Raw genomic sequence first — 72,089 nt, forward strand, 5'->3', positions numbered from 1 at the left:
AAAAGTTGCTAACTCTTTAGCTCTCCAACATCAGGTTTTGCTTTCAGGCATAGGCTCCACTTCCAAATCCAATCATACAATTTTCATCACCGAAAAAAGAAAAGAAAATAAATAACGTACTACTCAAGCAATTTCACTCTATTGCCCAAAATTAATCACAAAACAAAGTCAATAATTAAATTCAAGGACTCCAGTCTCCACTTTGACAGTCAACCGGTCCACTAGGGACTACAGCTTGTGCGGTGAAGATTCTCTTTCAACTATATTAAAGTCTTTGTCTATGTCGTGCACTTGACGCCCAGGTTCACCCACAGTATTTGCTGTGTTGTGTTGTGCCTAGATAACACTCCATGCTCTTGTCACTTATCTTCCCCGTCTATCACTTGTCACTACCCTCTATAAATTCACTTTGTTCATGCTCCATATACCATATCACTACCTCTATTTCCATTCCTCTTATATACAATGCACACCAACACTTCTCTCTCTTTCTAACTAGCTCTAAATATGTGGAACTCCTTTGCTTGCGACATATTTTCATTTCATAATCTACTCGTACCTAGAAACCCCATTACTGATTCAAAAACCATATACAGAGATGAGTTAAACAAGAACGCATCAAGAAAGAAGTGTGCAGAGAAGAGTGGTAAAGATCATTTTGCATATTCAAAAGTACCATTGATTTCAAAAGAAGATGATGGTAAGGATTTTGTGAGAGAAGCTGGCTATGGTATTGGTGGCAGTACTACTTCTACTGTTGAGAAAAAGGAGGTGATTAGAGTAAAAGTCAGGATGACAAAGCAAGAGGCAGCTCGAATGTTGTCCAAATGCAAAGATGGAGGCGTCCTTGATTTCAAGGATGTAGCACTTGAGCTCGTGCAAATACCAACAAACCAAATTAGTATTGTGTCCCCTACTTCTTTTCCAGTGCTTGAGAGCATCCCAGAAGAGTTTTAGATTTTTTTTTTTTTTTTTGGGTCCTTATAACAGAGCCCAGGTGAATTGGAGCCTGATTTGAAGAAAATTAGGCAATACCACTAAGCCATGTGACTCTTAGAGTTGGCAAACATCGAAATTGGGCTAAATATTCTGTACTTTTTTTGTTTGTTTGTTTTTCTGAAAAATCAAATATGCTGTACTTCGGAGGAGACTTGGGACCGAAGTCTTTGACTATGGTCAACAGATGAAATGTTACAAATAGCTTCTTTCTTCTTTTACGGTATAACAATGGACCACTATAGAATTGCTTTAGCCTGGAGTTTGATTGTATATAATCCCAGTCCCCATTCAGAAGGTAGAGCATTTTATCGTAGTAGTGAACCACTCAAATGTGTTTCATGCTCATGGGTCATGAATAAAATGACTTTCTACATTACTACTCTCACTGAAGTCTGTGCCTCATTTGGAATTTGCAGAAATCCAGTATATGTTTTTTGATGAGCAACTTTCATTAAAATCAGACAAATACAAGAAGATAACAACCTACAACAAACTCTTCAGTGCAACAAAACAAAATTGACTGACTAAGTAAACGCCACAGGTGCAAATTAAAAATATGCATTACACAAGAGCTGCACCTAAATTACCGATAAGGTACATTAATCTATCTATGTCATATCATATCATATGGTATATAATAAAAGTTTCAATCTATGATATCCGCTCCTGATGATAGCTCTTTATCGTTAGACTAAGACACAAATCGGTTTTTGATGTAGGCTGAAATTAAACACCAATTGGTTTAACAAATGTTTAATTTGAATAAAACTAAAACTCTATTATCAAAATTTTCTAAACTGAAATACCACACAACTCATGAATCATATCATATTATGTACTATATAATAAAAGTTGAGTTTAAAAGTTGTGGTTGTGCCAAGTGGTTACTCTCATTAATTAGTTAACAATAACACCAAATTAATGTCAAGATTAAAAAAATAACTAATTTATTAAAATAACTTTTTGAAACCAAACGAGCCCTAACTATATAATAAGAGCTAAGCTTAAAAGCCGTGATTGTGCCAAGTGACTACTATTATTAATTAGTTAACAATAACACCAAATTAATGTCAAGATTTTAAAAAAAAAACTAATTTATTAAAATAACTTTTTGAAGCCAAACAAGCCCTAAATCTCAACCCACGTTTTTGTTTTTTTTTTTTTCCCTCAGGTTGCATGCTTTAAGAATGATTTAAAACAAATTTATATTCTATTCAAACTAAAAGTTTATTATAAAAAATTTCTAAACTTAAATCACACACTACCCAGGTTTTTGTTTTTTGTTTTTTTTTTTTCCCTCAAGTTGCATCTTACTAAATTTAACAATAATTTAATTTAGATAAAACTTTATCATCTAAGTTTTAGAAATTTAAATTCTACTCCAACTAAAAATTTATTATCAAAATGTTTTCAACTTTTATATATATTCAACCACGGTTTTTGATACAATCCCTCTTGACCAATAAGTCATTCCTATAGTTAAATCCCACACAATATACCCCACGTTGTTAAAATTTAAAAAAAAAAAAAACAACTTATGCTTATATTTTAATATAATAAATTCATCTCACTTATTGTTCTTTACTTTTGAATTTGCGTGCAGGATATTATGTCAAGAGAAGTTTAGTATAAAAAAAACAAAATAATGAACACTTTAAGTTCTTGGTTCTCTTATGTAAGTTTTTATTTTATATTTTTTTTATATTCTCAATTTTTGAACTCTTATAGTATATTTTTTAAGAAAAACCCTTTTAATAACAATTTTCTATATATATAAAAAATATTATAATTCTATTTTTCAATTACATATCACTATATATTATTGTTGAATGCAAATTACATTCTATATTCCATTACATAAAACTTCATATTGGCTCTTGTTACGGTCACTGAAAAAATCACCTACTTTTTCACATTTTAATCACATAACAATAAGAAAGTAGTCCATTGGACCCAGCACAAAACAAAACACAATAGATAATGTAAAAAAGTCGGTGAAACTCTTAATTTCAAGAAACTTTTCTATTCAAATTTACTAGATGTCGTATAGAAATGCAATTGGAAACAACAATACTAGACAATAATTATCTAATTCATTCAGCATATGCATAATTCTCTCTTAACATGCGAACCCCACTAACAATATGTAGATTCCACAGTTGTGTTGTGTGAGGTTGACATGTAAGATATATACTGCATATATATAATAGGTGCACATGAGACTTTCTCAACATTAGGACATGATAAAGTCTAGGAACATAACTTTTGTATCATAACTTTTACCACAATTTTAACATAGTCAATTGTAGAATGCTTGTGAAAAAATGGTATATCAATATGAAAGCGGTTGTCCACTTCTCTAAGTTGACCATACTTTAGCAAATTGTGGCAAAAACTGTGATAAAATTGAGGGCATAGGAATTGTTAGGACCTAGGACACGTGCTACATGCAGCTCAAGACCTGTCGGAGGAACTTCTTAGCAGCAGCTTCTGCCTTTGCTTGGAAACAGCTGATAATAAATTATAGTATTACTGTTGTAGGGTAGAGTTCAAGATGATCGGGAAGTTTCATTCAATGTGATTCAAGTGCAAAGATGGGGTCGGGGGTCCCTTATTCTAGAGGACGTGTTCTGTTTTCTTCTGCAAAGACCAACAAATTGTGTTGGTCTTATGTCCCTTTAAGTTAAAAAATAGATCTCGTTCATATAATAAATTGTGTTCCTTTGGCTTCTACGTTCCTAAAAAAATTGAATTCACATGTTCGGCAAAGTTCTTCTAAAATTAAGAACTCTGCTCCCTCCCTCTCTCACTCTGCCTCAGACATTGTTTTTGACTTTTTGTGTATGTTTTGTTTCTTAATAATTTGTTCACCATGTGATCAGTTATTGTTCTAATAAACAACAGGGTTTGGTTTATTTGCCCGGGTACTACATAAGCTTGCCTTCCAGTTACTGCAGGAATTAAAGTTTGTCTTCTTCTTTTTTCTCACAATCACATATCTTGCTCCGTGATTTTGTCATTAGCTAACAGTTCACAGACTAACCATGAAGTACAAATCTCTATAATAACATATTGAACAAGTCTAAATCACGAATAAATCTGTGTTAAAGTGAAGAAAAGAAGAGGACGTCGAAGCTCAAATTGAGGAAATGCTAGACGAATAAGAGACAATATAAAATACTTGGAATCTTGGATGAAACAAGTTATTTTCATGTTTAGGCTATAGATGAATCGGATTGTGTCATTGTGCTTTAGTTTTAGAATAATTTGAGTTTGTCAGACTTACTAAGCAAAAAAAAAAAAATCCTATGACCAAGTTAACTACACAAGTTGCATGTTGGCTTATTTTATTAGCATTCGATAATTATAATGTTTTTGGAATTACTCCTCCTAAACTGTACCATACAAGGTTGGCACAACATAATTTGGGACCTAAGGTAAAACACTTACGCAGGTCATTTTATATGTAAACATTAATTAAATAAAATTATTTAATGCTAATTAAACTAAGACTAATTTGATCCATTAAATTTATAAATTGATGAATAATACTAACTAAACTTAATTTAATTTCATATAAAGGATTAAATATTATAGTTGAAGCATAAATTTTAATAAAAATATTTTTAAAAAATATTTATAAAAAAAAACTTACTTTAAAGTGAATATATGACAATGCTAACATTGTAATCTAAAATTTAATTTTATATCTTGCTTTTATGAGAGATAGATAAATAGATAGATAGATAGTTCTTATTTGGTGTGTAATTTTGTAGGAAATTAGTTTACAAAAATTAAAGTCTCAAACTATTAAAGGGAGATTAGTCATCATTGATAATCTAACACATTTGCAACATTTTTTAAAAACAATTTAGGATTTCACTCATTAAAAAAATGCTCAATCATTAATAAAATTTTGGGTCTTTTATGATGAGAATGAGGCATTTTTTTCCTAGGGAAAATTTGTTTTTGTGATGGGACCTTAGGCCTAAGTTACCTAGGCGTTAGTACCATATTTGTACTTACTCTCCAAGCTATAAGAATGCACACTTACTCCCTAAACTATACCACTTTTATATTTACCCCATAAATTATGAGAGTGTACACTTTGATTTTAAAACTATATATCTTTTACACTTACCTCCTAAATTATTAAAATGTATACTTACTCTCCTAAACTATCACCCGTGTAACACTTTGCACCAATACAAAAGTGCAAAATGTTACACGGTTGATAATTTAGGAAAATAAGTATTGACCAAAACCATGCAACACGGCCTTCAATCAGTTGTCTGTTAAACAATAGAAATGAGTTGTATCTTGTTTGATAGAAAGATCATGTATTGTGGGATTTTGGCATTATTATTAAATGAGTCTGATTTAAAGTTGAACAATGTATTCAAATATTCTTACTTCACACCAAACAAACACGGCCATTAATACGAATAGCCACTAAGATTGCAACTCTCAGGATCCAATAGAACCTCATGCTGAAAAAGAGCACTAACTCATTCAAAAGTTGCATTAATCTTTAGCTCTCCGACATTAGGTTTTGCTTTCAGGCATAGGGTCCACCCCCCTCTTACAATTTTCATCCACAAAAAGGCAAACAAAAAAGAATAAAAAAAAATAAAGTACTACTCAGGCAATTTCCCTCTAATTCTTTATTACTATTTACCAAAAATCAATAACAAAACAAAATAAATAATTAAATTAAGTGGTCCACTTTGACAGTCAACCGGTCGACTAGAGACTACAGCTTGTGTGGTGAATAGTTTCTTTGATTTGAAGTCTTTTTCTATATCGTGCACTTGACGCCCAGGTTTACCCACGTTATTTGCGCTCTCTGTGCCGTGTTGTGTCGTGCCCAGATAACACTCAATGCTCATGTCACTATCTTCTCCATCTCTCACAACCCTCTATAAACCCACATTGTTCATGCTCCATACTCCATATCACCACCTCTACTCTACATCCATTCCTCTTATACACAATACGCACTAACACCTCTCTCTCTTAATCTTTTTCACTAGCTCTAAATCTGCGGAACTCCTTAATTTGCTAGCTTGCGACATGTTTTCATTTCATAAACTACTAGTACCTAGAAACCCCACTACTGATTCAAAAACCATATACAGAGATGAGCTAGACAAAAAGGCATCAAGAAAGAAGTGTGCAGAGAAGAGTGGTAAAGATCATTTTGCATATTCAAAAGTACCATTGATTCCCAAAGAAGATGATGGTAAGGATTTTGTGAGAGGAGCTGGCTGTGGTAGCAGTACTACTGTTGAGAAAAAGGAGGTGATGAGAGTTAAAGTCAGGATGACGAAGGAAGAAGCGGCTCGAATGTTGTCCAAGTGCAAAGATGGAGGGGTCCTTGATTTCAAGGATGTAGCACTTGAGCTTGTGCAAATACCAACAAATCAAATTAGTATTGTGTCCCCTACTACTGTTCCAGTGCTTGGGAGCATCCCAGAAGAGTTTTAGATTTTTTTTGTTTTTGTTTTTGTTTTTGTTTTTTGGGTCCTTAAAAAAAAGCCCAAGTGAGTTGGAGCCTGATTTGAAGAAAAGTAGGCAAAACCAATAAGCCATGTGGCTCTTATATTTGGCAAACATAGAAATTGGGCTAAATATGCTGTACTTTTGTATGTTTGTTTGTTTTTTTGATAAATCAAATATGCTGTACTTTGTAGGACACTTGGGACTGAGGTCTTTGACTATGGTCAACAGATGAAATGTTACAAATAGCTTCTTTCTTCTTTTACGATACAACAATGGACCACTATAGATTTGCTCAGCTGGGAGTTTGATTGTAGATAATCCCGGCCCCCATAATGGAAGTAGAGCATTTTATGGTAGTAGTAAATAACATGGAGTTCTAAAATTTAAAAACTGGAATTTGCAGCCTCATTTCTTCGATTTTCTTGATTAACGGTGTTGGACAATTTGCAATCTCATCATCCTCACATACAAAAATTGGAATTTGCAGTAATATGTTTTTTGATAAGCGAGTAACTTTCACTAAGATGAAACAAATACAAGAAGATACAACTCACAACTAACTCTGCAGAGAGCAACACAACTGACTCGCTAATTATAGAATACAGGTGCAAATTAAAAAAATTGCAATACACAAAACCTGCACCTAAATTTCTTGTATATGTTACAATAATTGTTATAAAAATACCTTATATTTTCCAGAACAATTTTGAAAGAAGAAGCTGTAATTTCTCTCCAACCTAAACTTTTGTTTCTTTAATCAAAATTATAAAGGAAAAATTATGTTGCAACTTGCAACATCGCCTAGCCAAGAGTGCCGTTTTGAATTTCGATTGGCTGGACCAGCCTAGTGTATCCTGCCCATGGGTTTCACTCTTTATATTTTTGTCTAGTTTCCTATAATGGCATGTTATACAACTTCAAATTGAGTCATGCCGACACCCAAAAAAATTCCCTTACTTTTTTAAATATTAATCATGAGTTGATACACCATGCATCTAATACACATATCCCCCTCTCATATGATAATTGACCCCACATATGTGGAGTCTACCCCCTTGTGAGGGAAAAATATACATAGAATATATATATATATATATATATATATATATATATATATATTAATCACATAACATTTGAGTTTGTGCTTTACAGGACCTACCCTAACACAAAACGCATAGATAATTTGAAAAAGTCAATGAAACTCTCGATATCAAGAGACTTTTTCATTCAAACTTATTAGATAGCATGTAAAAATGAATTTAGAAACAACAATACATGACGTGACAATGATTATCTAATACATTCAGCATAGGCATCATTTCTCTCTTAACATGTGAATCCCAATATGTAGATTCCACTACTGTGTAGCTTCATTGAATGTCATTCAAGTGTAAAGATGGGGTCGTGGGTCCCTTATTTTCTAGGACGTTTCTTGTTTCCTTGTGCAAATACCAACAAATTGCGTTGGTCTTACGTTCCTTAACACAAGGAAAATGCTTCAAGTCAAAACAAATGTGAGTCACAATCTTGGTTAGACCGTTAGAGTAGTAGTCACGATGAAAAAGCAAGAAGTAGGTCCCTGGAATTCAAGGACATTGCGCGTGAGCCTTATGCAAATTGTCTGTCTTACTCTCATGTCCCCTACGACAAGTAGTGATCCAGTGCTTAAGAGCATTCCAAATCAATTTTAAATGTATTATCGTTAATTCATTATTATGTGTAATATACCATTCATTATTCTTTTGGGAGAAATATGAAAAAAAAAAAAAAAGTGTTATCAATGGATCCAAGTAAATATGATATTGCTTTAATCACAATATTTCACCTTCATAGTTGTGAAAAATACTATGAAAATTTGTGTCACAAAAATTACTTTTTCGTTAAATCCTGAAAGCAAATTATCTTGTTGCATCACATAGCCAAGAGGACAAATTTGTTAGTGGCTTGATCCAGAAATTAAATTAGGTTTAAGTTTTATTATGCTTTCTTAGACACCTTAAGAACCACAAATTTGTTAGTAGCTTGATCCATAAATTAAATTAGGTTTAAGTTTTATTCTGCTTTCCTGGACACCTTAAGAACCAAGAAAATAGTTAGATATAAATGGAAAATATAAGAGTTTTCCTTTATTTAAAAGCCAAGTTTGAGAGATGCACTACTATTATCCGATATTAAAAATATTTCATATTCACGTCCTTCTTGAATTGACCCATTTGCATTTGCATCAACCTAGCTCTTTTCCACCATTAAAAGGTACTTACATATTGGCAAAAGAATTGTCTTGTTACTTGTAGTCGCATTTGTTATGTATATGCTTTTAACAGCCAGAAATGGGCCTGTCCGACCTGTTTTACTCGGCCCATGGGCTGGGTAAGTTGGGACGGGTAGGCAAGCCATCACCCAATCAACGAATCGAGTTCAAGGGAAAAACCTTGGGCCATGACCCAGCCTAGGGACAATGCCCTTGGGCATTTAGCAGGCTAGACAAGTGAGTTGGGCCTAAAGCATCCATGAGCTTTTAATGGACTTTTATTGGGCTTTTAAGTTTTAACAAGCCTTTAATTGGCTTAGAAAATTTAATTAATAAATTAGAAGTATATATATTATATACATATGTCACAAGACACAAATTGTCAAATTGAACTATTAAAGATACTTATAAAAATCATTGATTAACTTTGATTATTTCGCAAGTGTCTATAATTTGCAAATTTTAATTTATTTGCAAATATCAATTTTAATTTTAAATTTTGATCATTTCCCACTTGCCAATGTTCTAATTTTTTTTATTTGGGAAAAAAAAATCCGAGCTATAAATATATATTTATAACTCAATTGAGCTAGAGTGGCAAGCGAGGCAACTGGGCTAAGATAGTGAGCTGGCCTAATGGGTGCCCATGAGTAGCAAAAATGAACATATTACCTAACCTATTGGGCTAATGGACTACCCATAGACCTTAATACTACTAGATCAAGCCGCCCACTGTCCCAGTGGGTCATTTAAATTACCTTTTAAGCGTAAGTTGTTGAGATCACAACTGTGTTGAGTTCTGTTCAAAGACTAGTCCAGTTTTATTTTGTCCAAACCAGTGGCGACGCCACTCAGAAGCCAGGGTGTTCCTAGGCACACCCTGGCTTGAATTTTTTTTTTATATAATAATTTATTAATTTTTATTTGTTTACCGTTAAAAAAAGAAAACACCCTCAAGCAATATCAGGAACACCCTCGAAAATTTTATGTCAAACAAATTTTGAACTAAAAGGCATGCAGAGGCAGGGGTGTGTGCACACATGAGGTGTGTGCTAACGCACAATGAGGAGTGTGCTAGACTCTTAATAGTTAGTAAAAAAAATGAATGAAGCAACTAAACACCAATAATTAATAATTTAATTAACTAATACATTATAAAAGACAAACAAATTAAATTATGTTAGGCTAAACAACAATTAATAATTTAATAATTAATGAAACAACTGTAGTGGTACACTCATGGTTGCTCCAGAAGCTTATAAACCATGAGTGGGAGGGTTCTCTAACCGATGTGGGACTTGATGTCAAGCCTGTGATTACAAGGCCAACCCTTGGTCGAGGTGAAAATCCTGCCTACACTCGGGGACGAGGACAAAACCGTGAGGGACTGGCTCCCCAAAGCGGACAATAACCGATTAATTGGGGAAGTGACCTCACAACAACAATGCAGCAAATTATAGTTTATAAAAGACAAACAAATTTATGAAACAACTAAACAACAATAATTAATAATTTTATTAATATTTCAAATGAAATTATAGTTTATTGTGCCGGTACCTTTGTTCATTATTTTATTTACTTTTTATTTTTTTAATTTTTTTTCCTTTTGAGGTTTTTCGGTGTACAGAATGCAAATTTGTTTTGGTTTTAAGAGTTTTTTTTTTTTTTTTTTTTAACTACAAACTTCATGCTTGCCAAATTTTGAATTTCGGCTGGTATTTACCGAAATGTCCCGAAACACCCGAAATAGACCGAAATGACCCAAATTTTTTTCAAAGTGAAATAGGAACACTCTAGACAAAATTCCTGGAGCCACCACTGGTCCAAACTATTGAAAGGTTGTTTGTTTATGACACAGGCAGAGTCTTCTTGTGCCACATGTTTTCATGGGACATTATTATAAAATAAATAGTAATAGTAATTATAAGCTAATGGGGCTGGGAATCGTAAGGATTGAGAAGTTGATATGAAATTTTACAACAGTTAGGGCTGCTAAGATATACAAAGCTTCTCTGGCTTGGCTTGGTGGGTGCTGGTTCGGATAATTTATAAAATAAATGGCAATCAGATGATTTTCATATTAGAGCTTGTAATTTTTTCTTAAGCCTAACTCGAGCAGAACATTACAACATTACATGGTTCTGGACTACTTTAAAAATAACCTACACAGTTCACCTTTTTCTTATCTTGCATCGAAGTTTGTTTGAAATCGGTTTTGATATAAATTAGCCAAGTTTGATTATTTTTGGATCTTATTGATTTTTAAAGTCCAACCTCAACATCCTACAACCCTTCTTAGCTTTGATTTTTATCCAGAAATTCTATTCTGCGTGCATGGGGATCTGTCATATGATTTCATTTTGTATAATCAGTTATCCAATGTGTACTTTGTGAAACTTGTCTTTTTTATATTCCTTTTCCAACACAACTGTATTTCAAACTTTTCTCTTCCTTTAGGTCTTAGCGAAAAATGCTCGTTTTGAACAAATATGGAGGAGTAGAAAAGGAAACCAAGAGGCAATGCATAATAAAGAACTAGATGAAATGTGTCGGTTTTATGATGTTGTTCATGTTGATGTAGAGGAAAGATCTGAGGAGGTGAAACAGCAGGAATAAGTTTTTCTCATTATGAAATTCCTGGTCTGGTGACTCTGGTCATAATTGGAAATTTCTTTTTGACTATGGTTGCCCCTTTATTCTTATTGCAGAGATATATCATTGGAGGATCATATGATATTGTCTAGTTATCTGCCTCTACTAAGAGAGATGATTCCATCTGCTGCTTCAGAGATTGAATCTGACTTACATGCTTCCATGTTAAAACAAGGTAGTTCATTGATAACTATTATTCACCGTCATACATGCTTTATGTCTTCAGTAACCATTTCAGTCTTTCGTTTTAAACTGATTTCAAGTTAATGTGGAAAATAGATATAGAGTTGTAGCTCTTGCAGCCTTGTTACCCCTTTTTTAAAAGAAACAAATATGAGTTTTCTAGTGTCAATTTTTTCCAATGTTATGCTTGTGATCAATATGAAGATTGTTATGATTTATATACATTTTGACGCAGGACAACCAGGACAAAAATTGAAACAACAAAAAATAAATGGATATGACCTAAGAGTCAGCACTTAGGCCTTGCTTGGAGTCAGCACCAAACGTGGAAACCACTAGGAGTCAGCACCCAGGGTAGACCTGGAGTCAGCACCAGATCAAAGAAAGACCAAACGGCCATTGTTTTTTTTATTTATCAAAATATCAACTAACTCCTCAAGGAGTACAATAAGTTGCTTATAAAGGATTGCTAAACCCTAGTTCTAATTGGCTAGGAAACCATAATTGCCTTATTACAGAAATAACCCTGCTTCCAAATTAAAATACTAATAGCCCAATAAACTAATAGAACCTAAAACATAAAAATACAAATGACTTGCAAACATAAATAATATTAAATAATAATTTTCTTGCATCTCCTGCATCATTCTCCTTCTCTGTTGGAGAAAACTCGACCTCGAGTTCTAAAGCATTGAAGGATTAGGATGTCGACAAGTAACACTTGCTTCCGCCCTCGGAATCACTTTAGGTAGCATAGAGAAAAGAAAAACCTTGAATTCCACCATGTCAAACTCTTTCCGGAATAACAAAATCAATGTGTGGAATCAACATAATCTTATCTTGAACCCGTGGAAGCACTATGTTATCCACTTTCTCCACTTTGGCAAACTGTTTTTCTTCATGCACCATGGAAGGCTGATCAAAAGCAGATTCATTAACTTCCAATATCACATCATGGGCACCCTCTAACATAATACTCTCTTTAGAAACCATCTCTTCACCTTGCTGCTCTTCAATAGATTCATATCCTTGCACGCATGGGAGGGCAATACTTGTCGAGGCATGAATGTCTGTGTCAACATTAGGCTTTGGTGTTGCTTGAGGATTCTCCACAACCAAGATATCATCATCAATGTTGTCTTCTATGGGGGCAGCAATAAGTTCATTATGATCAATTATCACTGGTTTCCCAAATGAATTGGTTTGAGCCTTCATTTGTTTCATTTGAGTAATCATGTCTTGAACATTTTTCTTGATCTTTTCAGATAACTCCTTTAATTCCTTGGTAGATTGTTCAAAAGTGCATTGAGGACATGAAATGGAATGAAAATTCATCGTATTTGCTTCAACTTGAAAAGTACCACATTGAGATTGGGGTAGATACTTAGCTCGATAGTATGGTGACAAATACTCATCACAAAGCTTTTCCTTCATATCTTCCCACACACTAATGGCAGCTTCATTGTTTAGATAGCGGAAATATTCAAGCTTTTCCCAAAACTTTTGTGCTTTACCTCGTAACTTCAACTTGGCGTACCTAACCTTTTTATTATTTGCAAAATTTGCTTGCTCAAAGAATTGCTCCATCCCATTCATCAAGTTGACAAAATCTCATGGATAAGTTTCATAACCATCAAAATAAGGTGCTTCTGATATTATCATAATTCTCTAAAATAGTGTTTCAACAAATAGTTGGAAGTTGGAACAAGAACCTGGATTGCTGTGATGTTCTCTGGACAGATCTTTGGAATAGGCTCCGAAGACTATACTCTCAAATAGTTGCTGGACTAGGTTGGTTGACAGGTTTGGATTTTGTGGGCTGGGTCTTTCTTCTTTTCCATTTTTTTTTTTAATAATAAAATACACTGTTGGACTTTTTTTTTTTTTTTTTTGTATACACGTAAAGAATATACTGATAGTATTTTAAACCAGCAAATTATACCAAAATAAAGAAATTTCAAACCCAAAGTGACGTGGCCCACTTAAGGCTGATGGGCTGGTTTTGTAAGTGAACTCACGTGTTTGCCTTGTCCTGAGGTGACTAATAAACACAAACAGCAAAACTTGGCTTTGTAAGTGAACTCACGTGTCTCACTTGTAAGTGAACTCATGGTGAGGCTTGTGCGAGAACAAGTAGCGAGCTTTGGTCGCATCCGCATCGAAGTGTGGTCCCAAGAAGGCGCATGAGATGTAGGGCCTCCGGTGGTGCATCACTAACAAGGATCAGATCGGGCTTGCGGATCGATGGAGATGGTTTGGCGTCGATTGGAGAAGGTGAGTAGATGGCGGTCGAAGGCCGGATCGTCGTCGCGGTGGCGCCTCGGACAACGAAAGTGGAAGTCGCCGGTGTGATGGGGACGCCTGGTGATGGAGGCCGGTGAGTGAGGTGCGGTGTTGGGCCTTGCGGCGGCTGGTGGCCAGTGGTCGTTGGGTCTCCACAAGGTGTTGATTTTATGGCTTTTGGCGGCTGGTGAGTGATGGGTCTTGCATGGGTCTCCTCTTTCTTTTTCTTTTTCTTTTTTTTTCTTTTCGTGGTGGCTAGGCAATCTCGGCGGCGGGTTGAGGTTGCCGATGGGTAACCTTCGATGGCTTGATGGGTATTGAGATATGGTTTTTTGATGTTGGTTTGTTAGAGATGTCGTGAAGGGATTTTGAAGGTAGTGTGGTGGCTGGATTTCTGGTGGTGGTAGAGCTGTCACTTGCGGTGGTTGTTTATGGTGTGTGGGTTACTGTGGTTTGATGGGATGAGAAACACGGCAAAATTTTTTTTTTTTTTTTTTTTTGGGTGATATTTTCTCGGTTCTTTCCTACTTCGTGATGCTTCAATGCAGATCGAAGTTTGCTCGATACCAAAATTGACGCAGACAACCAGGACAAAAATTGAAACAACAAAAAATAAATGGATATGACCTAAGAGTCAAGCACTTAGGCCTTGCTTGGAGTCGCACCAAACGTGGAAACCACTGTGAGTCACACCCGTGGTAGACCCGGAGTCAGCACCAGATCAAAGAAAGACCAAACGGCCATTGTTTTTTTTATTTATCAAAATATCAACTAACTCCTCAAGGAGTACAATAAGTTGCTTATAAAGGATTGCTAAACCCTAGTTCTAATTGACTAAGAAACCATAATTGCCTTATTACAGAAATAACCCTGCTTCCAAATTAAAATACTAATAGCCCAATAAACTAATAGAACCTAAAACATAAAAATACAAATGACTTGCAAACATAAATAATATTAAATAATAATTTTCTTGCATCTCCTGCATCACATTTGCTTAGTATTAGTGCTGACCTGTAATTTTTGTCTATGCTTTCAATTGCTCTTTGGTGAATCCTTCTGTGATTATACATTAGCTGCAGATGACTATGTGTATGACTTTTACGCTGTAAGGAATGACATGGACATAGTTCATGAAGACGCTACTTACCCGTTTCCTATGTAAGTATCAAATATTCTGGATTTATTTACCTGCACTTAGTCTTTCTTGCTAAAGTTTGTTTTGTCATTGATTCAGTGTACAGGTTGATAAAGAGGATTATTATGATGGGCCCGATGAATCAGAATATGAGACAGATGATTCAAATGGTAATTATAAACTTTCTTCCTCTTTTTTCCTCCTCAAGTCTGCTTTTATTTATTTACTTCTCCCTTATTCTTTTTTGTGGTTGTCAGCTGAAAATAATTTATCCTGATGAGATATCCGAAGAGGAAGAGGAAGGAGAAGAGTGAAGCCTCTGAAAATGAGTCAGAAGAACTTGAAAGTGAGAGTGGAAGTGACAAATCATTGGAATCTGAGGACTTGGACAACCATGGCTTGTCAAATGATGCAGACCTATATGATGATGACATTGCTGATGATGATATTTCTGATGGTGATTATTTTGATGTTGATGATGATGGTGAAGATTGGAGATGATCCTATAGATGAACATCAGTTTTTGTGGATAGCCAATCTTGTTTTTAGGAGTTGTAATTTTGGCCCGTATAGAGTGCTGTGATCATTGCTCCTGTAGTGTTAGTAAATTGTTTTTAGAGGAGGTTAGTCTGGTTAGTCATTGTATAGTCTGTAAACTTTTAACATGGGCCTAGCAGGATCTGTGGTGTTTTGTGGACCTTGCCCATTTTGTTCATTGCAGATTTTTCCTTCCTTGCCTCCGTGAATTGCAGTTGCTGACATGTTTTCCGTTGTATGTGGGGATTCTTCAAAAATGGGCAGATAACACCTCTGATGCTAAATCCAAAAGGTTGATGTTTAACAATTGATAATTGATGTTTCATTGTCAACATAGGTAACTGGTTTCTCAAAGTTTGATTTGTAAAATTGAGAAGAATTATTTCGATCGGTGTAATTTAAAATGTAAACATGGAAGTGGTATAAGAAGCTCATTCTGAAGCACAGCAGCGGAAGTTTCCTATTATCATTTGGTTTTGGAGTTGGACAAGAAGGTGAAGGACTGGAGTGTGTTTACAGTCTGCTTTGCCCGATGGATGTGTTATTTTTTGGTGGAATAATGGTAGACTTATTAAGTCCAACATGAGACAGGACGCTGGATGCGGCCATTCCTTGCCAAATTTGCAAAATAAATTGATACTACCTAAAATTATTTCGGTGAATTGAGGGGAAAACACGGTTTCGCTTAGATTCAATTAGTTAAAATTGTGTTTTAAAAATACAATTTTAAGAGCTGAATTCTTTTTGAAATACTATTTTAATGAAAAGACTAAATTATCATATAGTTTTAAAATAATATCAATTTAAATAGTTAGCATTTAAAATAGAGTATTTTACATTTTTTTTTTTAACCGCTGGTAGGCTAAAGTGCATTTCAATGGAAATAGTGCATATTGTACCCATAATTTTTATGTAAATGGACGGCTCAAACTATTCATTTGAAAATGCAAAAATCGTGTGCACATGCACACACGTACATATATAATAGTTAGAAATATGCCCATAACTTGAATCCTCGCCCCTAAAATTTTCAAGTACTTTGTGCTAGGAAAAGTATCGACTTGCCTATAAAAAGTGTGGTGGTGGGTCATTCGTGTTGGTCGAAATAAACTTAAAATATCATTTTCAAACCTAGGAAATGTTTTTTCCCTTTTCTTTAACATGTTGCCAATACAAAAATGAATTACCGAAATTCAATAACATGAATGACACCACCCGCCTTTTAGGTTGTATGATGCTTTCCCAAACCTCAAAGCTAGGGGGTTAAGGGGGGCAGGGGTGTGGGAGGTCTCGAGTTCTCGCTCCATATGGCACTTTGGGATAGATTCTATCCAATTCAAAAAAAAAAAAAAAGGCCCACTTGTTGGTATTGGAGTGAGAGCTTATGTGGATGGCTCATATGCAACATAAATTGTGAGAGAGAGAGAGAGAGAGAGAGAGAGAGAGAGAGAGAATAATTCAAATCAATAATAAACAAAATTTACCACTTTCAGAATTGAATGAGATTTTCGAAGATATTCTTTCTAGTTTGGAGTTTATTGGGAGTGATAGCTAGACGAAATGCTAGTTACATTCCCTCGTAATCATTTCTAGAGGTGAAAATAACACCCATTCATTAAGCAAAGGTATAATAAAAAATTATATATTTCTTCTTAAACATTAAACACTGCGTGGAAGTAAATCAACCTGGAATGGTTTGTTTCACATCATTTGCATGTTTACTTCCTTCCCATTTTTATGCATACAATCAAGGTTAATCCTTATATGGGGCCAATTCCTTGTTTGCACAAAGATGCAATGAGCTTTGGCACTTCTTTCATTTAATGTAACTTAATCTTAGATCTTTAGAAGGGTCATTTTTAATTTCCTTTTACAATTTTATTCACTCTACATGCTTGGTATATAGTGCTTGTTAGTTTCAGAAGTTCAGCTTTCTCCTGTGGTTTCCTCAGGGAATAGGAAATGGCATTCCCATTGGTGTAGTGGTAACAACTCCTGAGGTTGCAAAGGTCTTGACTTATCGCAATTATTTTAACACCTTTGGGGGAAACCCTGTATGTTCTGCTGGTGGTCTGGCTGTTCTAAGAGTGATTGGTGGTATGGCAATTATTTTAACACCTTTGGGTTCACTAGAATTGTTAGAATAACCATAAGGGTAAAACTTAGGTATGGTACATTAGGTTTCCCAACTGAATTCAAACACATGGTTGGGGAACCCAACTTACTACACCCAACTGAATTCAAACACATGGTTGAGGAACCCAACGTACTACACCTAAGTTTTACCCTACATACAAAGCCAAAATGGGAAGAGGGGGGGGGGTGGAGAATTGCTGAAGTTTTATACATATTAATAATTGCAGTTAAGACAACATATATTTGAACTGAACGATTGGTGCTAACCATTGTGAGCTCTCTAGCATGTACTGGTCATTGAGAATGTACCTTTACTGCTTCCTCATACTCACTAAATGTAAACCAGCTGTTATACTGGAGAGAAGTATGAGCAAAACTAATTAAAACATAGGCTAGCAGTTATAAAAGATCATATCATAGGGCTCGGAACAAATGATTAACCCAAAGAACAGGAGAATGTGTGAAGTTGATGCAAGAAATTGGGTCTCACTTGATCAATTGCTATAAGCACGGGGATGTTTTTCACAAGTGATAACTCTTTCCTCAAACAAACTACCACTCCAACAGCCGCATGTGTGTGCTTGATTCCTGTGTTAAACAGGTCATAAAGATGTTGCCATGTTATCAACATCTTTCAACTGCCCAACACCAGCACCCTCTCCCAATGGAATTGGATCACTGATTTGGCACGGTAGTTGTTTTAAGTGGGATTCATTCCATTTCAGAAAATCCTGGAGACAAACAACTCATAGGGAATATATAGACCCACTGCATGATACAGTTGAAAACAAACTACCAAACAAGTCATAATAACTGCTAATATATCCCAAGTAAACATTGCAGAAGAAGCAAGAACATGGACCTTTTTTATTTTTATTTTTTTCAAATGTAATCGAAATGATACGTATCAAAGAGTTTCTAATCCAAAAATCAATGTCATGCCAACATAGTTACAATAAGTGAGCATGAAATTCAATGAGCTAATGACCAATTTCACATGCTGCATCACATTGTGCATCTTCAATAAATTATACCACCAAAATCCAGAACCAATCCCTGACATTGAAAATTTAAAAAGACGAAATGGAAATCTTTTTTGTCTAACTTAATTCTGCTTTAAAAAGAATAAGTTTCAAAGATTGCCAGCTCCCAATGTGTGACAGAACAACTAGCCAAAATAAAAAAAATAAAAAAAAAGGGTTAATGATCTTGCCTTGAGAACATTTTCGGCCTGAAGTAGTGTGTCCCAAAGACCCGTATTTGGGTTCTTATAGAAAAATCCTCCATGAGTCCAATCTCACCCCCTGGGAACATAAAAAACCAGCCAACCTTCGTCACGAACCCAATGAACAAGCATCGCAAGTGCAATACTCTTTCCACAGCTCACAGGACCATCCAACACTACCTGCTTCCTAAGTTTGGGACCTAACAAACATTAATTACCACCATAAGTACTATCTTTCGAGTCTCTGACTGTGACACCTAAAAAGAATTTAAGCCACATACATCTTTTCAAATTCTAACATGTCATCTTACAATAAATCATTTGTCATAATCTACATCATTTAGAACCCAATGTTTGAAATTTTTGTGAAAATGCTCACCTTTACTATGAGAGAGTGTCAATGGGGGATCAACAATTCGGCGAAAATTTCACGAAGATCCAAAAAGCTCTGGCGAACAAGAAGAGCTGGCCGAAGCGAGTCCTCGAATTCCTTCACCATCCCAGTTGGTAACCCCTCCAGCAACGCCGATTTCAAAGACTCCATACTAATCCAAATCCACACAAAAATGACCAAATTATCAATTATTAAGCTATAAATACAAGTGGGTTTTTGTTGAAATTTTGATTTGGGTACCTGAATTTGAAGTAGGAGCAAGTGTCTTTGCGGGAGAGAAGGGAGAGGGAAGGCATGGAAGTGAAGAGGGGAAGGCCATTGGGGCCCACATCGAGGGTGGGGTCTTTTTCGTCCATGGCGAGGCGCCGCGCCCGAGCTTGTGCTTCTGAGACCGCCGCCTCGACCTCGGCCGGTGCGGCGTCTTCCTCGGATTTATTGAACTTGCCCTTGGTGGCAGTGGTGGACTTGGCATTCTTGACCGAGTAATTTCGAGCTGAGGAAAAGGAGTACTGAGGAGGAGGTGGGGTTGGGATTGGTGAGGATTGGAGTGTCGGTTTTGGTTTTGAGCTTGTAGCAGTTGCGGCTCTCAGAATTGACCGCAACATTTCTCTCTTTTCAGTGTGAGAGTGAGAGTGAGAGCGAGAGTGGATGATCGCTGAGGTTTTTGCCTTTTTGGGTTTTGGGAAATGGGAAAAATCAAAGCAAGTGAGAAAGCACAGTGTGAGTTTCGTCTCTGGTGAAAGGTTATGACATTTTGGGTTTGAGGATTTAGAGTGGCCCAAGCCCAATTTTAACAACAAAGGGGGCCCATTATTGTTGGTGGGTTTTGTGGAGATTGACAGAGGGAAATAGAGGAGCAGATGTAAAAGTGTATATATACTGTTGTTTGAAATGGGGGTTAGGCCTAAGGTTGTTGTGGTACTTAGGATGTAAAAAGATGGGTCTCTTATGATTTTTTGGGTTCGAGGAGTTTGATTGGCCTAAGCTTAACTTTAATAACAAACCAAGACCCATTTTCTTGGATTGATGTTATGTGCATTGGGTGGGCTGGACTCCTCTCTTTCCTTACTCATAAAAATATAAAGTAAGATTCATTGCTTATTCATATAATACAGGACATTACTCTAAACTATACACGAAATTATACTTTGCACCTTAAACTATTAAAATGCATATTTTGCATCATAAATTATCACATTTATTACACTTTACACCCCAATGTTAGTTTAACTGCTAAGTTAGACAAAAATTAATAGCACATGATTTGCATATGATTTTTACTTAAGTAACGCACTGTTTAAAAAAAAAAAAAAAAAAAAACAATTAAAAACATAAGCTTATTTCATTTTTATTTTTATTTGGGTATTTGGGTTAAAGATTCCCCTCACCCTACAGTGGAAGCTTTGTATTTTGACTTGCTTCTTCATGAAAGTTGCAGTTTTACTCAAAAACGAACAGTGGTAAAAAGCTGCAATTATAGAGCGACTTTTTGTTACCTAGGTATGAGTATCTATATCTGTATGATTTTATCAAATTGATTTGAGTTTGCACTTGGTATATGATGTAGTCTCCACCATTTTGTATATGATGCAGTCACCATTTTGAAATTATTATGTTCAAAAATATTTGCTTTCCATCAATGATGCGTGAGGGAGAGAGAGCTGGAAAAAAAAAAGGAAAAGTTTTTGTTTTAATTGATTGTGAAGATGGGTGTTTTTCTCTTTTAATTTTGTTACATCTAAGAAAAAACCATGTGCAAATTATATGCTACTATTTTCCGTCTTTTTTAACAGTGAAACTAATGTCGGGGTGCAAAGTGTCATAAGTGTGATAGTTTAGGATGCAAAGTGTGCATTCAAATAATTTAGGATGTAAAGTGTAATCTGGTGTATAGTTTAGGGTGGTAAAGTGTAATTTCCTTCAAAATATATGTACTTCTTCGTTCCATACATATTGTGAGGGCTAAAAGGACCTAAGTAAGTATTTGGGCCTCGGGCTTTGTTGATGGGCGCTAGTTTGTTTTAGATTAAAAGCCTCTTAGAACTGTAACTCGGCCCATGAGTCGAGAGTCCGAGGATTCGTCCGAGGTCGAATATCTCCTCGGACAGACCCACGATGACCCTGGGATTCGCCAAAAAGATCAAGGCAAAGTTACGAAAAAACCGTTGGTTAAGAGGGGGATTTAAGCACCCTCCAGACGCAACGGTATGAGGAAAATATCTTATAAAAAGGCTGCTACTTCTACATTAAAGACCCTGCACCTACCTCCCTAGCCGCATTAATGGGGGAGTGACCCCTGAATAGTAGAAGTCAGCCTTCTTGCTATAATTTAAAGACTTCCAGAGGGTGGTGGATGGGACAGGTGGCTAATAGGGTGATTTGTGTGACACGTGGACAAAGAGGGAAGAAGAAGAAGTATTTAAAGAGGAAAGAGGGCAAAGAAAAAGGGGGAGAAAAATATTAAGAACTGTGGTCTTTGAGAAAAGGAAAAAACAAATAATATATAATTTGTCCTCGGCTCACATCCGAGGAAGTTTGTTTTTCCCCGTTTGTCTTTTATTTGCAAACACTGTAATATTTTAGTATGTTCATCAAGTTTCGAATATCACTAAACTAGATTGCGAGTCCACACTCTACAAATTTCATTGTTTAAGGCTCATTGGGTCTGAGTCCACGTGTGTTTTTGAGTCCAGGCGCAATTGTGCACTTACACATATCAAGTAATTACTAATTATATGGTGTTCAAAATTGTCCTTTTGATTATAGCCCTAAACCACTACAAGAAATCTGGATTTAGGCGGCGTTTTTTTAGTGACGTTTTAAATTTGCCACTATAAATGTTATACTGTGACGTTTATTAAAAGCGCTGCTAAAGAGTGAGCTTTCAGCGACGTTTTTTAAAAAACTTTGCTGTAACTCAAAACAATAGAAGCGTTTCTTAAAATGCCGCAACAAGTATAGTTTTAGCAGCGCATATCTGGTTTATAGCGACGTTTTCTTAATTTGTTTATTTATAATAGATACTCTCTAGTATCAAAATAACTCTTTCCATTGATCATTAAAAAACGTCGCTGTAACTCAAAACAATAGAAGCGTTTCTTAAAATGCCGCAACAAGTATAGTTTTAGCAGCGCATATCTGGTTTATAGCGACGTTTTCTTAATTTGTTTATTTATAATAGATACTCTCTAGTATCAAAATAACTCTTTCCATTGATCATTAATTATTTGAGAACCACTGTAATACTGACATTGTTGCTTTTCCAATGCAGATTAAGAAAGCCGAATTTGCTGATGAGAATTTTTCAGTTAGTGTAAGTAAATCAGCAAATGAGGTTGTTGCAACCTATACAAAGGATGAAACAGGAATGGATCTAGTCATTCGTCTTCCTGCATCTTACCCACTACGCCCTGTGGATGTTGATTGTACGAGGAGCCTAGGAATTAGTGAAGTGAAACAGAGTAAGTGGTTAATGTCTATGATGTCATTTGTCCGTAGTCAGGTATTTGTTATGCATATTAGTTCACCTTTCATTATTTTTGTTTGTTTCTTATCTCTTCCTCAACTGATAGGGTCTGAGATGTGAAATCATTCTTTATGCTATTGGTGAACATGATTTGTTCATGGGACTATACTTGGACGTAGCAGTAGAAGTTGAAGTTGAGTAACTTAATCAGATGCAAGCAGTGTTGCCTGTCAATAAAATACAATATAGCAGTTTTCCATGGAGGGGAAAAAAGAGAGTTCGCAGGGAGAGGGGGGGTGTTTGGGTGGTGGGTGGGCAGCCCACAGATAGATAAACTAGAGTTCCATTCAATTGGATGGCTATGAGGCTAATCATGTTATGATTAGGATTAGTACATTGACAATGAAGATAATGTGCTTTGTTTCTACGATGCAGAATGGAGCTTTAGCAGAAGCTATTAGAATTTGGAAGAACAACTTTGACAAAGAATTTGAAGGAGTCGAGGAGTGTCCTATATGTTACAGTGTCATCCACACTGCCAACCACAGCATTCCTCGCCTTGCTTGCAAGACTTGCAAGCAAAAGTTCCATTTAGCCTGTGTCTATAAGTGGTTCCCAACTTCTCACAAATCATCTTGCCCCGTGTGCCAGTCTCCATTCTGACCTAGTGATCAACCTAGAGTCACAGTTTTAATGAATTTTGCTTGTCTGATTGCACCGTATATCATTTAGTGGTATAATTGAAAAGTAGAAGCATACATCCAGAGAACATAGCTGTTAATTTCTTCTCCAAAATAACTCAAATGCATAAGCCAATACTCCTATTCCGGGCAGTGTTTTCTATAGTCCTTTGCTCTTTACAAACCCCAGACTCATTTAGTGGATAAAAGGGACAGCATAAGTGTAGAGGAAAAATTTGTAAGCTCCTCTCTCTCTCTCTCTCTCTCTCTAAGTCCAATATTCTTGTGATCCAAGAATTAATGATCATGCATTTTGTTTTGTTCAGTGCTGGTAGCTAAAGCTTCCTTTGAGATCATAGATGAGATGCATTACACTCTGGCCAAATCAAAATCGTAAAATCTTTTTGAAAATGTTCTCAACCTTCAATGAGTTCTAATGAAGTCGGACGCTGTCTCCAAGTAACTATATACTTCTATTTAGGTTTTGAATGTTGGTTCTTAGCTCATGCACATATGCAGAGAAATATACCCAGAATTTTGGGTACGTTATATATGTATATAGATCAAGTTTATGAAGTCCCAATTTCGTTTCCCTTTTAGAATCTCAGTAATATTGAAAGGGTTGAAACATAGTGATATGCAATCTTGTTTGTTTTATAATTATCTTCTGCAGCTAAACGTTTATTTGAATGTTAACATTGCTAATGCTCATAACACCCTTCAGAATAGCGTGCAATCAGGACTGACCATTGGCTTACTGGTACCCTTCATGTGCCCAAAGCCCCAAATATCATTATACTGATTAGTCTAGATAAGCCCTTCTTCCCCATTCTCCAATAAAGAAAAAGGGAAAACAACAGATCATAAAAATGGGGAAAAGAGGGAGGAGGTTAACGGATTCTAAAATTTCATGTGTGCTTAAGCAAATCTGATTTGAACATTAGGTTTCCCTTCTTGTATGTTTGCTGGATGGCTGCCACTAATTTGATACATCATATGTTTGGTTAGTTCTATTCTTATCTATTATATTTTGCAGATTGATAATTCACGGTTATCAAGGCTCTAAATGGAGGAATCTCCTCTAATCTATTATGTGATGCTTTAGAACTAATCTACTCTGTGCTGATTCAAAAAACTATCCGCTTATTTTAAAACATATAATTCATTAAACTATTTAAACAATATGTGGCAATTAAGTCGTGTATAACTATTACAAGTACATATAGAATTACTCTTACAAGTACATATTGAAAATCTTTTGAGTTGTCATACAGTGAGAGTATTGGCATTAGCTGTACCATGCTGAATGTCATTTTAACATACCAAAACCTATTTTATTTATTTTAACACATCATTTTACAATACACTTTGCATTACATCTTCTATTTTAAAATTCTAACACGTTAAAATAACCCTGTTCTTTTTACTCTTCTGCTTGCATGGTTACAAGAAATAAATTTTTTTTTCCTTCTTTAACCTTAATTAGCTTTATATATTGTAATTGGGATCAATGCACACAGTTTAAATGTTTTTTTTTTTTTTGGGGATAAATTTAAAAAAAAAAAATTTAAGTTAAGGGAGAATAGTTTGAATCGTTTGATATGAAAAAAATGTTGTATGTTTTGTTAAACCACTTGGAGAGAACAAATAAATTGCCAGAGGGTTAGAGTAGATAAGCCTTTGATAACTCTATATTTTGACCATTTAAATTTCACAATTAACTTTTAAAAAAGAAAATTTTAAGAAATTGTACATAAAAATTAAAAGTTAAAAGCTAAATGGAAAAACTGAAGGCAACACTCAAATAACTAAACCCTAGGGCCAAAACTTACCAAAAATAAATAAATAGGTAAACACAGAAACCTGGCTTAGCAAAAAAGAAATTTCTTACAAAAAAAAAAAGATCAAGGAATTTTGAAGGTCAAAACTACAAAATGCTAAATGATCTATATAGGGTACATTGTCTTTGGACGCTAATTCCATTAGGAAAGATGATCTAAGCCAAAAAGTAACTGGTGTAATGGAACTAGTCATTAGGGTAAGAATCCAATGAGGGCAGAATTTCATTAATTTTCATTAAGGAGATCAAAACCAGAGGCAATGAGAGCAAAACATGCGCCTCTGTGGATGCACATCTATAACAAAGGTCAAAAGGAGAGTATATTATGCCGATTGTCGCATGAAAGGAACCAACCCCCTCATCTCTGATCCATTTCCGTTGGCCAAGTAATATACTTTCTTCCAGTTTTCCTCCGAGAATACTTCATGTTGTACTAATCTTTGCCTGCCAGAGATAACAACAAAGAAAGCTTAGAATCTGAAACATGATTCACAGGGGAAAGTGCTTTAGAAGCATTTTACTATTTAGGGAGTATAGCAAGGCCAGAAAAAAACGTTCATTCTCAAAATTTTTAGAGAGTCATATTCTCACATAATGAGTAAAACATAATGAATCCAAACAGTTTGAGATATGATATGTCAGGATGTTAAGAGAAAATGCAATATATTTATAGAGATGTGCCAAGTGCTCTCTTATTATCAAGTTCCTGTTTGAATATAAGAGACAATCACCTATCACAGTCATTGACCTGCTATCAACTGATAGGAGGTTAAGGACAAAACGTCTGACAGAATGAAATTCTGAATTAGATTGTAAAACAAGTTTTGGGACTGAGGTTTTGTTCTTGTTATTGTACTACTTCAATTTAGATTAAACCAAGAGTTATGCATTCATCCATTAATTATATTTTATAATCAGAAAATCATTCAAATTTCATGAACATAGGCAAGTTAAACTTTAAGCAGATGATACTAAAAAAGTTGAATTATAGTAACAAATCATCCACCCAGATGACACCACTGTCTAATGTCGGAAGATCGGTACCTCAACACTGTTCAACATTAAAATACTAGCAAGCATATAAATTTCATTAGCATACCTAAGGTAATAATGGCAAACAGATGCTGCTTCATCTAAGGTGTAACGAGGACAATTAACACGAGCATCTTCAGGAACATTTGGCAAGTCTTTGCGTAACTTTCCTACAGCAGTTGAATGAGAGAATGCACCCACCATCATGTCATCATGCATCATAGACCTAAAAGCGTTCACCTGCAAATCACACAAAAGAATTTCATATAATGCACATATCTCTGATACTGATATGTATATAGACACACAGTCAAGCTAGAGGAATTAACTCTTTGAAGATCAAATACCAACTTTTTCATTTCCAAGAATAAGATGAACACCTTTGTATACGTAACTTTCATTTGCATTAAGGGCTATGACCAACATGTAAGGAGTAAAAGAGTGGGTTCACTAGAATTGTTAGAATAACCATAAGGGTAAAACTTAGGTATGGTACATTAGGTTCCCCAACTGAATTCAAACACATGGTTGGGGAACCCAACGTACTACACCTAAGTTTTACCCCACATACAAAGCCAAAATGGGGAGGGGGGGGGGGGGGGGGAATTGCTGAAGTTTTATTCATTTTAATAATTGCAGTTAAGACAACATATATTTGAACTAAAAGATTGGTGCTAACCATTGTGAGCTCTCTAGCATGTACTGGTCGTCGAGAATGAACCTTTACTGCTTCCTCATACTCACTGAATGTAAACCAGCTGTTATACTGGAGAGAAGTATGAGCAAAAATAATTAAAACATAGGCTAGCAGTCATAAAAGATCATATCATAGGGCTCGGAACAAATGATTAACCCAAAAAAAGGAGAATGTGTGAAGTTGATGCAAGAAATTGGGTCTCACCTGATCAATTGCTATAAGCACGGGGATATTTTTCACAAGTGATAACTCTTTCCTCAAACGAACTACCACTCCAACAGCCACATGTGTGTGCTTGATTCCTGTGTTAACCAAGTCATAAAGCGTTGAACCTTCAGGCATTGCCATGTTATCAACATCTTTCAACTGCCCAACACCAGCACCCTCTCCCAATGGAATCGGGTCACTGATTTGGCATGGTAGTTGTTTTAAGTGGGATTCATTCCATTTCAGAAAATCCTGGAGACAAACAACTCATAAGGAATATATAGACCCACTGCATGATACAGTTGAAAACAAACTACCAAACAAGTCATAATAACTGCTAATATATCCCAAGTAAACATTGCAGAAGAAGCAAGAACATGGACCCTTTTATTTTTATTTTTATTTTTTTCAAATGTAATCTAAATGATATGTATCAAAGAGTGTCTAATCCAAAAATCAATGTCATGCTAACATAGTTACAATAAGTGAGCATGAAATTCAATGAGCTAATGACCAATTTCACATGCTGCATCACATTGTGCATCTTCAATGAATTATACCACCAAAACCCAGAACCAATCAGGACATTGAAAATTTAAAAAGACGAAATGGAAATCTTTTTTGTTTATCTTAATTCTGCTTTAAAAAGAATAAGTTTCAAAGATTGACAGCTCCCAATGTGTGACTGAACAACTAGCCAAAATTAAAAAAAAAAGGGGTTAATGATTTTGCCTTGAGAACATTTTCAGCCTGAAGAGGTGTGTCCCAAAGACCCGTATTTGGGTTCTTATAGAAAAATCCTCCATGAGTCCAATCTCGGCCCCTAGGAACATAAAAAACCAGCCAACCTTCGTCACGAGCCCAATGAACAAGCATTGCAAGTGCAATACTCTTTCCACAGCTCACAGGACCATCCAACACTACCTGCTTCCTAAGTTTGGGACCTAACAAAAATTAATTACCACCATAAGCACTGTCTTCCGAGTCTGTAACTGTGACACCAAAAAAGAATTTAAGCTACATATATCTTTTCAAATTCTAACATGTCATCTTACAATAAATCATTTGTCATAATCTACATCATTTAGAACCCAATGTTTGAAATTTTTGTGAAAATGCTCACCTTTACCATGAGAGAGTGTCAATGGGGGATCAACAATTCGGCGAAAATTATCACGAAGATCCAAAAAGCTCTGGCGAACAAGAAGAGCTGGTCGAAGCGAGTCCTCGAATTCCTTCACCATCCCAGTTGGTAACCCCTCCGGCAATGCCGATTTCAAAGACTCCATACTAATCCAAATTCACACAAAAATGACCAAATTATCAATTATTAAGCTATAAATACAAGTGGGTTTTTGTTGAAATTTTGATTTGGGTACCTGAATTTGAAGTAGGAGCAAGTGTCTTTGCGGGAGAGAAGGGAGAGGGAAGGCGTGGAAGTGAAGAGGGGAAGGCCATTGGGGCCCACATCGAGGGTGGGGTCTTTTTCGTCCATGGCGAGGCGCCGCGCCCGAGCTTGTCCTTCTGAGACCGCCGCGTCGACCTCGGCTGGTGCGGCGGCTTCCCCGGATTTATTGAACTTGCCCTTCTTGCCCTTGGTGGCAGTGGTGGACTTGGCATTCTTGACTGAGTAATTTCGAGCTGAGGAAAAGGAGTACTGAGGAGGAGGTGGGGTTGGGATTGGTGAGGATTGGAGAGTCCATGAATGGGGTTTTGGTTTTGGTTTTGAGCTTGTAGCAGTTGCGGCTCTTAGAATTGACCGCAACATTTCTCTCTTTTCAGTGTGAGAGTGAGAGTGGATGATCGCTGAGGTTTTTGGGTTTTGGGAAATGGGAAAAATCAAAGCAAGTGAGAAAGCACAGTGTGAGTTTCGTCTCTGGTGAAAGGTTATGACATTTTGGGTTTGAGGATTTAGAGTGGAATTGAAAAGAGAGATGACACCAGTACAAATTTAACTTGCAATGTGGTTTTGATATAATAGAGTGGGTCCTTCTATATCAATTATTGAAACCTGTAAAATGAGTTGACATAAGCTAGATTTATGTAACAATTACATAAAACCTGATAATCAAAAAAACTTAATTGAAAAAAAAAGAAACTAAACTCTAAAGCCTAAACAGTATAGTATTATTAATGTGTAAAGTTGAATACAACAAACACTACAACAGAAAAGTATCACAACCAAACCTAAAGTAAATATAGAATGTGAGTGTCAGTTGTTAAACTTTCCAATGTCACACACCCTACTTATTAGCTCCTAACTCGAGAGCAGAGGCAGGAGTTTCTTTACTCATGTTTTTCAGTTTTTTGTTTTTTTTTGTTTTTTGAGATTAAAGGCGGTGCGCTTTTTACTAATTAGCCAAAGCTTGTTAATATTATCAATACAATGTCTATGAAACATAATAGTTCTAAAGTCCAATCTTAACCCTGCTACTGTCTATCAAAATTTGTTCTTGAAACACTATCTATTATCATTAAATGCCATATCAAGGCTCTCTACTATTTGTCAAATTAGTTTAATTGGAAAGATTTGAACTTAAGATCTTCCCTCACCTTTACCATCTTAGCCAGGGCCCAGGGACCTTTCCACTATTCAATTAATTGATACTTAATATCATTACCAATGTCTCTCTTGTTAAAGTAACTCCAAACCCAGATCACTGATCTGTCGTCAATTTGCGCATACCTAATGTGGCAACCTCAACTAGATAAAATGAAACCTGCTGGGGAGATGAGTCAATGACATAAATCTGAGTTGAGTATGCAATCAACAACACATCAATAATAAAAATAAAAGGTGAGAGAAAAAAGAAAGTAAACTTACATATCAAAACAGGGGATTGGGTTCTAATTAAAAGAGTTGTGTTGTGTTGTGTTGTGTTGCTAGCTATCAATTGTGTGGAGCGAAACAGGGGATTGGGTCTTGTCTAGAGTTTCAGCACCTATCATTGAAGCTTAAATAGAGCCCTAACGAAAATCTAATCACAGTTTAGTAACTAAAATTATTCAAAAACCTCAAAATCAAACTAAAAACCATAAAAATACATGAGAATTGAATCAAAGCAACGAATAATTAACTCCAAACTCAAGTAAATTTTACTCAATCAAACTATTCCAAAAAGCAAAAAATCGAACAGAGCTAAAGAACTAATCTCGGAGTTAATGCTGAAAATGCAATCTATCAAAACTCTAACGATTCCTCTTTTTTCTCACACTTTCTCGGTAACCAAACAGTGCCAGGCCTAACGAAAATCAAATCACAATTAAGTACAACCAAAAAGATTCGACATCCTTAAAAAATACACTAAAACACTAAAGGCAAATGATCATTGAGATAGAAACAAGGAAAAATTAACTAGAAATTCAAAGAAAAGTAGAGAATTACAGTTTCAAATCGGAATGAAATGCGATCGATTCGATATAAATTCAAAGCCTTGCGATCACAGAGAATGTTTGAGAGATTGAGAGTGAGAGTGTGAGAGAAGAAATTGGAGAAGTCAAACTGAGTCCGATTGAGAGTGAGTGAGAGTGTGAGAGAAGAGCTGAGTCCGTACCTGAGATGAGAGGCGTCTGAGGTGTCAGCTGAAAGACTGAAGTGGGAAGTGTTAGGGTTTATAGAGAGAGAGAGAGAGAGAGAGAGATATATATATATATATATATATATATATATATATATATATAACGGTTAGTAATTTAGGAAATAAGCGGTCCGGGCCGGGTTTCGGATTTTTTGATAAAATCCAGACCCGACCCTATTCTTTATCGGGCTGGGTTTCCACGAGTCGGATCTAAATTGTCATCCCTACGTATCAAAACTGATTCTTACGCTGGGGTGGTAAGCCATCTTGTGACAATTTCCCCTTCTTTTGAAATTGTTTCTTCAGAAAAAAGGCTACTATAAATCATAGATAAAAAAAAAGAATCCAATCAAAACCCATGAAAATACCAAAATTCATATAAATCAACAAAACCCATACCAATATGAACAGATTGATTGATATCCAAAAAATAACCCAAACCCATCAAAATTTCGAAACCTAATAAATTTTGGGCAAATAACTAATCAAACAATAAACAGAAATTAAAACAAACCTTGAGGTTGGGTGCGTCCGTGCCGGCTCAGAACGACGCCGTGGCAGCTCCAGCGGAGGGGTGGAGCTCCGGTGGTCAAAGGAGAGGAGAGGAGAGGAGAGGAGGTGATGGAATGGGTTAGGCACTAGGCGTTGGTGCTGTTTCTCCAAGTAAGGTAAGGGTTTCTGATCTCATCTGATACGTGTTTGATGATTTTAGTTTTGATTGAGTTGTAATCCTGTGCGATAGAGTGTACTGCTTCCTCATTAAATGTCTGATGTGGTGGCTCTTGATTGGTGGCGTAAATAAGCCCTTTTCTGCCAACTCCATCTCCAGACAGAAGGTATTCTCAAAAATTAATGATATCTTTCATAAACTAAACTAAAATAGACCTAAAATATTTATAAAAAAAATTAAATGTAAGATTCTAGAATAAGTGTTACTGGACATAATATAGTTATTCAACATGTTGATAAATAATTAGGATTAAATATTTTTCAATAACATTTTGACTCGTTCTGTGAACCAGTATGCAATATACTTCATTCATTGTACAATCTTGAACAAAATCTCAAAACTACCCTATCTTATCCAATACTGGTTTTGCAAGTATGTGACTTCTGAATTATTGTTATTTATATCCCGACTATTGCACCTATTCACAGCTCTCTTCTTCTTCTCTTCTCTCTCTCTCTCTCTCTCTCTCTCTCTCTTAATTCGGTAAAAAAAAGAATTTTGATTTTCAAAATTGCAACAAAAGTAAAACAATATATCCTGCTAAATTTTAAATACTATATCAGCCTTGATACTCTATAACTATTTTATTTAATTATTTAATTTATTTTTTTTCTCTCTACTACGGTTTAAGAAGAGAACTATGCAAGAATGAAAAAAAGAGACTGGGAGAGGGAGACACATTAATATAAAAAAAAAATTGCAGATGAATAGTGGCTCAATATTTGTATTGAGACTACAATACATAAATTAGACCCAAAGAAGAACTTGGTATCTAATTATTTATTGTTTATGGTCCAATCCCATTACTCGAGGATTTTGTTTATAGAACTTCCAATAAATACATGTAGAGGAGTTCATCGATGGATGATAGGTAGTAATATGTAACATCAATTTTGGTTTTTTAGTAGTAGTTATTTTCCTCTTCTCTATTGATACGATGTAGTCTTTTATTTATTTATTTATTTATTTTTATTTTTTATCACGAGTCTTTCATGCCATTCTATCAACTCGAGGCTGCAACTATATTATGTTCAAAATAAGCAAAAACTCCGGAGGGATATTAAGTATGTGATGTGTTTCCTAAAAGCAGCTTACGAGTAAGGTCTCTTGAGCGCAATTATTAGCAGTTACACTTATGTGGCGCTTGGTACGGGAAAATCCACATTACTCTTGGCATCTAGATTCCTAGGAATGTGATTCCTAGGAATCACATTCCTAAGAATGTAGCTATTCCAATGTTTGGTTTCATTGGGAATATCTTAAGATTCCTAGAAATGTAAGATGATAACGCTTGGTTTATTCCCAGGAATCTTAAATGAATTATTTATTTTTCCTATTCTATCCTTAGATTTGAATGTGAACTACCAAGTTCTTTAAAAAAAAAAATTTCTCTAAATAAATAATGAAAAACCAAATATAAACTATTAATTATGAAAAATTCATTAAAATTATAGTCTAATATTTCAAAATGACAGGTACAATACAAAAATAACTATTTAAATTCTCAAATGCTTTTATTCTTAATAATAATTTTAAAAGAGTTTAATCCATAATAATTTGTTTTATATTTTATGTTAATTGCTTAAATGATAATGAAAAAGGGTTAAAATTGTCAATTTATAAAAAATACAATTTCCTTTAAGCTTGAGAATCTGGATTCCCACCTGTTTTAAAGGGAATCCACATTCCTACTGAGAGGGGAATCCAGATTCCCCTGGCATCTGATTCCTTAGCGTGATTTGCAATCAAACATAGGAATCTTTAAACATTCCTGGGAATCCTAAAATATTACCCCGTACCAAACGCCACATTAGGGTATGATTAGTACACTGTAATAGCTCTTATAATGGAATAGTTATTCATGTGTAATATCAATTCGGTCATTTGGTTACATCTTTATTACTTGGATTAGTTATTACATTGGAATAATTATTCTTTAAATTGAAGAATAGCTATTTCTTTTTAAAATGGATGTAATAGCTATACCTTAATGCATATAATAGGTTTTAAAATTAATATACTTCCAAAAATATAAAGTTTCCTTATACGTCATATTTTACGAGCTTTCTATATGTAACAACCAAACTTATGAATAGTAATAGTTATTCCATTACAATATCTTTTATTCCCAGTAATAAAGATTACTATTCCTAATGTAATCTACGTTCAGTGTACTAAACGTACCCTTATAGCGCAATAAAATACGTTGTCGATTTTTTTTTTCAAACAAAGTATGTCTACAAATTTGATTGTAGCCTAAGGTTACAACTTCACATACTATCCTTTTATTGAATTTACATTTTGAAAAATTTACCATTAGATTATATTTTCTTTTTATATCTTACATGTTTGTAAAATTTCTAAAAAGTATAAGATCAATAGTTATGTCATCAATTAATTTTTTAAATTGCCAGCTTTTGTAGTCTAAAATTTTGTATATAAAATTCAATTAACAGAAAATTTGACGCGTGTTAAGAGTTTAAATAATATACAATCTAACAATTAATTTTTTAAATCTTTAGCAACGTTAATTTTTTTTAAAAGAAGTTGTAGCCTTAGCCTACAACAAAGTTTGTTGCCAAATTTTGTCCTTTTTTTTTCCTTAATTATATAGGATTTGGATTCATTAATGTAGACATGAAAAAATTAATGATATGTTTAATAAACTAAACCAAAATTTACCTGATATATTGACAAGTACTATTTAGAGGGCTTGACATAATATAATTATTCAACAGGTTGATAAATAATTAGGATAAAATATTTTTCAATAATATTTCACGTCTTCTATGTCTGATACTATTGACCGGTAGGCAATATACCTCATTGTACAATCTTAGTCAAAATCTTGAAACTGTCCTGTCTTACCCAATACTGGGTTTTTTGAATTGTTGGTATATTGAAACTATCCTCTCTTACCCAGTACTATTTAGAATACTATTGATGCAACTATTCATCTCTCTCTCTCTCTCTCTCTCTCTCTGTCTCTCTCTCTCTCTCTCTCTATTTTGTTAAAAAGAATTTTAATTTTAGAAATTGCAACAATAGTAAAGCAAGGTATCCAACCAAGTATTGGCTGCTTTCTTTCAATATTCTAACTAAAAGATATAACTCTTGTCAAGGTATATTTATACTTTATAATTGTAATAATATCTTTGTTGAACTTCAATTCTATTAAATGTCTTTATTGTTATGAAAAAACAATCAAAATTTAATTCCAAATGTCTTTATTATTATGCTTAACAAATAGTAGAATCCAGTTAATTAGCTTAACTGTAAAATTTCTTATAGTCAAATAAAAGATATGCGGTGATACCCTCTTACACCAAAAATCAATTAAATGTCGTAATTAGATGATAAAAAGCACTCATCAAGAGTAAACACTATAGATAGAAATTCTCTCAAAAAACAATTATGCTTACCAAATATTAAGAACTTTGATTAAAATTCTACTCCATCATATTAGTATGTTATACCAAACTCTAGAATACAATTCAAGTTCTATTCATGTATTGTCACCAAACAAATGAATAAAGGAAAAATTATTATATTATAAATTCTTGTATTTATTGTGATACTAGTTTCTATTCTTACAATTCAGTGTACCGAACATGCCCTTAGAGTAGAGGATCTTATAATTGATTTCCGTAACAACTATTAGCATTCAAATTAGCATTTTATGCTCTAATGCCCATTGATAATCCCCTTGCTCCTAGTGGTCGATAGTCTTTCTATGAATTGGTTAAACTCCTCTTCCCTGCACATCAGGTTAACCCTTGCAAACTTTTGATGGGCACCACAAATCTTCCCACTTTTTCCAACGATCTTTAATCCTCTTAAAAATTCGTTACAATCCTTTGTATCACCTTCACTCTCCAACCATGCATAGGCTATTGGAGAAAGAAGAAAACAATAATGTTAGATCATATGCCTTTCCTCTATGTTTTCTTATAAAAATGGGAAAAACGGAAAATGCTAAAAATTATTATCTATTTTATTATAAAATATCTGTAACTGACAATAAATATGATTGTTGTCACTTCAACAATATAATAAATTAGCTTGAACGAATGATGCCGTAGCTACATTTTACATGTCTTTATAAATTGATTCATCAATTTTTAAAATATTAAAAAAATTAATTAAAAATTAACTTATTGTGCTGTAGATATGGAAGCAATCACATTATTGTTACATCAATTTATAAGTATTTTGTTTTAATCTTTTCCTATTTATTTTGATATATTTTTTAATGTTTATTTTGTAAAAATTAGGCTAAAATGCAAATTGCACCCTCTAAAATTGACTAAAATTCATTTCAATCATATAACTTCACTTTCATTCAATTTTGTTCTATAAGTTTCAAATTTATTCAATTTAGGTCTTTTGTCCAATTCCATTAAAAAAAAATTTCTCTAAAGTATGCAATTAAATAATGAAAAAAATATTTTTGAAAAAAAATTCTCAAATAAAAAATTCACAAAATATTTTTATTAGTTTTATACAATTTTTATATGAAAATAATACGTTTTCTGAAGAAAAAAAAAATTCACAAAATTGGAAAGAATGCTTGAATTGAATATATTATGTGCTGCATTTTCATGTAAATTGAACATAACATATGTACCAGACAATGTTTCAGTGAGCTTGCCACTGAAGAGGCAGTGCTCTTGTGGATACTTGGACAAAATCAGATATTCACTATTTTGAATAGTTTCCCTTAATTTCTACCATTTTTTAGATAGTATTTTTCACCCATATTCAAAGAAGTTCTCTGATTTGACAGACCCAACATTTTGGCTGCCATTACAAACTACTTCTATGATTTTTGCAGCCCTGAACTGTGATTCTTTTGATACACCGATTGAGCTGATCGTTATGTATTCAGTCATCTTCTTAGCAATACCTTTATCCTTAACAAGAGCCCAACTTTAATACAAAGAAATGGCAAAGTATCAATTAGTTAACAATTGAGGTAGCATCCCCGAAATATAATACAACTATCTCTATTTAGTCTAAATTATAGTTTTGGTTTCTAAAATTGGGAATAAGCTGGATTTTGATCAAATAAATTAAATGTTAAAGTATTGTTTCTGTCCTTATAGGTTGCTTGAATTACGGTTTTTTGTTCCTAAATTATAAAAAGTTTGTTTTTTTGTCTCTAAACTTTTTAATTAAAGACTTTTATTTCATTAGTTTAGAGGTGAAAATAGGGACTAATTAAAAAATAAATTTTCTCAAAAGTATGATGAAAAAAATATTTTTATTTTTAAATTTAAGGATAGAATTGATAAAAAACATTTATAGGAGAAAATATTACATTTTTTATAGGGATGAAAAGCAAAATCCATTTAAAATTTAGGGGCGAAAACAATATTTTAGCCTAAATTTTTAAAGTTCGACTTTGGTCCCAAAGCATAGGGTTGGTTCAATTTTGTTACCTAGCTTATATATGTGGTCATTCCATTTGGTTCCTCAATGAGATGTCTTAATATCCCAATAGTCACATAGAAAGAAAAAATAAATAATGGGACAAAATTCTTCCATTTTGAAAATTTTGAAATTTTACGCATTGGAATCAAACTTTTAAGATTTGAAGGACCAAAATCAAACCCACTAACTTTCGAAGAAAAATTATAATTTGCCATTTTTTATATTAAAAAAATCTCAAAAGTCATAAGCACTCAAGTACAAATCTTAATTAGAATGTTTTTTTTATTCCATGTATTATTTTCAAATTCCAACCAAATTTGAAATGTCCTAGGGGGGAAAATGTTCGAGATTATTTTGTGGAAAAACGTTTGTAAACATCAATAAAGACATATATAAAAATCTATCAAAATAATAATAATAATAAAGACCTCTAAATTTGTAGTACTACAAATCAAAAGTATTCACTAGTGAATACTTTTCTCTTTGTTAAAAAAATTTTAAAAGTGACTTATACACTAGGATTAAGATGCTCATCCAATGCGGGAACCGGCATGTACTGTGCATTTGGAAATCGTAAAGAGCATGTTATCATAATCAATTGCACCAGTAATAGCTGTGAATTGTGAATTGTGGTCCGTAGTAAGCAAAGTCATAGATGAGTTTTCCATTTCCATTGCCAGTACAATTCATCACCACAGCTTCTCTAAGAGTTCCATCTGGGTTGTTTGGTGAATTCTGTTGAAGTATCACAGCAACAAGACAATCAAAGATTAAACAATAAGAAGGTTGAACAAAATAAAGGCAAAACGAGATCTAAAGGTTTTGCAGTTGGACATATGGATACGACAGCATATGGATTAATGAACACACGCAGACAACAAAGCTCACATGTGAGAAGGCAAGGCAGAGTGAATTCAGTTACATGAAGAGCCAGCTGTCGTTCAATCATTGGCTGAAGTTTGGGCCGTTGTACAGTGTAATCAGTTAGGAGTTAGTTATGGAAATTCCCAATTTCCCGCTTCTTTGCTTACTCTGTTTTGTGTATATAAAGCAGGTAGATATTTATGTAATCTATATCTTTTCATAATCAATTCAATCAAAATCTTTCAATCATAGTTTCTCTCTTTTCTCTCTTGCCAAGTCTCTTTGAAGTTTCTGGTAGCTTCTAGAAGTTCTTCTTCTTTACATGGTATTAGAGCTTGATTTGCTCATCCATGGTGTCTGATTCCACTGCTAACAATTCTACTTCTAATTCAACTCAGTCTGTTCCTTTTTCCAATGTTTCAATGGCTGATGAGTTCGCAAACAATCCTTACTTCTTGCCAGCGACAAAGAGACCTAGTATCATCCTCAGATCGCAACCATTAACTGGACCTGAGAACTACATGAGTTGGGCAAGATCAGTGTTTTTGGCCTTGAGTGCCAGAAACAAATTTGGTTTTGTGAATGATTCGATTCCAGAACCAGATCTATCTTCTCCATTGTTCAATACTTGGAGCAGATGTAATACCACAGTTCTTTCATGGCTGACTAACTCTCTGAGTTTGGATCTTAAGGCAAGTGTCATGTATATCAACACTACTAAGGGTCTGTGGAATGATCTCAGGGACAGGCTTTCACAAGGCAATACTCCGAGACTGTTTGAGCTTCACAAAGAGATTTCTCATCTTTCACAGGGTTCTCTCTCAGTGAGTTCTTACTTTACCAAGTTTAAGACGCTTTGGGATGAATTCATCAATTATCAGCATTTCACTGTATGTACCTGTGCTTGTACATGTGGATCTAAGTCCTCTCAATTGGATGCTCAACATAAAGAACATGTGTTTTGTTTTTTAATGGGATTAAATGACAGTTATGGGAATATTATTGGTCAAATTTTGTTAATTGAACATTTTCCCTCTGTTAGCAAAGTTTGTTCTTTGATTCCGCAAGAAGAAAAAAGAAGAAGCATAGGCCATGGTGCCAATATGGTTTATCCTACTGAGACTACCGTCATGTATGCCAACAATAACCAACATTTTCAAGGAAATTTCCAAGGTCATAACCAGGGTTTTCATGGTGGAAAGAAAGGAAATTCTAAGAAGGACAGGTCAACTTGTACCTATTGTGGACTTGTTGGTCACATAGCTGACAAATGCTACAAATTGCATGGCTATTCCCTAGGGTATAAGCCTAAAGGAAGTAATAAGCCCTTGGCTAATCAGGTTTCAACAATTTTGCCCACGGGTATTGGCAATTTTAGAGGTGTGGATGGTTTTGGTGGCTCACAATTCTTCCAGGCTAGTGGTGGTTTTCCTACTATTGGTGGTTAGTCTGATGTAGCATATGCACCACAGAAGTCCTTTGGTTCAATGCCACAGGCTTCTTTACAAGCTTCTCTGTCTCAGTGTCCTATAAGCCAGCTTCAATGTGAGCAGCTTATTAACCTTCTGTTATGGCTCCTGTTTCACCCAATCCAGCTACTTCTGCTCCTACTTCTTCATCATCAACTTCTTTTCAATCAAACTTCTCAGGTAATCCTTACTGGATTCCTCCAAATTTGTCACATTCAATCTTTTCTGCTCATATAGTTGATAGGAATGTTTTTAAATCCAATGATTGGATCATTGATACTAGTGCAACAGATCATATGGTTCACTCAGTGTCTCAAGTTACCAGTATTACTTCAATTGTTCATTCCTTTGTTCATTTGCCAAATGGGGAAGAGGCCTTAATAACGCATGCAGGCACTGTGCAAATTTCTGCTGGTTTAATCCTCACTGATGTCCTATGTGTTCCCTCTTTTAGTTTTAACCTCATCTCTGTCAATAAACTTACAAAACATATGTCTTGTTGTCTCATTTTTCTTGGTGATTGGTGTTTCATCTAGGACCTTGCTCAATAGAGCATGATTGGTCTAGGTAAAGAGAGCAGAGGGCTTTATTTGTTGCATCATGCTCCTTCACATATTGCATTAGCTGCCAAAGCCAGCTATCCATCAACTTCAACTCTGTGGCACATTAGATTAGGTCACCCTTCCTTCTCAAAACTTGTTTTACTGAATAAATTTGTAGCTTCTGATGTTGCAAACAAATCAAATTGTTGTGATGTTTGTCATTTCTCCAAACAAAAGAAGCTACCCTTTTTCAATAAGTACACATGTATCTCATAAACCTTATGAACTTGTACACTGTGACCTATGGGGTCCTTTTTCAACTTGCATTGTGGAAGATTTCAAGTATTTTTTAACTCTTGTTGATGATTTCACTCGTTGTACTTGGGTGTACTTGCTTAAGAATAAATCTGATACTCAGTTCTTGATTCCATAATTTGCTAATATGGTTCATACTCAATTTGATGCGAAAATCGAAACTATTAGGAGTGATCATGGTACTGAATTTTACTTTAAAAAATTTTTTCATTCTAATGGGATTTTGCATCAATTGTCCTATGTTGATACTCCTCAACAAAATGCCATTGTTGAAAGGAAGCATCAACACATTCTCAATGTTGCAAGAACCTTGATGCTTCAATCCAAGATTCCTTTGTCTTTGTGGGGGGACTGCATTTTAACTGTTGTGTATCTTATTAACAGAACCCCTTCTAAAGTCTTTATGAAGTTCTTTTTCATACCTCACCTTCATATGATCATCTTAGATGTTTTGGTTGCTTATGTTTTATTTCCACACTGTCAAACACTAGGCACAAATTTGCACCTAGAGCTAGAAAGTGTCTTCTAAGGCTACCCTCATGGCATAAAGGGATATAAGGTTTTGGACATTGATTCTAATACTGTTCATATTTCTAGGGACATTATTTTTTATGAGCATATATTTCCTTTTGCTAGGTCCCACCATCCCTCTAATTTCTATCTAGATTGTTTTGTTTTCCCTCATTGCTCTTCAGATAGTCCCATTGCTTCTTTTGATCATTTACCAGCACCTCAATCTAATTCCATTCCTTGTGCATCTTCTAATTCCCATGTGTTTTCTGATATCATTGATTCCGTAGCAAACTTACCTTCTGCTTCTAAAACTCCCATTCCTACTTCTGATTCTGCAGATACTATCATTAGTATTGCAGATTCAACTTCACCTTCCCCTTTACCTACTTCCACTTCCCTTCTTCCTACTACTACAATCTCTGATTTACCTATCTTAAGGAGGTCCACTAGACCTCATCATCCTCCAGGTTACCTTTCAGATTATGCCTATAAAGCTGTTAGTGCCAAACCAGTTTCTGGTATGCCTTATGCTATTTCAGATGGGTTAAGTTACTCTCACCTTGGGTCTAGCTTTCATTCCTTTGCCATGGCTGTTACTTCTACTCCTTCAGAGCCTGCTACTATCATTAGTACTGCAGATTCTGCAAATACTATCACTAGTACTGCAAATTCAACTTCACCTTCCCCTTTACCTACTTCCACTTCCCTTCTTCCTACTACTACAATCTTTGATTTACCTATCTTAAGGAGGTCCACTAGACCTCATCATCCTCCAGGTTACCTTTCAGATTATGCCTGTAAAGTTAATGCCAAACCAATTTCTAGTATGCCTTATGCTATTTCAGATGGGTTAAGTTACTCTCACCTTGGGTCTAGCTTTCATTCCTTTGTCATGGTTGTTACTTCTACTCCTTCAGAGCCTGCTACTTTCCATCAAGCAGTGCAGTCCCCTAAATGGAGGGCTGCCATGGACAAGGAAATAGCTGCCTTGGAGTTAAATAACACATGGACTCTTACTCCTTCGCCCCCTAGCAAGTCTCCTATTAGTTGTAAATGGGTGTTCAGGATTAAGTATCACTCAGATGGGTCTATTGAAAGATACAAAGCTCATTTGGTTACTAAAGGCTTTGCACAGAAACTTGGATTAGATTATTTTGAAATCTTTTCACCTGTAGCCAAGTTTGTTTCTGTCAGAATTGTGTTGTCTTTGGCTGCTGTGAAATGGTGGTTTCTTCACCAACTAGATGTTAATAACGCTTTCTTGCATGGAGAGTTGGTTAAAGATGTTTACATGTCCTTATCACCTGGTTTTCACAGCAAGGGGGCCAACCTGGTAATCAAGTTAAACAAAAGTCTATATGGCCTTAAACAGGCATCAAGACAATGGTTTGAGAAGTTTTCTTCCACCATCTTGCAAATGGGCTTTGTACAATCTAAATCTAACTATTCTCTACTCACACGTACACAAGGTGCTTCCTTCACAGTGTTATTGGTCTATGTTGATGATATTTTATTGACTGGTAACAACCCTGCTTGTCTGCATGATTTGAAGAAGTTACTTGATAACAAGTTTGGTCTAAAAGATCTTGGGTCATTGAGGTATTTTCTAGGTCTTGAAGTGGCAAGACTAGCTGCAGGAATTAGCCTCAATCAAAAAAAGTATGCTCTAGAAATTCTCAAGGACACTGGATTTATAGGCTCTAAGCCAGTTAAATTTCCAATGGAACGGAATCTAAGGCTGTCTAAATATGAAGGAAAGCTGCTTGCTGATCCTAGACAATATAGGAGATTAATAGGAAGACTTTTATATCTTACTTTGATAAGGCCTGACATCACATATGCAGTCCATAGATTGAGTCAATTTGTATCACAACCACGAGAGCCTCACTTGCTTGTTGTCTATAGGGTTCTTCAATATGTTAAAGGCTCACTAGGGAAGGGTCTTTTCTTTCCAAGTGACTCAGACTTGCACATAAAGTCCTTTTGTGATGTGGATTGGGCAGGGTGCCCTGACACCAGAAGGTCCTTGACAGGTTATGCAGTGTTTTTGGGTGAATCTCTGATTTCTTGGAGGCCCAAAAAGCAAGGAGTTGTATCCAGGTCATCAGCAGAGGCTGAGTACAGGGCCATGGCAAGTGTGGCATGTGAAATTACTTGGGTTTTACAACTACTCAAGGATTTGAAGATCACTCATCCCAAGCCAGCTATGCTATTTTGTGACAATCAAGCAGCTTTATACATAGTTGCAAACCCTGTATTCCATGAACGGACAAAGTATATAGAGGTAGATTGTCATCTTGTGAGAGACAAAATCATGGAGGGAATGATCAAGACTTTTCATATAGCTTCTAATTCATAAGTGGCAGATATATTTACTAAAGCTTTAAGAGTTTGTTCTTTCATAAGGTTATCTGAGAAGTTGGGTTTAAGAGATATTTTTCTTCCAAAGAACCCTTCATCAGTCCAAGTCACAGAACTTGAGGTTCAGGACTTGAGGGGGGATGTTGAAGTATCACAGCAGAAAGACAATCAAAGATTAAACGATAAGAAGGCTGAACAAAATAAAGGCAAAACGACTAAACAAAATAAAGGCAAAATGACATCTAAAGGCTTTGCAGTTGGACATAAGGATACAACGGCGTATGGATTAATGAACACAACCAGACAACAAAGCTCACACGTGAGAAGGCAAGGCAGAGTAAATTCAGTTACATGAAGAGCCAGTTGTCGTTCAATCATTGGCTGAAGTTTGAGCCATTGTACAGTGTAATCAGTTAGGAGTTAGTTATGGAAATTCCCAATTTCCCACTTCTTTTCTTACTCTGTTTTTTGTATATAAAGCAGGTAGATATTTATGTAATCTATATCTTTTCATAATCAATTCAATCAAAATCTTTCAATCACAGTTTCTCTCTTTTCTCTCTTGCCAAGTCTCTTTGAAGTTTTTGGCAGTTTCTAGAAGTTCTTCTTCTTTACAAATTCACTACCTCTATGTATGCTCCTTTCTTGTTAAACTTATATGCATCACCCTCCCATTTGTACAGCTTTGACCTTAGGACACCTACCACTTCAGCATATGCCTGCAACCAATAATTATTAGTTACTAATTTATGCGACTGTATATGTGCATGCAAGTATCATGCTAAGTTCAGTCACAATTAACAATGCCAAGAAATCATACTAGTAACTAGTAAGTTATTAACACTATTTTCCCAAAAAGGTTAGAGACACACTTTGTCATTAAGCACCTTTAATATTAATGTTTTTACTTTTTCCTTAGCAACAATAACACATAAATAATTGCATCAAATTAAGATGTTAAGCAATGGGGGTCTAACCGAGTACTAAGGGGCAAAAGACACAACACTAACTGGCTCAGGGCCACCAGGAGTTGTGAAAGCGTAAAGCAAAGCTTGGAAGAGCTGTGATGATCCTGTCCCTACCACGATGTACCAATCATCCGTCACTACATTTCCCACTAATTCAAGCTCCAAAAACCAGCATACATTGTTACAATCACTGAAGTAGCTCATAGGTCACCCCCATCAATTATCACATTATACTTATCACTCATCTTTTTCCAAAATGGCTCAAACATCATTGGATCACCCCTTTTGTATTAGAGAGAGAGAAAAAGACATCAATGTAAGTAATAACTCAATACCGTGCACTTCTAAGAGAAAAACAAAAATTGGCATTTGGTGCAATAAGTCAATAACTAAGAAAATAGTATAAAACTGGTATTTGTAAGGAGACCAACCCTAATTTATAGTGGCAAAGAATAGTTTAGGACAATATGAGTATTAAGTTTTTGTGTGATTATTGAATGATGAACAAAAGCACGAAAGAGAAAGTGAACGTGAACGTGAAGATTTATGTGGTTCAGATTATTAGCCTACATCCACAAATTGAAAGCTCATACCTTGCATGACTACATATTCTATTAAGAACTTGTGTCACAATGAACTCAATGTATGTAGAGTTTGTGTATTAGAGAGAACTTAACTAATTCTTGACTAATCATATGTTAACCCAAATTTAAGTTACTTATTCTGCAAATACATGGATATACAATTGGTATAGGCTACTTTAGCCATAATATATCTAATGATAAGTAATGTTAGAGACATTTTCTTATACAACTTAATTGGCATAGCCAAAAAAAAAGGGCACCCACACCATTGTTGTGTGAGAGAGAGAGAGAGAGAGAAGTAACTTTGTGCGGTGAGAAGTAAAGAATTGTTGGTGCTCAGCCCCACTTGAGTTGAGTTTTTTACAAAAATTCCACTGAACTAATTTTTGCTAAATCAAACACAAAAACTTGTTTTCATCTTCTGTTCTCAAACCCACATGCTTGTAGCAAAAAAGAATATGATTTTCACAATGACAGTTGACTTTGTACAAAAAAGAAGAATTTACTATCAATTTGTGCATATTCAATGATTATTTGAGGATTTATAAAACGTCGAATTCCATTTTTTATAAACACTTGATTTAAAATGTATTAAGAAGCTATTTTGTATCTTTTGTTTTATTTATATTTTGTTAATGTTGAATGAATACCAATTTTATTTTTCATATTATATTTACTCTTAATCATAATATTTTTTTTCATTCTTGAATTATGAAAAATTTTAAGTTTATGCTAGGTCCACTAAATTCCTAGTTTTATCTCTACCACGAGGCTATTACTAATTATGGGATTCAACCCTAGCATGCCCCTCCACCCACCAAACCCAATAGAAAGTACACCCATTGACGACACTGCACTCCAATAATTTTCATGAAATCGAAGGTTTCATTGTAATAGAACGAACTGGAATGAAGCAGAAAATTAAGGGTGATAATTAAGACTTACAAACTAAGATTGAGAACTGAGTCTGAAGAGCTAAGATTGGAAGTCCCTGTGCCATTAGCTGTGGCTGCTATTAGAGACTTTGTAGATACCATTTTGTCTTTGTGGGAAAGGAATCTGAATAAAAGATATATGTAGTCTAGCTTTTAAGTAATGTTCAGAGCTTGTGTTAGGATGATGAGATACAAGGATGTGTTAATCAGCTTCTAATCTATATATTTATAGATGAGATGGGTTGGTGCACCAACCTTATAGCAAATTACTGATCCGGCTTACTATCCTTAAAATTAGTTTTGCATTAAAGTTTATCCTATTGGATTTTTTTACAAATGATTGATGTGACAAATTTTTACGAGTTCTTATTTGCACCTACTACTAAAATCACTTTTCTACTTACCAATAATTATTCGCTACATTAGGAATTTATAATGGAATATGGAAAGAAACAATTGGTGAACTTTAGCTTGCCAATAAATATGAAACTGTTTGATGTATAACATTAAATTTGGAAATTTCATGCTTTTCTTGAAGGTTTGGAGAAAGTTGTTATATTTGACAAATTGTGATTGGTGGGGCATGTACTTACACACAAAAAGTAGGATTTAAGATTTGTATTTACAATTATGAATTATCCACTTTCATTAGCTCACTAGATTGTGTGTTTATTATTTTTTGTTTTGAAACTTGTAAACAGACATCTAGGGTTGTCCAACACACCCGGTGACCCGCCCGTACTCGACCGGCGTTCACCCGATCCGACTGCTTCGATGGTCAGATGTGGGTCCCCAGCTCCAAAACCTGATGCCGGCAGGTCGGTTTGGAGTCCCCTCCTTCAAAACCCGTGAAACCAGACCCGCCCGAAGACAACCAGATCTAGCAAATTCTCCAGCGATTCCGATGAGTTTTCAGCTTGATTTGGCAGATTTTGGTGACCAAAACAATCAGATCAGACATAGATACACCAGATATGGCAATTCTCGGCACGATTTGGGGGAAAAATCATCAGATTAAACGAAATCCTCACTAGATCTTGGCTGGATCGGGCGAGATCTCGCCGATTTTGGCCGCTTTTGGTGTTTTCCGTCAAGTTTTGACCTCACCCAAAACCGATGCCACCTGCCAACAAACCGACCCGCGAAACCCGACCCTCTTGACAGGTCAGTTGCGGTTGGGCACAAACCCGACCCACCCGACCCATGGACACCCCTACAGACATCCCTCCAAAAGAAGTTTAGAGGACTTAAAGTTCTTTTTTTTTTTTTTTTGATGGACTCGAAATGCTACAATCACTAGTAGGCTGGCTAAACACATTTGGAGGCCAGATTCATTAATTTTAAATGGATATTTTTATATTTAAATATTACTTAAAATAATAATTAGTTAGTATTTTAAATATTATAATTTTTTTTAATGAAAATAACATTATTTTAATCTCTACATTTTTTGGATTATAGTTAATTTAGTCCATACATTTTGGTAAGAGTCTATTTCATTTTTAACTTGTAGATAATTTGGTTCTAATGCCGACATGACTTATAAAACAATAATAAAATAAAATAATGTAAAGTTTTAGACCCCTAAACACAATATGTTTAACCTAATATAAAGCCAAGTTGATTAACAAGTTTGTTAATTAAAATTAGGTTAAACAAATATGTGTAAACTAAATATAATGCAGAAAAATAAAGAACACAATGATCTGATGACCTAGGAAAACCAAACCGGTAAAAAACCTAGGGAGAATTTAACCAAGTTATCATCATGGTAAAACAGATCCACTATGAAAGAATTGAAGTTTGTACAATAGAACTAAGACCACCAACATCATATTGCTACCTTGAGTAGAAAACTTACTACCACGACCACGCGACAACTCCGAGTCCACGAACTACTTCTTTCCTTTGATCCACTGCAACCACAAGTTCTCCTATTTGTGACTTTGAGACTCCACTCAAAGATTTCATATCTTCGTTAAGTTCTTTATGCAGCAACTGAAGCAATCACCAAGCTCTTGACATCAATTTTGATCTTGATAACCCTAAGTATGTATGAAAGTAAACACATCTAGATCTCACAAGAGATTTAACACACAGCACATTAAAGACCTCTAAAACATAACTAGGGTTTTTTTTTTTTTATATGTGAAATAAAACATAAAACCCTACATGTCAAACGGGCTTGGGCTGAGTTGAAAATTCTTTAAAAAATTAATTCTGCACAATTCTCGATCGATCGAATCTAATTTTTGATCGTTCGAGCTTTACAGAATTTGACCACTAATTTCTACAATCACTCGATTCCAACTTTACAATAAAACATACTTTAGCAAGCCTAAATATAGACTCTATGTTTTGATCATGGTTTGTCAACACAATACACATTGAAGTTCTAATACATTAGTCCCTAAGGACTTAGAACCTAACAATCTCCCCATTTGGCAATCCGTAACAAAACACATCACAAACATGAATTGCTCAAAGTTACAAAGCAGCCATTTAAAATTAAAATGCCCTAAACACAATTCAACCTAACTACTATCTATCAGTTGCCAGTGTAGACAGCAGCCAAAACTGAACTATCCTGTATATTCCTGAAACACTTCAACAAACACATAAATGCATGTGTGAAAAATACAAGTAAACCAAAATAAATTCTTGATTTTACAAAACATAAAATAAAAGACATATACCATAAATAACCTCATAATATAAATCAATAACCACAGTAGCACATGTGAAACAAATATAAATAAATAAATAACATAAAGCATAGTGTCTCCCCTAACATATACAACTCATAAAAAATAAAGTACATCATCACCAAAACAAATACGTCATGAGCCAAAATAAAATATATATCATGAAGCTCCTAGATACAATCTAACAAAAACTCCCCCTATCTCCATGCATAAAACCAATATGTACTCCCCTTTTTTGTGTCGAATTGCCAAAAGGCAATCAGGACTCATCATCAAAAGGAGGTGGTGGAGAAGAAGGGGGAGGATCCAACAAAATTTGTTCATGAGCTGCCTGAATGGTCATGACATTATCCAATATACTCCAAATGGATGAATCACTCGAAGAAGAAGGTGGAGGATCAAAAGCGGCGGTAGAATCGACAAACTCCTCAGCAGTAGGATTGCCTGAAGAAGGAGGCCTAGATGCATCACCTATGGAAGACTCTACTCTAGGGCGTTTAGAGCTAGCTTTCATCTGAGCCGCTCTTTGCCTAAGGAAGGTGGCACCTATGGGAGCAATAATATGAATAGGCTCGGATGCAGGAAAATCCTCTAAACCTAAGTCTAATAAAATCCTATGAATGAAATAAGAAAGAAAAGACCTTGAGATTTTGCACTACTCTTATGAACCTCAACCAAAGAACGAATGAAAAGAGTAGGAAAACTCATAGGAGCATAGGTGACAAGAGCATACAAAAACGCATAACTCTCAAGAGGAATAGTGTGTAAATGAGAGATAGGCCAAATGAAATGACAAGAAATCAGGAAAAACATATAATTGAGCTCAGTAAGCTCATGAGAGGTCATTTGAGGATCAGTACCCCATCTAATGGTAGTACTGGTGCGAAGGGGTCTCAGTGAAAGGATACACAGGCTACCGTACCAAAGGTACACCAAGAGTAGAGGCCACTACTTGGGGTGTAATAACATACTCTTCACCCCTTATCCAACTCCTCACAACCTAAGCATTGGAATCATCGGAGTGGACCAAAAGGTTCAAATAGAACTCTCTAATTAAGGCAGCAGGAGGAGGAAGCTCCACATCTAAGAGAGGTAACCAACCCCGACTCTCAAAATTCCTCCTAATCTCCGGATCTAACTCAGCTAGAATCACCTTACGCTCAGCCCAAACAGACCTATAAATGTTAAACTTCTCATAGTTTTCTTGGTTTTTCTCTGTTCTAAACCAATCACTCTAAAAAATAGGGGTAGAGGTGGTGGTGGTTTTCTTATTTGCTCTAGTTTTCTTAACCATGATGCTAAGGGATAGAATAAAAGGAAAACACAAAAAAGAAAGAAACACAATGATCACGTCCCTCGCAATGTTGGCCAAACAAGTGTGGCGACTGATTCATGGCACTCAATCTCTCTTTTATCAAGTATACAAAGCCCGGTATTTCCCTAGCAGTACGTTCTTAGAGGCCACACTGGGCCACAATCCTTCATTCGTATGGCGGAGTCTCCTGTCTACTAGGGACGTGATCGTTGCTAGTTCGAAATGGAAGATAGGCAACGGTGAGTGTATTGGTGTCACTACGCACAAGTGTTTGTCTCACGACCCTATCTTCAATGGCAAGCCCGAGCCTGAGCTAAAGGTGTGTGACTTGATAGATGCTGACACAAGACAGTGGGATCGAGGCAAGGTCCATGCACTATTCACGGCCAGAACTCGGAATGAGATTCTAGCATTACCCCTCAATAATACACAGGCTAAGGACTCCCTTATATGGACGGAGAATAGGTTGAAGACCTTTTCAGTCAAAATTGCTTACCACGTAGCACTCCGGTTGATGCAACAGCAAGGAGTGGAGCACTCAAAGGCCCAGACAGACAAACCAACCTGGAAGAAACTCTGGACACTAAATGTACCCCTAAAAGTCAAAACCTTCATGTGGAGGGCGTGCTCAAACAACCTACCCACTGTGGACAATTTGTGCAGAAGAAAGGTTCACAGTACGGGGGTGTGTGGGTTGTGTCAGCAAAAACCTGAGACGACTGGGCATGTCTTGTGGGAGTGTCCTCTTGCTAGGAATGTGTGGGCTTTGGTCAAGGGAAAGATTCAAAAGTGCTCCAATGAGGCTTGCGACTTTTTCTTGTTGTTCAGTTTCATGGTGCAGAGTTTAGACCAACGCGATTTGGAGCTTTAGGCAACAGTGGCGTGGGCTATTTGGAATGCCCGAAATAAGGTGTACTTTGAACAAAAACAAACCCATCCAAGGAATATTTTGGGTGGTGCAAAGAGTCTGCTGAATGAGTACCAAAAGCTGATGGCATCACGGATTTAATATTTCATATAGGTGCCTTTTTCTAAGCTACGTTGTTTGTAGCTATAGTCTATGGCCGGTTTTAATCTTTTATATTTGTAGGTGCCTTTTCCTTAGCTACGTGTGTTTGTAACTTGGGTCTATGGCCAGCTTTTTGTTTGTAGCTGGCCTTGGACTTTATAAGTTGTCTACTTTACGTGTGTTTTAGTTTTACTAAGTTTAATAAAAGTTTCTGACCGGTTATCAAAAAAAAATCAATTGATCTCAAATCACCAAATTAATCAAATTAACGCATGGGAACCATATTTACAACATCTAAGAACAAAAACCCATTGATCAAATCTGATTAAAAACAACCCTAAAATCAAAACTCATAAAGATCCTATGTTCGAAATTTTTAGAGAAAAATGCATGAAACATGTAATTAACTTGAAAAAGAAAGGGTATAAGAGCATTCCCATCAAACATTCTAAAAAATTTAGCATTTACCACCTCAAAACACTACTTTTACAATTTTAACATCTCATTTTACAATCTCTCAAACATCAAACATTCTATTTTTTTTTACGATTTCATTTAAATATTCTTTCTTTTAATATTTTTATTTATTTTTTATTATTATTTCTCACTCTCCCTCTGCCTCTCTCTCCCACTGTATCTCCATCTTTCTCAACCCGGTCTAGAAGTTTCTCCCACCTCTATGGCCTGAGCTTTTCACCTCTAACCACGGCACTCAACAGCATAAAAATAAATAAATAAATAAAAAGAAACCACCCACCACACGGCCTCGACCCACAACAACCAACCACCAAATCAATCAACCCACACCTATAAGCCAAAGCCACCCCAATCAACTTATACCCACGACCATAAAACCACTCAAGGCCGCCGAAACCCACCCACAACCTAGATTCGATTTTACAAAACCCACCCACTCATACCCACGACTCAAGGCTTGCGATGGCTCCGGTGAGGCGATCTTGAAGAGCCGGTGAAGCGATCTTGCAGGGCGGGGCGGGCCAAGGTGATCTTGAAGAGTGCGAGGCTTGCAGTGGCTCTGACGAGGCAGACTGTCGGAGATGAAAAGCATAGAGGGAGAAGAAGAGCATAGAGAAAGAGGCAGAGAGAAACAGAAAAAGAAAAAGAAAAAGAAAAAGAGACCTGGAGAGAGAGAAAGAAGAGACATGAGAATAAAAAACCTTCTTTTTTTTTAACAATCCAAGCTACAATGAGCTTGTATTGATACAAGCTCATTGTAGCAGTATGCCAAAACTTTTGTCATTTGATATCCTTGATGGAGTGGTTTTTTTGGTGTTTTGATGGTAAAATTTAGCATATACCCCTTTTAGGATCCTTAATGGGAATGCTCTAAAGGACTTACTAGTGCTTGAAGACAAAAAGCCTTGAAAGATTTTAGGAGGAAAACGACAAAAATTGCTTTAGATTGGGTCGATCAAGAGAAAAGGGAAGAAAAGTGTTTGAAAAATGTTGAATAGAATGAAGAACACGTGAGAAAAATTCCTTTTTAAAACACTCACTGACCGATTTTCGATCGGTCGAAAATTAGCTTCGATCGATCAAAAATTAAATTCGATCAATCGAGAACCAATTGAGCACCAATCGCCAGGCAGATTCAAACCAAAAATTTTATCGCATTTTTTATCGGTCGGAAAACAGGTTCGATCGATCGAAAATCTGGAAAATTCAAATTTTTTAAAAACAGGGCAATTTTATGTAGAAACTCCTCAAAGCACAATATTTCATTAATGAAATGCATGAGTATGGGATAAAAAGTTTTTCAAAAACACTTGAATTTAACCTAGATCATCCAAAAACAAGATTTTTACACAATTTGTCCCCAAAACTCAAGCATTAAACACATTTTACATTAAAATCAAGGAACATATAACCTTGAATGGACAAAACACATTCACACACAATATCATGTATTAAGTTTAGCAAGGAATAACTTATGTAGTGCATGCAACTAGCACAAGCATGAGATACATGTGAGGTGATAAGTAGATAATAATCAATCACATTTTCTACAGAATTCATCACACAAGTTTAAAAGTGACATCACCTAAAGATTTATATCATATAACTCCCACATCTCCTAGAAAACAAGCTTGAAAATCATGGAATTTTCTTGTTATGCCTCATAATGTACACACAAATTTTATTTCATTTGAATTTATTATAGCCCAATAATGTACACGCCAATTTTATTTCATTTGAATTTTTTATATCTGAGGTTACACCTTATGTTCTTTTTGTGCATGTGCTACACTTTCTCGATTACAAAATCTTATGATATGCACTAAGGTGTGCATAATTGGCTAGTAAACAACGGTGAGATAGTTATTTATGCATTTTTCTAGGATTTTTTAGTTTTTACAATCAAAAGCATGTGACTTCAAAATCAAGATCATATAATCAAAAACTATAAACAATTCACACACAACATGCACTACATAGCCAAAACTAGCAAAGTGCAGTAAAATTAAGCTCATCCAGGCTAACACAAGGTACACAAGCATGTTATGTAAAAATACTATGACCAACCTTGATTACAAAATCCAAGATATATGATGCAAAACACATTTTTCCTTTTTTTTATATATATATTTGGGGGGGAAAAAAAACCTATCAAGAAATGCATGAATGTAATGCAATGCAATTCCTAAAAGCAAAAAGGAAAACAAAACAGCAAAAGAAGAATGGTCATAGTGAGTATTGAGATGAAGCACAAGGACCATGTCAGAAAGGCTCAATTAGATTAAGCCTTTTGCATTCAAAACTTTTTAGATGCAACTCTAGCATTGGAGTTATTATTCACATGAGAATTCTGAGCAACTCCAAGATTGGTATAAAGGTTTAAAGTCTTTACCAATTCATCAATAAATACCATAGGATCTTGTGCTTGAGGCATAAGTACTTTTGACTTATTTGCTCGCTTTGCGACTTGCAACTTGAAACAATTTGGACGAATATGTCCAGTTTTTCCACAAAAATGACAAACCCACACAGGTCTATCATGCAACTTATCCTTAGGGAGGTTAGGATTTTTAGGCTTAGTCTCTTTAAGATCAACCCTAATCTTCCTGGGAGGTGGTGTAACTTCTCCTGGTTTGACAATCACACTCTTAGGAGGCTCAGAAGGAACAAAATTTGTGGAATGAGTTTCAGACATTGAGATACTTTCTACAAAACCTAGACCAGTTTTGTCTAAGGGAGACTTCTGAACACTCAACATGTGATCAAATTTAGAACTAGCAGACCTATTAGTTTGTTCTCTAGTAACAAATAATTCTAGTTCCAAATTCTTAATCTTATCAAGCAACATCATGTTCTCAGTCTTCACTTTATCAATTAAAGTACTAGCATCAAGTAATTTCAACAGCAAATCTTTCTTATCAAGTTCAAGAGAAGCAATTTTCTTTAAACCTAAATCAACATTCATTGCATCCTTTGCAGCAACTTTGCATAGCTTATTATAAGCTTCTTGCAAATCAGCACATTCAAAGAGTTCCTCATCAGAAGGGTTTTCTTCAATCACAACACTTTCATCAACTATACCTGTAGCTGTGAAAACAATGAAGTTTCCATCTTCATCACTAGCAGACTCGTGATCAAAAACTTCATCATCACTAAGGGTTATAGCCATAACTTTACCCTTTGATCTTAAGAATGTAGGACATTCTGATTTCACATGACCATACCCTTGACAACCAAAACATTGTTAACCTAGAGAGTTGCTAGAGGTTTGACCAGCTTTCTCTTTTGATTTTTCATTATTTTCATTAAGCTTAGTTGGTTCATTCCTCTTAAAGTTTCTAGGTTCAGCATTGTTTTTACTTCTTGCCCTTATGTTGTTATTCCTAAGAAAATTTCTAAAGTTCTTAGCAAGATAGACAATCTGTGTAGACGAGAGTTCATCATGAAATACATTCCCATCAACATCATCAATTGACTTAAGAGCCATTAATTTGGATTTGTTTGTCTTGGGTAAGTCTAGCTCATAGGACTGGAGAGATCCTACAAGCTCATAGGACTGGAGAGATCCTACAAGCTCATCAACAGGGATGGAGTCCACATCCATGCTTTCAGTGATGGCAGTCACTTTGGGTCTAAAGTCCTCAATCAAGGATCTAAGAATCTTCCTAACAATCTTAGGTTGATCATAAATTTCACCCAAATTATAAGCAGGGTTAACAATATCATTCAGTTTAGCATAGAATTCATCAAAACATTCATCGTCAGACATTCTAATACTTTCAAATCTAGTAGTTAACTGCTGCAATTTATTGATCTTGTCTGCCTTTGCTATTAAAAGTGGCTACTTCTTTTTGAGAAGTTGACCACTCGCTCACAGGAGTAGTCGGTTTCTCCCATTCGTATTCAACGGAATTCCAAACTCTCTTATCAGTAGATTTCAGGAATGCTTTCATCCTTACTTTCTAGTAGGTTGTTCCCATCAAAGTGTGGTAGGATCACTAGAGAGTAACCGTGTTCCATGACAGCAGGGGTCAAGGTTCAACTCTTAGATCAAAGGATCTAAACACTAGAACTAACCTACTCTGATACCACTTGTAAAGTTTTAGACCCCTAAACACAATATGTTTAACCTAATATAAAGCCAAGTTGATTAACAAGTTTGTTAATTAAAATTAGGTTAAACAAATATGTGTAAACTAAATATAATGCGGAAAAATAAAGAACACAAAGATCTGATGACCCAAGAAAACCAAACCGATAAAAAACCTAAGGAGGATTTAACTTAGCTATCCTCAAGGTAAAACAGATCCACTATAAAAGAATTGAAGTTTGTACAATACAACTTAGACTATTAACATCCTATTACTACCTCGAGTAGAAAACTTACTACCACAACCACGTGACATCTCCAAGTTCATGGACTACTTCTTTCCTTTGATCCACTGCAACCACAAGTTCTCCTACTTGTGACTTTGAGACTCCACTCAAAGATTTTAGATCTTTGTTAAGTTCTTTATGCAACAATTAAAGCGATCACAAAACTCTTGACATCAATCTTGATTTTGATAACCCTAAGTGTGTATGAAGGTAAACACCTTTAGATCTCACAAGAGATTCAACACACAGCACATCAAAGACCTCTAAAATGTAGCTAGGGTTTTTCTTTTTATATGTGAAATAAAACATAAAACCCTACACGTTAAACGAGCTTGGGCTGAGTTGGAAATTCTGCAAAAAATTAATTATGCACGATTCTCGATCGATCGAATCTAATTTTTTATCGATCGAGCTTTACAGAATTTGACCACTAATTTCTGCAATCTCTTGATTCTAATTTTACAATAAAACATACTTTGAGCAAGCCTAAACCTAGACTCTATGTTTTGATCATGATTTGCCAACACAATACACATTGAAGTTCTAATACATTAGTCCCTAAGGTCTTAGAACCTAACAAATAAACTATAAAAATCCCACGTCATCATTTTTAAATTGAAAAAATTTATAAAAAAAATTTACTTTCTCAAATTCTAAAGATAGAAAAGAAAAATTCAGGAATATTGCCAAATTTTCTTGCACTTTTTTGGCAACCAAACACACACAAAGAAAATCTATTTCTATATAGGAATAAAGAGAAAGCCAGGTAATATATTGTTCCTTAGGTGTAATACATTAGATTGCCTAATTAAATTCAAACAAATATATGCATTGATCAATGAAACATAAAAAATATTATTTCTTTCTAAGGACACAATTTACCAATACAACTATATTTTGAATTTAATTGGAAAATTTAAAGCAAACTATACTTTATGATGAACCTCTTGAGTTCCAATGGAGATGAATGGAATAAACAGGAAAATGAATGATAGTGAGTGAAAAATTGACTTAATTTAAGGTAGTTATCCTCCCAAAATAAGAAAAAAAGAAAGAAGAAGAGAACTTTGGAGAAGAAGTCTATAAGCTTGCATCATTGATGATATATCAACTCTTGTAAAATCAATATGTAACAAATTATTTTGGTAACTAATTATCTATGCAAGTCTTGCTTGTCTACTTTGATCATATCCATGAATTCACACGCATGCATGGATACGTGATGCTAGTAGGTAGGACTAGCTAGGCTTGTCCTGGGTTCCTTTCATGCCTAAGTTGTACACACTAGAAATGAAGTTACTAAAATTTCCATGTGAAATAATCTTATAAGTTGACACTTGGGTTCATTTGGAAAACTCGTTGCTGCATGACTACAAGAGAAACATAAGAGATAAGATACTAGTTTAATATGTTACAAAAATGAACCCAATAATTAGAAGTTAAAACTTTCAAAAGGCCATAAAAATTGGCAAATCGGAAGTTTTAAAGCCTAAAAATTATTGAAACAAAACAAAATATATAAGACTACACTACAAATAAATATAAGAGAGAGATAAGGTGCACTCGAGAGAATAATCCATAATTATAACTGTTGAAATCAAAAGATTCAGAGCCTAGAGAAATATATGACCACACAATAGAGAAATATAATTGAAAGATTGGTTACCCTCAAAAGAATAATCCATGGCAATGTTGGTGAAGATAGCTATAGCAAATAGTGGAGCCGTATCAATCACATTTAATTTCAAGCATTGCTTCGAACATAAAATAAATAATAATAATAAAAAAACTTCTCAATCATACATCAATGCATGCAATCGCTCAAAGAGTATCCAAAATACCGTATTTGATTATACAGGCAACAGAAGGAGAATTCCTATCAATTTATGCATCATCTTCCAATGTAACTCTACTTTTCGTGCAATATACGCTAGTTATTTTAACAATAATTTGAAGTTTCAAAAACACAATATGAAACATATTCTGTGTTTAGGATATTAAGGTACAAAATTGTGCTACAAAAACTAACCTTTTTGAAAACCAAAAAAAAAAAAAAAACTGAATTGTTGATGTACCAAAGACAAAGGGAAAGAAGGAATAAGTTGAGTAGAAGATTGTTCCTATTTCCATTTTAAGCTATCTGTCGATGGAGAAATCACTTAAAGAGGACAATGTCAACAAACATAATTAAGATAATCACAGCTGAAAGGTAAATTTTCTAATTAACCACATCCTCTCCCAAAACGGTGGAGTATGAGACAATATAATGCCAAAAGAATGCACTAAATTAACAATGGCATGATGATTCTAGAAGTCAATGAATTAACAAAAATATTTCTAGTGAGAACCATCTAACTTTCAAAGTTACCACCACTCCACGACACATAATACAAATGATAAAATTCAAGACTCTTATTGCACAATACTAAAAAACGTGAGAAAAGAATAGTATAGAGATACTGACCATAATCTTACTTAATAAATTTTCCAGCCCTTCAATTAAAAAGATAACTTAGCTTAAGGTTGGCACACCACCATCAAATACCAAAAGCTTTAATGAAACTGAACAGAAGAAATTAAGAGAGATCTTGATACCGTAGGGAAGAGAGGCATGGATGAGAAGGGAGTGAATGGAATAAGTCGGCTATATTGTTCTAGGTTTAGGGTTTTACTTTTCAGTAGTAGCGTGTTCTAATTTTTTTTTTTAGTGTGTTTTAACTTAAAATAGAAAAATAATAAATAAAATGATTAATGATGTGGAAATTTGTGAGGCTTCCAAAACTTATGGGTCACCATATAATGAAGTCAACAAAAAGTCCAAGGTTTCGGTTTTATAGTATATAGATAAAGAACTCTACAAAGACCCATTCTATAGAATGGAACAAAGTCAAATTTCTCCTCTTTGGATACGATGTAGTCCCTTTTTTTCATGAGCCATTCATCCTATTTTGTCAACTCAAGGCAGCAACTATATTCTTTTCAATAATTTGTTCAAAATGAAGCGAAAACGTTACGTTTTGTTAAGTGAGGACAAAGTTTAGCTACAAATTTAGTTGTAACATAAGGTTACAACTCTCAATATCATTTTATTGAATGTGAATTTTGTCAATTTTGCCATTGGATTACATTTTTTTTCTTATCTTCTCTATGCCTACAAAATTTTCAAAACATCGAAGGTCAATAGCTTTGTCATCAATCAATTGTTTAATTTTTTGTAGTCTAAAATTATACATGAAAAATATGTTTATGGATCATATTGTAAATAATGTTCGACTAACACAAAATTTGACATTTACGTTAAAAGCGTAAAAAATATGTAATCTAACGGTTAGATTTTCAAAATATGTAGCAATGTTAGGTTTTTTAAAGAAAGTTATAACTTAAGTTACAACCAAGTTTGTATATAAATTTTATCCATTAAGTGATGTGTCTCCCAAAAGCGCTTTATGAGAATAACTATTAGCAATTACAGAGCAATAAAAAATGATGTCTTTTTTTTTTTTTTTGAGGAAATACGTTGTCTAATTATGATGATCAAAATTGTTATTTTTTTTCCTAACTAGTTAGGGTGGCACGTGCTACCTCGAGTAAGAAAATTGAGATAAAATTTTTATTTGAAGAAGTTTGAAACTATATACATAAAAAAAAAATAAAAAAAAAAGTTATACAAAATTAATTTTATTCGTATAAGAATTTTAATCACACGCAAAATTATGATAGCTATTTAACATAAATGGCAGCTATATATTTAACATATAAATATCTATTTTACTATAATAGTTTTTTATAACTTCTTTGCTAACGGCAATAACTTATAATTGGCAACAAGTATGCTCCTCCATTCCCGACTATGCTCTGATGACAAGGTTGGGTCAGGCGCTCCAAGATTGGGTTTTTTTTTATTAATTTTTTTTTATGGTTATTTGTTATCTCATAAGCTAGAGTGAAAACAAACCACAATGCGTATATCCAAATTTGTAATGGAACCAAATTGTTAATTCTACTATATAAGTTTGTTGCTTAGCAGTAGCTAATAGAACCACTAGTAGACTTTTTTTTCCCCTTCCCTTGTCTCGATTTGTAATTTATATTTGTTTCTCTATCCACTCCATTATAGAGATTGACCCAATCACCCATTGTTTAGTAAGATAAACTTGTTTATAGCTATTGATGTGCAATATGATGCATGTAAGTGTATGCTCACTTAGGGAATCATATATGAAAGATGCATAGCTTAGGAAATAATCATGAAGTGGGCTGAGTTATGATTTTGATAAGCTACCTTATAGTTTTTACTTGGCTGATTCACTTTTGATTAGAATATGGGAAGAGCTAAGCTAACGTTGTTTCTAGGAAAATTTTGGAGTTGGGTATTGTTAAAGTGTTTGGAGAACTTAGTCTATTAAAGGATTTAGTTGCTGGGTTTTGATTTAAATGTATTTGTGGGTAGTTCTTTGATAAGATTATATGCAGTAGTGGTTGCGACAATAATGCATGATGTCTGTTTGATAAAATGGTTTACTTATTGTAGTAATCCTCTAGAACTTTTTTTGAAATCAAATTAGTATGTGCATGAAATGCTTACTTATTGGGTTAAAAATAGATTGTTACTGTTTAATTGGAACAAAGGCTAAGAAAATGATCCAATCAAACTTATCCAACATAGGCATTTTTGTAGTGGATGCAACTGCTAGGTCCTAAGAATGGCCTTAAGTTCAAGTTTTGTACGAGTTGCCGGTCCACTGAAGTTTGTGGCCTAAGATATATGGTTATTTATATTTGTATAATTGTGGCAAGTGAAGATTGATCTGAAAGTATGTACATAATCAGCTATATGTGCTGATTCAATAATTATAGAGTATGGCCTGCATGATTGAATTTATGGCCTATGGGACCAGGGTTAGTGTTAGATTTGGGCCTTATTCCCAATGTTAACCATGCAATTCATTTTGTTATGAGTTTTCCTTGATAAGTTGTTGATAGCATGGTCCTTAAAAATCAACTATTTTTAAATCTGTGATTGCCCCTTCCAACCGCTTGCAGTTCAGTTGTACGGCCATGTTGTAGTTTTTGAAAGTTTTTGAGTACCATGCTTAGTAGCAAAAAATAAATAATAAAAAATAATGTTATGCAGAAGGTAGAAGTGTTTAAGGGTATGAAACTGCCTTGAGTATTGTTTCTTTTTTGGGAATTTTGGTTGAGAAGGCCAATGATAGGAGGGTTTAAACCTTGGTTTTCCTCCTTATGTGTTTCCTGCTCAAACAAGTATTAGAAGTCTAATGAAATTTTTGATTGGTTAGTATGGTTTTTTACCCAAGTTTTATAATCATGCTGACTTGCCCAATATTTTGTTGGTAATGGCTTATGAAAGTGATCAAGTCTGCTAATCATAGCACTATCTAGCTCTTTTTTTTTGAACTAGTGCATCCATGTCTTCTTAGGTCCCCAAAAATCAGGCCGACTTCTCACAAAAAGCTTTCCTCTTTGCTTATTGGACTGTAGTTCACCATTAGGCCTACTTCCTCCCATTGTATAGCGTCCTGCTACCATCTTTTCGAAGTCGCTGCCTTACAGTTCGACGGCAAGAACATGTTTACCGTGATCAAACCAATCTTTCTCCAAAAGCTTTACCAGTAATGTTTCCAATTTTTTTTTTTTTTTTAATTTGACAGTTAAATATGATTTAGGCTTTTAGCATTTCAATTGGCTTGATTTTGATTTAGGGTCACGTTTCGGGATGCTTTTATTTTGAATAATTAGCAGAGATAAAAGAGGTAGAGTGGTTTTTGATTATTCAATTATTCGGCGCATTGCCCTCTATTTGGAAAAAAATAATAATGGCAATTGCAAGGCCAGAACAACACGACAGGTTCAACGCATTAGATATTTGTAAATCGTTTCAACTTTTATTCAGTTTAGTTTTAGTTTCAATTTTTATTTACTAATTGTTGTCAATTGACTTTTAGTTTGGGTATTATTGATTTCTAAAGTCAATTTGGATTTAAAGAGTGTGATATGCACCCAAAAAAATTGTAAATTAGATTGCATTTGTTTGTTAATATAATTCATAGTTGATAAAACACTTCCTCCCCGCTCTTTCTTTTGTCTAATTTAGATTTGTCTCTCTTCACTGCTAAAGCACTTCTCACGGTCCCTAAAAATCAAACTTTTGGGTATTGGATTTGGGTTGTGAGTTTTGTATTATAGTTGTTTTTACAGGTTGGTTGAATTGTGGGTTAGCTTGCAAAGCCAAAATTTGATCCATTACAATTTACAAAGTGGACAATTTGTCATTCAAGAAGCTTTGCTACTGGAGCCTGTATTGGCATGCTAGAGATCAGTATGTGACATGTGATTTCCTTTATCTACTTTTTTATTATTAGCCCACCAAAAACATAAATATACTTCAAACCGTTGATATTGAACCATCACTTACTTTTATATTTTGTTGAGAAAGATTAAAATGTATAATAGTTATAAATATACTACATGTTGAACATATATATGTCTGCAAATCACATTTACAAATATGCAGAGACGGTAGTGTGTGTGGATGTGTGCAAGTGAACCGTCTATCTTAATCGATTCCCTTGCTCCTGTTGAAATATCTTCTGAGGGTGGGCAACATTTTTACTTGCAATGTTGAGGCTGAATTGCATGAAATAGAGATTGAGTCTATTAATGTAATTAGAAAAGCAAAAGGATGCAGAAGAATGCACTATTATAATTGTAAGTTTTTTTTAATGGTCAGATTTGCATGAATTGCATGAAATAGCGATCTTCCTAGCTATGCCTTAGATATACCTCACAACCATAGTCAAATTTGTTCAAACCTGAATCTTCATTGCCTTCTCCCTTTTTAAGTTTTTATTGTTTCTGAATACGCCGTAGTAAAAGGAAAATTTCACAAAATACGATGAGATTATGGTTTTTGTAAGAAGAAACAATAGTCATGTGGATTTTGTTAGGTTTTACGAACTACATACATTATAGTAATAGTCATAAAAAAAGTTCTACTAATAGTTAGAGTTAACATTATGAGACAATGGTTTATGTTTTTAGGTTTTTTCTTTTTTTTTTGTCTAAATTTTGTGATTTTTTATTTGGCTTCATGTGCCTTTTTTGTTTTTTTAATTAAAGCTGTGATCTTTGGCTGATTAAAATTGTTATTATGTGGGCTAATTCTTAAAAATTTGATTTTTTTACACTATTGCAAATCAACCATTTAGTAGGTTTGCTTTGTCATTCTTATTTCTGAAGTCTACCCAATATATTCTGATCAATACCTACAAATAAAATTAATTAAGAATGCATTGGATGCTATGAAAGCAAACTTCGTTGTTGATATGACTCTTAGTTGAGAAAGAAAAGAAAAATTATGATGGGTTGATTAAAATTTGGTGTGTTTGATGCTCTCTAATTGTTTAGTATGTTTAATATAATTCTTCGGTTAATTCTTAATCAGATAACAGCTCATATAGAGGGAACAATTTTGCTGGTTAATTCTTAATCAGATAACAGCTCATATAGAGGGAACAATTTTGCTGGTAGTTTGCAGATTTTTCAGTGTTAGGTAAGATAATGCAATTGCACATACCTTAGCCCAGAGAGCAGGACTTTCTTTTCTGCTTATAGTCCGGATAGAGTTTGTTCCTCCAGATATTATATTTCTATTATGGCTGATTTACTAGCCTTGAAATATTATTCATGAGGATTTTCTTCTTAAAAAAATGTTTGAAGAAGCGATTAAAGAGAAGACATAACTAATACAATTTGAAACATGTCCCAGACATTAAATCATGATTAATAGACGTTAGGTCTCTCTTATTTGGTCATGACAACATATATGATGTTAATTTATCAACCCCCCCCCCCCCCCTCCTTAAAAAAAAAAGAGGAAAAAAGATTACCGGATGTTAATTTATTAACCCCCCACCCTCTCAATTCATCAAAAAATAAAAGAAAAAAGATGTAATCGTGACAACATATGTCGTTAATTTATTATTTATCACATGATAAGATCAAAATTAGAGTGGGACAGATTTCATTTATGCACCTTACCTTGTACCCTCAGGGTACTTGTTGACAAAAACCTTTCCTTTTGATCCATGAAAGACTTTATTCATCCTATGCTTTTAATGCATGTACCTCAACAAATGAAATTGAAACAGATAGCTTGGTCCAGTGAGTGTTTTATTTTAATCAAAATTATAAAGGAAAAATTATGTTGCAACTTGCAACATCGCCTAGCCAAGAGTGTCGTTTTGAATTTCATTTGGTTGGACCAGCCTAGTGTATCCTGCCCATGGGTTTCACTTCACATTTTTGTCTAGTTTCCAATAATGGCATGTTATACAACTTCAAATTGAGTCAAGCGGACACTAAAAAAAAATTCACTTACTTTTTCAAATATTAATAAGGAGTTGGTACACCATGCATCTGATACATGTATACTCCTCTCATATGAGAATTGACTTCACATGTGTGGAATTCACCCCCTTGTGAGAAGGGGAAAACATACATCGAATGCGTGGTATATATATATATATATATATATATATGTTAATCACATAACATTTGAGTCTGTGCTTGATAGGACCTACCCAACACAAAACACATAGATGATGTGAAAAAGTTAGTGAATCCCAATGATTGTCTAATACACGACGTGACAATGATTATCTAATACATTCAGCATATGCGTCATTTCTCTCTTAACATGTGAATCTCAATATGTAGATTCCACAACTGTGTTGTGTGGGTAGAGTCTAGATAATGACAAATAATGCATATAATAGATACACAACAAACACTCTCAACATCGAGGCATGAAATAGTTTTAAAACGTAACTTTTATATAATAAATAAATAAAATAATTGTCCACAACTCAAAGGCTATGACAAAAATGATTTCAAAAGCTGTGATTGTAAAAGAACTGTCAGGACTCAGGACAATTGGTGCGTACAGCTTAAGGCCTGTGGGTGGAAAGACTAGAAATTACAGAGTAGAAGTCAAGATGACAGAGCAGGAGGAAGTAGCTTCATTGAATGTCATTCAAGTGTAAAGATGGGGTCGGGGTCCCTTATTTTATAGGACGTTTCCTGTTTCCTTGTGCAAACACCAACAAATTGTGTTGGTCTTATGTTCCTTAACACAAGGAAAATGCTTAAAGTCAAAACAAATGTTAGTCACAATCTTGGTTAGAGTAGTAGTCACGATGAAAAAGCAAGAAGGAGGTCCCTGGAATTCAAGGACAGTGCGCGTGTGCCTCATGCAAATTGTCTATCTTACTTTCATGTCCCCTACAAAAAACTTGATTTTTAATCGCGGTTGTAACCACTTCTAAAACTATTAAAAAATGCTGCTAAAAGTCATAGAGGTCTATACCAGTAGTTTTCTAAACCACTGCTACAACTTGAATAACCGCTGTTAAGTTGCCGTCGCTATAGGTCACTATAGGTTATAGCAGCGGTTTTGGGAATCGCTGGTATAGAAAACATCTATAGCAGCAGTTCTATAAACTCCTGCTAGAGAATTAAAAACTGCTAGTACACACAACTTTACCTTTTGGAATTAATTATTTATACCAATGATTATGTAACTGTTGCTATAGATTTTTTAGTAGCAGTTCATAGAACCACTGCTAGAGAATTAAAAACTGCTAATACACACGGCCATTCCTTTCAAAATTAATTATTTGTACCAACGGTTATGTAACCGCTCCTATAGATTATTTAGTAGCAATTCATAGAACTGCTGCTAGAGAATTTTAAAAAAAAAAAAAAAAAAAAAAACCGCTAGTACATAGGGCCCTTCTTTTTGAAATTAATTATTCATATCAGCGGTTAGGTAATTGCTGCTATAGATTCTTTAGCAACAATTCTACAAACTGCTACTAAACAAAATTAAAAATGTTTGTAAACCCTTCCATTATTTCTAGCATGAATTATTTTTAACAGCGATTTTGTGAATTGCTACTAGATATTCTTTAACAACAATTTCATAGAACACTGCTATAAAATAAAATAAACTGCTAGTTCTCCCATTCGTACACTTTGTTATAAATTATTTATTGCAACAAAAAATAATCGCTACTATAGGATCCATACAGAAGCAATTATAAAAACTTTTACCGAAGGTATAAACATTATTGAATATTACAAAAATATTTTTATAATTAAATTTTCCTTGAAAATTAGTAATATAACATGTTTGGAATGTTATTAAAATCCACAATTCCAAAAATCAAAGTGATGATGCCGAAAAAATCACCAGTAAGTTGCAAGCACTCTCCGAGTCAAGTCAACACCTGCAAAGAGAAAACAAAGAGACCTAAAAGAGAGCACCGGTGTGGTGCCGGCCAAAAACCCTCCGAAGGTCAAGTTAGAATTTCTTTACAACCCTAGAGTGCCAGAGTTGAGTCTAATGTGCGTACCTCATGTGATGGGGGTTTTTGATGTATTTATAGAGGCGTGGAGCCGACTTCCCTCCCTTGATTACCAAGTTCTTTCCTTTTATACCTCCAAGAATTCTTTTCCTTATAAAGTTCCTCCAATCAAGGCTAACGTGTAGTGCAAGAATTCTTCGTATATATGTTGGCGTGAATTACAATCAAGGCCACGTCAGCCCCAATCATATAGCGTAATTTGAGGTAGCCCGGAGAACGTGGGAGAAGTTATACGCTTGCATTCTACTCGTCCGTCCACTACGCATCCGTCCACATTGGTCATATAACCCGTCACCCTATCGTAGCCATTTCGTGGTGGTACCGTCATGTTGGTTTTATCCCCGATCACAAAGTAATAAAATAATTGCAAATAATTAATAATATTGATCCAAATGAAGAAATAAAACTTTACAATTCGAAGTTTGAAATCACAAATAGCTAAATAAAAGTATAAAAAATATTTTTTGGTACTTAAGATAAGACAAGGATAAAATAATTGTAGACAGCCTACAATAAAAACTAAGAATATAAATATTCCCTTTGAAGTATGCCAAAAGTCACTCCAACATGAAACTTGGTCTCCCTTTATATTCCAATGTATTGTCTTAGTTTCCTGGAATACAATAAACCATATATATGCATTAGTGAAAACTATATATATAGGCAAATCTTAGAGAATATATCAAATGGCTATTGGAAAAAAAATGATGACAAATACCTTTTTTCTCATGTGCATTATTTTTATTGTATTACCTCTAAACCAAGAGTCAACAAGCTTAGCATAATCTTGGTGATTTACTAGATTTGGAGCCTCAGCCACCATTTGTGTTGCAGTTTTTGACTTATCAAAGTGCTTTGCTTTCAAAGCATGCTTCCAATTCATCCATTGATCAGCCAATCTCATTAAATTATGACGCTTGATTATCTCTCTTGCAATCTCATCTTGGGGGATGTCAAACTTTGACAAAAGCACAAAAATATATGTATAAAACCATAACCACTATGTAGAAGCATTCTTTCTATAAATTAAAAAAAAAAAAAATCAATGTAGAAGCATTGAAATTCTAGAAAGAAGTATAATATATGTTACTAAAATTTTAATACCTCAAGTATATTCCAACAATTTTCTTTGTAGTCATTTGGCATTGTACGCCAACTAACAACATTAATAGAATTGATTAAACCTATAGCTTTCACGTTTAGTAGGCTAGAAATAACGGTCAAAAGACAACTTAAATGTGTTTATGCACAAAAAAAAAAAAAAGTAGTCAACGCCACAATCATACTTTTAATTAACTGTTACGTGCTACAAGGATTAAAAACATAAGTAATCATATTCATAGATAGCTGTAATCATATTCATAAGACATTTTGGTTTTTTTTTTTTTACAAAAAATTTAGTAATTAATCCTAAAAAAGATTAATTTTCACTAATATTTGATTAAATTAGTATATATTCATGAAATTTAAGAATCACATGCACATATTCAAAGTCAAAACTAAGCCTCAGTTCAATCATTACTCATTTTATTAAACACAATGCTAAATCTCAATAGATAAAAAAAAAAACCCTAATAAAAAAACTAATTAAAATTATTTTATTTTATTTATTTATTTATTTAATAAAAAAAATTCATAATAGTTTAAAAATCTTGATGTTTACCTGGGGAGTAATGGTTAAAAACCATACATTCAATCTCCGCTCTCTTAGATTTGGAGGAAATAGCAAATTCTCTGAGAAAATTGTAAAAAAAATATTGGAGATTAAGAAAATTGATGAAGTGGGAGACAAAGAGAGAAGGGTTAAAAACTCACCCGTGAGTTGTTGTTACGATTCCTTCTACAAGAGTGTTTTTTTTTTTTTTTTTCCTTTCTTGAGGAGACTAAAATTATTGGCAGCTACAAGTTTTATTTTTTAACATTGTGGGTAATTACAATTTTGAGATAAAGATAAAGAAGGTCAGTATCAGAAACCAAGATAAGATAAGGATTCTTAAAAAGTTAAAAATAATTATACGTAAAAACCAAGATGAGATAAGGATTCAGTGGGTTGATAAATAAATAAAAAGGAAGTTAAAAAATACGTTTATTTGGGAGAAATAAAAGGAACCTGAATTTCACTTTCCAACTCACGTTTATTTGGTAGGGGGAAAAAAAAGGACACTTCCAACACACATTCATTTGGGAGGAAAAAAAAAAGGTAAAAGAAACTTCCAGCACACAGGTTTATTAGGGAGGGAAAAAAATAAAAACGAAATTGAAAAACTTTCCAATTGGCAGGGTTAGACCTAGGGGTGGCAAAATTTGACACGACCCGCGAACCTGACACGACACGACACGAAATTAGCAGGTTATGGGTTGAGGCTTAACGGGTTCGTGTCATATTCGGGTTGACACGGCTAACCCGTTTAATAAATGGTTGGGTTAGTGTTGAACACATAGAACCCGTTTGACCCGTCTGACCTGTTTAATTAAATGATATTTTACCAATATACCCTTCAAACTGTAGGTATATAAACTTATTAGTTGTTGTGATTTATTTTCTTTGACATATTGTGATTGATTATTTGTGATATTGAGATATGCTTTAATTTTGAATGATTATTTGTGATGCAGTTACTCGTTAGTTCTGAATTTTATATTAAAAATATTTATTTGTTTGTTTTTTCATTAATTTTTATTTTTCATTTTGATAAAATCTGATAAACAGGTCGACACGACTGACCCGTTTAATAAATGGGTCGTGTTAGGGTTGAGGAATCTTGACCCGTTTAATAAACATGTCGGGTTAGTGTTGACCTATATAGTCGAATACTCATGACTTGACACGACACGAACCCGACACGCGAACACGAATTGCCACCCCTAGTTAGACTTAGACCCCACCTTCTCAAGGTAAGTGTCCAAAATAAGAACCAACGGACTAAACACTAGTATTCTAAAAGAACTGAAAATCTATGACTATTAATTATAATTTAAAGAATTTGAAAAATTAAAATAGTTTATGACATCTACTAATTAATAAAAATATAAAATACATAAGCTTATATATAAATTTTTTAATATAAATAATATATTTAGCATTAATCATTATGTTTTATAGTTGAAATTAAAAAACTTAGCCATTCTTGATATAACCAATATTCTTGAAGGATTAATATTTTAATTTTAATTTTTTATATGATTTATTATTCTATATTTTTATAATATAAAATTATTTTTAAAAATTATTTTATTTCTTTATATTTTTAATCAAGATTGGTCATTTGTACAGAAGGTGACAATTCATGTTTGCGAGTTGGGTTTGTGTCTTGTCGAACCATGAATATTAGGTTATATGCGTTAACCCGAACCTGACTTGTTTAGTAAACGTGTCAGGAATTCTCAACCCAAACACGACCTGTTTATTAAACAGGTCAACCCGACCTAACATGTTTAACTCGTTTAATTAACAAGTCATGTAAAAGTCAATGCAAATTAGCCGTTTTTAATAATATATTTGATTAACAGGTCATACCTAACCTATATAATTTTTATCAATTCTCATATATAAATAGAATTAAAATACAATTACAACCATAAATGTAGTAATAAAAATATAAAAACTACGATAAATTAAGCAATAATATCAAAATAATTAATAACTTTAAAAGCTAAATCGGTTAAATAGGTCAGACGGGTTCTCATGTTGAACACAAACATGACCCGTTTATTAAATGGGTTAGCCATGTTAACCCGAATATGTCCCGAACATATTTAGCCTCAACCCAAGACCTGTTTATAAATAGGTTAATTGTGTCAGGTTCACGGGTTGTGTCAGATTTTGCCACCCCTTTTGTAGAACTTTGTTCCATTTTAGTTTTTTTTATTTTTTTATTAGTGAATACATATTTCTTGTACTTTATCCCAAAATAGATTTGTTGTTCGCTTCGATGTATTCTAGTGTGTAGATAGAAGTTCGGGACCATAAGTTCAAAGCTTTTGAGATTCTCTTTTCAACAATTAACAATTGATCTCGTAATCCCTTAACATATTCCCTTTTGCAACTCGCAAGACACAATATGTCAAAGTTTGAAGTTTTCAATTTTTGTGAAGCTAATTCCATAACATCAATGAAGTGAGTTTTGGTTGGAAAATTAAAGGAATTCCAAACAAAATCTTGAAACCAAGCAGCTTGAATAAAAGAGCATCCCTATAATAGGTGAGAGGTGGATTTAGCCTCTTCATTTCATAGAACACAAGTGTAACTAGGAGAAATATTTTGATCAAAGAGGACCATATTGTGCACATGGGAGCGGGGCGTGACAGATGGTATCAGTGCCGAGGACAGCTCTCCTTTGAGGGTGTAGGTGAGGCACTGGGTGCCAAGAGTCCCACATCGCTTAAGTGAGTGTCCAGAGCCTGGTTCATAAGGGGTGCCCTCCCTTGATGTGTATGAGGCCGTTTACCACGAGGCTTGGTGTCACATGGGAAGAACAAAACCTTAAGGGACTAAGAGTGCCTTCGGGTCACCCAAAGAGGACAATATCGTGCACATGGCAACGGGGCGTGACAAGCCTCGTGGGAAGAACAAAACCTTAAGGGACTAAGAGAGCCTTTGGGCCGCCCAAAGAGGACAATATCGTGCACATGGAAGTAGGGCGTGACAGATGGTATCAGAGCTGAGGACGGCTCACCTCTGAGGGTGTGGGTGAGGCACTAGGTGCCAAGAGTCCCACATCGCTTAAGTGAGTGTCTAGAGCCTAGTTCACAAGGGGTGCCCTCCATTAATGTGTATAAGGCCTTTTCCCATGAGGCTTGGTGTCACGTGGGAAGAACAAAACCCCAAGGGACTAAGAGAGCCTTCGGCTGCCCAAAGAGGACAAGATCGTGCACATAGGGGCGGGGCATGACAGGTGGTATCAGAGCTGAGGACGGCTCTCCTCTAAGGGTGTGGGTGAGGCACTAGGTGGAGTCCCACATCACTTAAGTGAGTGTCCAGAGCCTGGTTCATAAGGGGTGCCCTCCCTTGATGTGTAGAGGCCTTTTCCCACGAGGCTTGGTGTCACGTGGAAAGAATAAAACCCTGAGGGACTAAGAGAGCCTTCAAGCCGCCTAAAGAGGATAAGATAGTATCCTAGGTGTAGCCTGACAGCCTTTATTTGCCTGTTTACATTTTTGAGCCTATCCGCTTCCTCGACGCAGGCTTTTGGTTCAAATGTTCCTCGAGTTGGTCTTATCAGAATTGTAGATGACGGTTTGTTTCCAAACAAGTCTTCTCTGGGCTAATTCCCTTGACCTTTGGGCCAAAATGCTTGGTTTGAGCTCATTCCCTTTCATTAATACATAATTGGGTCCCTTTGGGCTCAACCTAGGCCCAATCCTCTTTGATATTTCCTTCCCTCCCCCCCCCCCCCCACACCCACATTCACATCCACATCCACATCCACATTTATAATTTCATTTGCTTCTCAATAATGCACTTATAGTTTTGGTTTATAATTTGAAGACTTCATTAGTTATATTGGAAGTATCTTGGCCCTAGCCTTTAGATCAATGTCGATGTTAGCAGTTAGGTGTCTCTTAACTGAATTTGTTATATTATAAAAATAAAAAGCCTAGATCTCACCACGTTGCACTTGGCCCTAGTATGGTCAAAACCCATGGCAACAACTCAACAATAAGGACAACGGATTTTGAACAATGGAATTTGCCCACCTCCATATAGTTACGTTATTTATTATTTTTAATGAGTATTTTTAATCAAAATAACAAACTATCATATTATTAGATTTTTACATTGGTCATTATAAATTATTTTATTTTTATAGGATTTTGGACTAATTGTTCATGAAGTTATGACATAAATATGATACAAGTTAATTTTAAGGCTGAAAAAATTGAGTATGTTGATAACATAATCAATTTTTTTTTCATACTCCGTATTATAGTCTTGAGAACTAAAATTATCCGTTCTTATATACGTTATCTATTATATATAGAAGAAATTATCTATTTCCATAAAAAATAAAATGAAAATTATTTGTTTCACCAAAAAAAATTTAATTTCTTAGATAAAGCATGACCCACGTAATAGCTTGAAGATTATTTTGCTCTTCGTTAGCAATCTTCATTTTGAAATAGATGTCTATCAAAAACTAATATTTATCCCATTAAAAAAAACTAATATCTTAAAAAAATAAAAATAAAAAATAAAAAACGGTCATCCATAATACCCAAATCTTAGATATATTTTGGTGCGGCC

At 34.7% G+C, this 72,089-nt stretch overlaps 2 protein-coding genes and 2 pseudogenes across 6 annotated transcripts; 1 reads left to right on the forward strand and 3 right to left on the reverse strand.

Moving 5' to 3' along the window:
* The first annotated feature begins 6,072 nt into the window (after positions 1-6,072).
* LOC142624483 (uncharacterized) lies at positions 6,073-15,509 on the forward strand. The gene is given in 8 exon segments (XM_075798061.1): positions 6,073-6,456; positions 11,210-11,364; positions 11,461-11,579; positions 14,947-15,031; positions 15,108-15,178; positions 15,266-15,275; positions 15,277-15,310; positions 15,312-15,509. Coding segments are annotated over 8 exon segments (1,056 nt in total).
* Positions 15,510-17,882: 2,373 nt separating this feature from the next.
* LOC142613903 (uncharacterized) lies at positions 17,883-19,929 on the reverse strand (annotated as a pseudogene).
* Positions 19,930-25,358: 5,429 nt separating this feature from the next.
* On the reverse strand, positions 25,359-31,481 carry LOC142613913 (uncharacterized). Of its 5 annotated transcripts, XM_075786441.1 has the most exons (9): positions 30,777-30,833; positions 30,608-30,655; positions 28,602-29,233; positions 28,346-28,512; positions 27,955-28,166; positions 27,220-27,474; positions 26,998-27,084; positions 26,386-26,558; positions 25,359-25,730 (listed from the first exon to the last, which is right to left on the reverse strand). In XM_075786441.1, exons 3-9 carry the CDS (start codon positions 28,988-28,990, stop codon positions 25,610-25,612), a joined length of 1,404 nt encoding a protein of 467 aa, XP_075642556.1. In that variant the 5' UTR covers positions 28,991-29,233; positions 30,608-30,655; positions 30,777-30,833; the 3' UTR covers positions 25,359-25,609. The 5 variants fall into 5 exon arrangements, with proteins under 5 accessions (XP_075642556.1, XP_075642549.1, XP_075642572.1 ...); XM_075786434.1 differs by lacking the exons at positions 30,608-30,655; positions 30,777-30,833 and adding an exon at positions 31,315-31,481; XM_075786457.1 differs by lacking the exon at positions 30,608-30,655 and having other exon boundaries at positions 30,777-30,916.
* Positions 31,482-35,214: 3,733 nt separating this feature from the next.
* LOC142624493 (L-tryptophan--pyruvate aminotransferase 1-like) lies at positions 35,215-45,616 on the reverse strand (annotated as a pseudogene).
* Positions 45,617-72,089: the final 26,473 nt, after the last annotated feature.

The sequence above is a fragment of the Castanea sativa genome, chromosome 1 (genome assembly GCF_040712315.1).
Source record: "Castanea sativa cultivar Marrone di Chiusa Pesio chromosome 1, ASM4071231v1".
Classification (NCBI taxonomy): Eukaryota; Viridiplantae; Streptophyta; class Magnoliopsida; order Fagales; family Fagaceae; genus Castanea; species Castanea sativa.

Bases quoted from the DNA above. Each gene is read 5' to 3' on its own strand.
- LOC142613913 (XM_075786434.1), bottom strand. From the start codon at position 28,990: ATGTTGCGGTCAATTCTAAGAGCCGCAACTGCTACAAGCTCAAAACCA. The intron at 26,559-26,997 runs GTTAGCACCAAT...TGTGATTTGCAG, and splicing joins ATGCTAGAGAGCTCACAATG to GTGAACGCTTTTAGGTCTAT. The intron at 25,731-26,385 runs GTATGCTAATGA...TATCTCTGGCAG, and splicing joins GTTTGCCATTATTACCTTAG to GCAAAGATTAGTACAACATG.